Consider the following 71,194-nt stretch of genomic DNA (forward strand, 5'->3'; position numbering starts at 1 on the left):
GCAGGTAGAAGTGACCAGAAAACCCAGAAGGCTCCGAGTCACACTAGCCCAGTCCCTCCTCCCTAATACAGAAGGAGGAGCCATCAAGACGAAGCCCAGGAGCGTTACTCTAATAGAAGTCCCTCCACATGGAAACATGAGTAGAGAACAAGTGTTCCCCTAACACCATCCACCTGGCTGCATTAGTCACAAGCCTTGAATCTGTTCACCTTGTTCCATTCCATAGCCACCATTCAGTAGGCCAGGACATGATTATTTCTCACCTGGATCCTCACAAGCCCCCTTATCCACCTTTGCCCTCTCCAATCTGTTCTCCACTCTGCTGGCCCCAACTCCTCCTTACATTTTTTTTTAAAACCATTCCTTATTGCTCTTTGTAAAAACTAAAATCCATGATGTGAGTCCAATGTTCTGCTGGTCTGGCCCATGCCTACCTCTCCAGTCTCGGGGGGCATGACTCGCCCCCTTGCAGTAGAAGCTCCAACCACCCTGCTTCCTTTAACTTCTGGGAGGAGATAAGTTTCATTCTGCCTCAGAATCCTTGCCCATGCTGTTCCCTCTACATAGAATACCCTTCGTTCCTCCCTTCCCCCTTCCTTTCCCTTCCTCTGGCTAGCTCTTGCTCATCCTTTACATCTTAACTCAAATGTCACCTTTCCATGGAAGCATCCCAGACCAGAGCAGGTCCCCTACTAACATATTCAAGGTTTTGGTGAGCTTTCCCTTCCTAGCATTTATCCCAGTCGGTAATAAGATATTGTATGATTCTTTGATTAATGCCTGTGTCCTGCACTATAAGCTCCACGAAGACAGGGTTGTCCTATTCCTCAGCACCCAGCACGGTCATTGGCACATATAGTTACCTGGTAAACATCACTGATTGGCTGGATGAGGGAGAAGAGTGATTGGAGAAAAAGGTACGATCCTAGCAGATGGTTTTGGAGATCAGATGCCCTTCCTCTGGGACAGTGGGGCAGACCAAGGAGACATGGGATAGGGTGTTTGTGCATGAGTGTTTGGGCAGGCGGACAAGGGTTGATCTGGAATGAGAGGCCAGAAGCTAGCAGCTCCAATAGTTGAGTGTGGAAAACATGACAATAGCATCATAATGAATAAATAGGGTAGAGCGAAGGAGATGATTCCTGGTAGGACCCTTCTCAGATGGGATGCACATGGGATTCTGAAACTTCACTAGAAGAATAGGAAATGCAATTATTGGCACCAGCCACAGCAAAAATCACCAACGTTTCTTTGGGTGTAGAGTCTTTCCGGCTGCTCCGTCTACAGGTGAGTAGAGAATTTGTCATTTTGTGGGGTGCACAGCATCTAAATCCCCTCTTTGGTTTTGGGGAATCCCCATAGGATGAGTCTTTATGGGAGGCAGCCAGATTTGTTTCTACCTGTTTTCCAAGTCTGGCTCTCTAGCCTTGCTGGTGAGTCTCAATGCTTCCCACTATCCTTAAATAAATTCCCTCTCAGCTTAAGTCAGCTGGGATTGGTTTCTGTTGTTTTCAGCCAAGAACCATAACTGGTATAGCCTGGGGCCAGCAGGGCAATAACATCTAGCCTCTCCATGAAACCATGCATGCAGATGCCAAGCATGCAGACACTCCAGCAGTGGGCGGGCTGGAAGTGAGAGGCTCCTCAGGAACAGGGAGGGAAGGTGGCCATTTTGGGCCAGACAGAGCCCTTGGATGGAATCAGAATTCCCGTAAATCTGTGGGTAAAGGCCACATCACAGAACTCATCCTGTTGTTGGGATATGCCCATGGGGTAGGTCATCTAATACATCCCAGGCTGGTGGCCTGGGAAACACCTGATAGGTGCAGGTCCAGAGAACCCACAGCTGGCTCATGGCCTCATGGGAATGCAAAGTCCTGCCTCTCCTGGGCCTTCTCGTATTTGTTGTATTTTTCCTGAAGAGGCTGTACTCTGGTAATCTGTTCAAGATACTTTCCACTTCTAGGACACTGAGTCCACTATAAAGAATAAAACATGGAAGGAAATAAGCAGAGGGTCAAAGTGCACTTACCACACTTCCTGATGCCTCAAATAATAGGATGTCAGAGACCTCCTATAATACGGACCATCTAGTCTTGTGGTCTCAGACGTCACTGGGCCTCACAATCACCCAGGGAACTAGTTAACACTGTGGATTCCCACAGATTTCTCTATTCCTACAGCTAATACACTAGGTCTAGGGTAAACCCCCAAGATCTGGGTTTTGGACAAACTTTCCCAGGTGATCCTAATATGAATTGTTTGAGAATAGTGATTCCAGTCTTTCATCCCATCTTACAGGGGAAAAAACTGAGACTGAAAAAGAAAAACCCTCCTGACCAAGGCCCCCAGAGAGTCAGCTGTTGAGCCAGACCCCACACCCAGGCCTCCTGACTCCCACTCCCCTAGGCTGGTGGGGACTAGGACAGGGCATGGAAAGTGCCTATTTCCAAAGCCAGTTACAAGATTTTTGACCCCTAACAAGGCCCTCCCTTTTCTGACTGTAAGAAGTGCAGCTTGTCGTGGGCAAGTGCTGGAAATAAAGATCGATCTGCTCTAGTCTCTGCCAGAGAGGCTACGGTGGTCTTAGCCGAGTAGGAAGCCCCACAGGCAAACCCAGGAATTGCCACAGCAAGGCCGTCAGCCTGACACAGCAGCAGCCCAGGTTCTAGTTCTGGGTCTTCCAATGCTATGCGTGAGCTTAGGTAAGTCACTCCCCTCCTGAGTCTCTGTTTTGTCCAGTTCATGAAATGGGGATAAATGTGCTCTCTGCTGTCCACCCTGCCTGCCTCCCTGGCCTCTGGTGTGAATGCGCTTTGTAAGCTCCCATGTGCTGCCCAAGCAGGAGGGATTACAGACTCTGGAGATGTGACTAGAATCCTGATTTCCACTCAGGGTCCCTTGAGGACGTGCTGGGCTCATCTTAGAAACAGCAGAGGAAGCTAAGAAGCTGCCAGCAATGCTCAAGGGAAGATTCTCAGAGCCTTGTGGGCTGGCTGGCAAGGAGGTCCCTTCTGCTCACACAGCACTCCTGTGTCGGGGAACCTGCCATGGATGAGGACCCCTCTCACTGCCAGGTGCATGTGTGGGGGTGGGGATCACCAGATCAGGGTCTTCCTATCTCTGGTCTGGTTCTGCCGGAAACCTTGTCCATCGCTCAAAGTGTCCTGGCTCAGGAGCCCTAGGAAGTGTTCGGAGGACCCCGGGGGACCAAGAGAAGTCACACCCCACCCTTTCAGGCCACAGCCTGTTAGAGCAGGTTCAAGAGGGTGGATTCGCTCAGACCATATCTTTCCATCTTGCCGCATCACACTTCTCAGAGCCATTTCCCCAGCCGGCAGGAGTCCTGGCTCACCTGAAGTTATCAGAACGCCAGCATTCTGACACCATTCTGCTCAAAATTTGCTTTTTCACCTTGCTCAATCCCCTCCTCTTTGACCCTGTTTTCTCATCTGTAAAATGGGGGAACTAATTCCTGTCCCTCCCTCCGTTATAGGTTTGCTGTGTCAAATGAGAGCAGAGTGTGGGAAGGCTTCGTTGTCGTTACCTTGTAGGAAAAGACAGAGGCCTGGAAAGGGAGGGAGAGGAGGTGGGCACAGAAATGACCTGCAACTCCAGGAAGCAGGAGAGCTCTGCAGAAGGACTGAATTCCTGTCTCTCCTTGGGGCTACCCTGGGTCAGCAAGTCCTTTGTTGTATGATGCTCTTCATCCCCTCATTTTTCTCATCTCAATATTTATAGTGCATTTAACCAAATTATCACAATCATTACCTGATCCTCAAAGTGCGTCTTCACGTTAGTAATACTTTACATCCTAAGAAGCCCCATCTAGCAGCCCCAGGTCATGAAAACTGGCATAGCTGTGTCTGACGAGCCAGTCCAACTTAGTGCACAGACATGACCAGCCGTCCAGTTCACTTGGCATTTTTGTGCCTCATTCCCCAATAAGAAATTTCTATCGCATGACTATCAAGCACAAAGCATTCACTATCACATGCCAGACCCAGGGACCTCACAGTGATTAAGGCTAAGAGAAGTCTCCAGTCAGAAACCTAAGCAGACAATTCCTTGACGCAGGTATGAGGTCATCTAGGTCGGTGGTTTTCAAGCCCCCCACCCCTTTTTTTAAAGCAGAATACTTTCTTCACAAGATCTTAAAGCAAACCCCTCATCAGCTACTTCTGAAGAATCGCTGAGACTCGAGGAAGCACCACTGATTTATTGCGCAGCTGTGGAAAATGAAGTTCTCGGCACACAACAAACTAGTGGGGAAAACAAACCAACCTAAAAAACTGGTGCGGGAGTCGGGTTCTTGAGCTCACAATAGATAACGGGCTGGACCCAAAAATCAAAGGTACTAGCAAGGGTTTACTTAGTTTACAGATCAAGCTATGGGTAGATACAACACCGACAAACAGCAATTACGCTACCCTACCGGGACAGCGGGGAGGCCCTGCTTATATAGAGAAAGTTCCAGCTCAGGTTCCCATTTGGGTCCAATATACTAATGAGGGAAAGGGAGGGGGAAAAAATGCCTCATCCTGATTGGTTCGAAGAGCCGCGTCCTGATTGGTCGATATCGGAGGCAACTCTCACAGCTCATTGGTGTTTTTTGGAGCCGGGGTCCTCTGGTTTAAGTCTGGCTTGTATACGGGCCATATCCTGGCCGCATCCTGGTTCTGCTCTGTTAAGACTAGTGGTTTAAATGTTTAAAGATAACAGCCAAAGGCACCTGGGTGGCTCAGTTGACTAAGTGGCCAGCTCCACGCTGGGTATGGAGCCTACTTATTAAAAAAAAAAAAGATAACAGCCAACAGAAAGTGCCCTAGGTGCACAATGTTTTTCATTTGGGGCTTGGTCCCATGGCCCCTAACTGTCTCAAAACCACCTTCAGCTCAGGTCTCTAACCCGCAGCGCAGGTGTCTCTAGCTCAGTGTGGCATCAAAGAGAAACAGAAAGTTTCCTTCATCCCAAGGCCATTTACACAGCCTGAGGAAGGAGGCTCATAAAGGGGGTATGGCTTGTAAACGGAGGAGGGGATGTATTGACACAGCTATAATAAACAAATCTGGCTGGGAAGCGAGGGACTCACCATCTCCTCTGAAAACAAGAATGTTTGGCAGGACGTTTCTGAGGCCCTGAGCCCCTTGCTGAAATAAAGCAGAAGCAGGCCTGGCAAGAATGGACAACTGGAAATCCCTTCCAGCTGCCCTGGCTCAGCCTTCTCCATGGTTCCCTGGAGCACGGGCAGCCAGGCGTTGCCAGGGGCCAGCCTGAGACTGACCCACCTGCAGGAAGGCCCCTGGTGTCTCCTACCAACGGTCCACAGGGCACTTGCATGAGCCATGAGCCGGAGAGTGACTTTTTGGTGGGCCTTTGCGGTTGGCTTCCTGCCAAGGGGAGCTGACAGCCTGGGGGTGGGGAGTGAGCAGAGTCAGACGCGCAAATCACCCCACCGTGTTAATATGGCAAAGGGGCTTGAAGGGAGGTGCACTCCACACAGGGGAGGGAAGGGCCGACAAGGACTGAAGGCCAGGCTCACGGCTCTGTCGCTAAGAGGTTGGCGAGACTTGACCCAGGTCCCACCGTCATGAACCGAGCGGGGGCAGGGCGCGGCCTCCGATGTGTCTGACTCCCAGCGGCCCAGCTGCTCAGCCAGGAGCTGGGGAGGATCGCGACTGCGAAGCTTCAGGGGGGCACGCGTGGAGCCCGGCCGGGCGGCTGGCCCGCGGGCCGCACCGCCTTCGGCGCCCGGCGAGTCCCGAGTCCCGAGTGCCGGGAGTGGCGCTGAGGACGCGGCGGGGGAGCGGCGCCCCGGGTGGCAGGAATGCGCCCCGGGGCCGGCGCGACGCCGGGGAGGGGGCGGGGACAGCGGCGCCTGTCCGGGACGAGCGGCTGCCGAGAGTCTGTCCGAAGGACGTCGCTGCCTGCGTTCCGCCGCTCCCGGGAGGAGGTGCTGCGAGTAGTTTGAAGCGGAGTTGCTTTCTGCAAGGAGCCGAGGTCAAGCAAGAAGCCCGGGGCCCCCAGTTCTCACCCGGAAAATAGGCCATTTGGTGGGGGGCGGGGGGGTTCATCATCGTGCAGGCGGACGGACTCCCAGGCAAGTTCCGATCAAGCCCTTAGTCCCAGGCCGAGCAGGGATGGCAGGGCCCCACGTGCTCTGTTCAGGGCCTTCCAAACCCCAGAGACCCCCGTCACCAGAGACTCTCAGGATGTTCCAACTGGAGAGCCCTTAGAGAGTTTGGTGGCTTTCACACTGTTCTAGAGCGCAGGGGAGGCCAAGGGGTGAGAGTTTAGCCCCACCCCCATTCTACCCAAGACCCCCACTTTCTCCTTGACTGCATGAGATGTCATTTAAACCAGAGACTGTTACTGAGTTCCTCTTTCAAGTCGATTGTTCACATTTTCACTTTGTTGTGCTGACCTTGGGCAACTGGAAACCCTCTGTGTCCCAGGTTCTTCACCTGTAACATGAGAATAGTAATATGCCTCCTTCGTGGGGCTGTTATGTGGATTAAGTGAATTAATGCATATAAATGCACTTAGAACATGTTGTGCCTGAGTCACAGTAAAAAAAAAAAGTGGTAAGATTGTTTTTGTTATCGTTACTATTATTTTAAGATGAGGAGAGTGAGGCCCAGAGAGGAGAGGGGCTTGCCCAGGTGACAAAGGAACTTGGTAGTAGAGTGGGGGGTAGTATCAAGGTTTCCTGTCTAGATGAGTCCTTTATGTCTTAGGCATTTTGTGGTTGACGCTCCCTGGAAATATTAGCAGGTAAACAAAAGCCCACCTGGAAGAGACCATGCTGTATAAGGGGCCCTCTGGTACAACTTCCATGAACCTCAGGAAATGGAGCTGGGGGAGGGAGTTTGGAGAGAAAGAGAGAGAAGAGAGGAGGAAGGAGAGGGAAAGGAAGGTGGAGAGAGTACGAAGAGGTGGAGGAAGAGAGGTTGAGCCCTCTTAGCTCAGCTATTCAACAGGAGATGGTGTCTTCATCAGCTTGGGCTGTTATAACAAGATAGCACAGACTGGGTAGCTGATAAAAAACAGAAATGTAATTCTCATGGTTCTGGAGGCTGGAAGTCCAAGATCAAAGCACCAGCATAGTCCAAAAAAGGGCCCTCTTCCTGGTTCATAACTGGCACCTCTCACTACTGGGTCCTTCCATGCTGGAAGGGGGTTAGGGATCTCTCCAGAGCCTCTTTCATAAGGCATGAATCCCATTCCTGAGGCCTCCACTCTCATGACTTAAGCACCAAAGTTGGGCTGCCCAGGATCTCAGCATGATTTATGGTCAAGTTCAACACAGTCACAACTTTATGAATCTCTCTCTCAATCTAAGTTGAGCCACAGGCCCCAGTGGCCCAGATGAAGTCAGGGAGGCTGCCATCAGCTTGGCAGGGACCCTCATCATTGCCTGAGGAATAGTCAGTGCTTGCACCGAGCAGTTAAAGGGAGTCTGGTTCTGAATCCTGTCACTTTCTGACTGACTGGGCAAGGTATTTAAACCTAAGCTTCAGTTTAATCATCTATAAAATTGGGATTATAAATCTTGCCTCATAGTATCACTGGGAGGATCAAATGGGATAATGCATATAAAGTGCTTAACCCAGGGCCTGGCAGTTAGGAAGTGTTCAATAAGTGCTCATCACTATTACCAAATGTGGCTTCCTGCCCCCATGTGTCACAACAGCTTCCCTATCTTCTGTCCATCAAGGACCTACATTAGTTAAGATTTGGTTTGCCTGCAAAGAAATAATCCCAAAATAGTGGTAATGCAGAAAAGATAGAAGTTTATTTCTTCTCTCATAAAATCTAAATGGGTGGCTAAGGGAGGAAAGTGGTTCCCCAGTGTCTGGGATTGAGACACTATCTTGTAATACCACACATGGCCTTAACCTCATGATTCAAGATGGCAGCATCCAGGTTCCCACCAGACAGTCAAGTGAAGGGATAAAGGAGCCAGAGAGTGCCTATTAGTCAATCTCTTAAGGAAGGTTCCTGAAAGCTGTTGTACTATCATTGGCCAGAACATAGTCACATGACCACCTCTAACTGCAAAGGAAGCTGGGAAATGAAGTCTTTATTTTTTTAATTTAATTTTATTATGTTATGTTAGTCACCATACATTACATCATTAGCTTTTGATGTAGTGTTCCATGATTCATTGTTTGCGTATAACACGCAGTGCTCCATTCAGTACGTACCCTCTTTAATACTCATCACCAGGCTAACCCATGCCCCCACCCCCTCCCCTCTGAAACCCTCAGTTTGTTTCTCAGAGTCCATAGTCTCTCATGGTTCGTCTCCCCCTCCGATTTCCCTCCCTTCAGGAAATGAAGTCTTTATTATGGGCAGCCATGTGCCCAGCTAAACATTGATGGATATATTCCTATAGAAGGGGAGAATGGATATCAGAGACTTATCACAGTCTCTGCTCCAAGCCTCTCAGTTTGTCCAGGCCAGCTAGGCAGCTGGGAGCCAGGTTCCTAAGCACTAAAACGCAGGAATGGGAGCGTGCTGCTTTTCCTCAGCCACTCCCCGTGGCTCAGTCTGCCCCTGAGAACCTGGAACTGGAACTTAGCCCTCCTGCCATGGGTCAGAGAAAGTCCTGTCCTGTTTAATGACTTCCCACACCCTCCCTGGCCTCAACTGGAAAGGCAGGAAGGCTCCAGGAGAGGCAGCTGACTGCCCCCTCCTGGCTAAGGGGGGGACACTGAGCAAAGCAGAGGTTCTGAGGGGCAAAGTGGCATAGCAAGCAGGTGGGCCCGTCCCACGCGTCTCCCCTAGGTGTGAATGCCCAGCCAAGTGCCCTGCCTCCTGATCCTGCCAGAATCCTCTTCACACAACCTCTTTCAGGAAGCACCTGTAACCTGCCCTGTCAGAAGTCCCCTGTCCCTTTCCTGGGCTCCCACACATGGTTGAACACCCAGTGTAGCACGGGCTGTCCTGAGTGATGGTCAGCTTCCCTAGATTGGTGCACAGCCCACCTGCCCCCCAATAGCTGGGAGCACCTCCAGGCTAGGAATGAAATCTTACCACAGATCCCTTGCAGCCTGATTCTAGATAGCACTTAACCCTCAGAACTTGGATGCCGAGAAAGAAAAGACGGGAAGGAAGCCAGGCCTGGCTAAGGCGTAACTGAGAGGCAACAGGAAGAGCCCAAACCCAGGCAGTTGGGGGCAGGAGGAACTGCACCGTCCTCCTCCCCTAAACCGAAAGATTGGGATGATCCCCCCCGGGCAGTTGCAAGAGTTGGTGCTTCAGAAAATACCCCCTTCTCTGCCTGGGATGCACTTGTTGCCTGTACTTTCGGGCAGAAGCCCTTCTGGCCAATAATTCCTTAATCCACCTAGCATCCCCTTCAGGGATTTCTGGCAAGGAGGTGATTGATATAGGGCTGTTGAGTTTGTTCTGTGTTTAGCAATCAGAAGGGGGTATTGAGAGGAGGAAGTTTCCTCCTTTGCCCCAGGCCCCCGGAAGGAGCAGGGTGAGCAGGAAGGTGGGCTCTGGTCGCTGTGGTTCAGCCTTGAGTGTTTCCCGATTTCTGTCTCTGGCCCTGAAACACCCATGGACGAAGGCCTATGCATTTCTCAGAAAGGCCAAGGTGGGGTGGGTGGGGATGGGAGAAGGTTATTTAGGCCCCGGCTACGCTAACTGGCGTGCCTCCTGAGTCTCTCCCCCGGTGCCAGGCGCTGGGCTGCGGAGGTTCCACACTCACCCCATCCATGTAACAGCCCTGCAGGAGACCCACTATCACCCCATGTAAGACAGAAAGAGCCCGAAGCTGGGAGAGGCTAGATTACTTGACAACATTGTACAATTGGATGGTTGCAGAACAGGATTCAAAGTCAGGTCTGTCTGGCTCCAAAACTTGTGTTCTTTCTACCCAACCTTGCCCAGAATGAAATTTCCAACAAGGCCTTTTCTTTCCCATCCTCTGACTGTAGGGTCTCCGAGGTCCTCCCATCTCCAATGGGACACCACCAGCAGGCTCCCTTCCCCAGGGGTTGCCAGCTCCAGGACCGCCAGATTTGCTCCTTCTCTCTTTGCTTTCCCAAGAGCATCTCTCTAGTGTCCTATTGTATTTTGTTGTACACTTAGCTTCACAGAAGATAAACACTCAAGGCTGAAAACTCCAATTTGTCACATTCCTCCAGGTGGTGTCCCCTCTTCCATGTCTGTGCTCAGCCTGAGCATCTGATCCGGTTCGGTCTTCAGCCTCCAGATCATGTGCCCAGCCCTGTGTGTCCAAGCCCCCTGCCTGGCCATTCTCCAAGTGGTTCCAGCACTGTTGGCTTGGCTACCTTATGTTTTTGGCATTTGGACAAGGCCCAGCCATGCTTTTCCAGGGACATTCACTTTTATGTTTCCTTTGAGAAAGTTGGGGACTCCCCAAGTAGGGAAGGATCCCTGTCCTTTCATGCCCACCCCCCATCTGCTGTTGCCTGGGGCTCCAAAGTCGTGCAAGGAAGAAGCCAAATTAGGTTGTGTGTGGATTGAAAATGGCTATACTTTTATTCATTTCTGGTAGAATAAAGCATTTCAGTTCCTCCTCCAAATCATGGCACCTGTCACCCTGGGTTACAGTTTCAGGCTTCGTGGGCTAGCCTGGGAGCTCTGGGAGGGCAGTGGGCTGCCTGCCATTGGACACTGTGTGCCCAGTACAGGGCCTGGCACAAAGAAGAGGCTCAATTATTACAGGGGACACTGACCACGGGGCTGATCCTCTGAATATGGGAACACGAGGGGCATTTGGGTGATAACCAGCAATTGCTCCCCCATTCCCACCAAAGGCCCCTGGAATCACATCATGCCTTCCGCCAGTTCCTTCCAATGGAACCAGTCTGTCGATCCTGCCAGCAGCAGGGAAGTTTTCGCTGCCCTTCATTACATCACTAGTGTCCCGGGCGTGGCCTGCTGCTCTTCACCCTATTTCCTCGAAGGTGCCCGCAGAGCCTCACAGAGCACATGCGTTCTCATCCATCCAGCGCCACGCTCTTTCTTCGTTTCTCATGGCAAATTCCACGCCACTTGGTAGACCTTTGGTCAGATATGATGAACCAAAACCTCTGGCCAGAGCACAACAGAAGTCGGAGGGAGAGAGGCCCCAGCAGTGTAAACAACCCAATAATGGACCGGGAGGCTGGATGGCCCACAGAGAAGGGTGCCCAGAGCTGTCCGCCAAGCCCACTGCCATTGTCGGGGAGCAGAGTTGAGCCACACTGAGGCCCTGAGAACAACGAGCAGCTCCTCCGGAAACTGGGGTGGCTGCAGCGGACGCTGAGAGGGGCAGCCCACCCACTGCTATTTCCGAAGGAGCCTGGTGTGGTTACTCAGTGCGCTGGAATTAAGCTCATCTGTAACTTGATAAGTGGGAGCAGCCTCACATTTTACGGAGTAATTAAGTCTGAAAGAGCAGAACAAGGTGTTTCTGGGCCCCAAGATGCCCTGAGGTGGGTCCCCATTCACTCTCTCTCTCCTCTAACACATGTCCCTCGGTGCTGAGGCAGGACGGTCCTCACCACGGTCCCGGGAACGCCGCCTGGCCCTGCTGTCTCCAACCCTCAGGCCTTCCCCCCAGGGCCCAGGCCACTGGCCGAGCCCACAGACACAACAGCCACAGCTCCAGGGAGACGCAAGGCCCAGCCTCCCCTCCACGCTGCTCTCTGTAAAGCTGTGGGCTAGGAGAAAGTTGAGTTCAGCGCTCCCCTCATCACTCCCTCACAGGCCACATGGCCGGCCTCTGAGTGGGCTCCAGCCCAGCTCAGGGGCCCTGATGGGGAGACTGAGGCAGCCTAGGAGTAAAGGAAGGGGCCCCAAGGCTGGAAGCCAGGCTCTCCCACTTCCTGGCCCTGTGATCTTGGGCGAATCACTTCACCACCCCGAGGCTCAGTTTCTTTATCTGTAAAATGGCAGTAGTGGTCCCGCCTAACTCAAAGCTGTTTGTGAGGAGCAGATGAAAGACGAGTCATGAGTGCACTTAGTAGTGAGGGAGCCCATGTGTGAGAGTTGTCAGCATTTCCCCGAAGGTATTAAAACCTGTCTCCAAGTTCTTGCCGCTGGAGGGCACGCAGGTGGTCATTCAGCCTGGTGTGTGTCATTAAGAATGAAAGATGGGATAACCACAGCTGAAAGCCCCTGGGCAGACAGTGAGGAGTATGGAAACCTTGTCAAGTGAGGGACCTGGGCTCTTGCACCTGATCTGGCCATTTTCAAATACCTGATGTTCTGTGCAGTTCTGGGTCAGAGCCAAGTGCCAAAGGAGTTAGGTTCCAGGTGGTAGATTTCAGCTCAGTCTTTGGATCAATTCTCCCTAACCAAGGACATGCTGTCTCAGGAAGTAATGAGCTCCTTGTCGCTGGAGGGCTTCAAGGCTTGGCCAGCTCCCCGGAGGCTGGGAGTCAGGCTTGGTGGTGGTTGGATCCCCTTTCCCTCTCTGAGGTTCTGGGGGTCCTAGCAGCCTCTCCTGGTCTTAGTCCAAGCCCTGGTCACTGGTCCCTAGCCCCGCAAGGGCTCACCCAGTATGTCTGAAGGGCCACTCACAGACCAGCTGCCTTAGCGCACGCACATACCAGGAGGGCCTTATGATGCTCTGGGCTTGCCTGTTTGGTCTCCAGCAGAGCACCAGGCCCCACAGCTCTCCTTGTTCCACAGCCTTATCTGAGGACCCTCCAGCCTTGTGCTCCTATAGCCCTCAAGCACTTTGGGAGCAGTTAGACTCTGTCTCTGCCCAAGGTTGGGTCTCGGTGTTCCTAGAGCCTGCCCTCAGAAAGGCCCCTGATGGGGGGCAGTGTTGGCCCCGGGAAGGCACATTTCCTCCTGTTGGGACACGAACGGGCTCCCCCAGCACCCCCTCTCCCACAGGGGGCCGGGAGGGAGGGGATGGATGGCTCACTCTGTGCTTGTTACTGTGTATATGCTTACAGATTTTTCTCACTGTTACATAATTGAGGTATTTTTTCCCCTCCTTATTTTAGATCCTGGTGCCATCTGCCCTGCTTTTCATGCATCGCTAGCTCCGGGCTGGAGGTTAGAGCTGGCTTGGCCACCCAGTTCTATCCCTCCCTTGGCAAGAGACTTGGGGTAGTTGGTTTCCTTATGTGTAAAAGGAGATAGTAACCCTCCCCCCACCGCCTCCCTCCCAGGGCCGCTGCGGGACGCCGGGGAGAGGCAGCGAACTGGCTGTGTAAGGCAGCCAGCACCGCACAGATGTGCCTCTTGTCATCTGGCAGGCTGAGCCTGGTGCCACCCAAGCGGAGGGAGCCTCTGCCTGCTCATGTCTGCACCTGCAGCAGATGAGCTGCGCAGAGCTTTGCAGAGCCAGGCCCTGTGTGAGATACAGGAAGCGAAGAGGCCTCACAAGTGGGGAGTCTGGCAGACCCCCTGCCACGGGTAGCCGACACACGGCCCCAGGAGCCTGGGGCAGGCAGGGCCAGGCTGGCCTCGCACCTGCTCGCAAGCCTCTTGGCCCCAGGTGGCATGGTAAGCGCCCCCTGTCAGAAGCATCTTGCAGAGAGCTCTCACCCAGCCTCCAGCCACCAAGGACAGTACCCTAGAGATCATGCTCCAACCCAAGGTGGCAGCTGTGGATGCCATCTGTACCCCGCAGAACGGGAGCCCCCTCTCTCCCCTCACCCCCCCCATCCCCACCCCAAGAAGGGGCAGCTCTCTGCTGACAGGCAAGCAGGGAGGGTCTGGGTGCCAGGTTAGTTCCCCGGGCTGTTGGGGTGAGGTGATAGTGAACAGCACCGCTCAGACTTTTGTCACAGATCCACTGTGACACTGGGTGAGTCACTTTCCCTCTTTGGGTCTGAGTTATGTCATCTGTAAAATGGGAACAACCACCTCTGTTCTGCCTACTTCCACGTCCCTTGGAAGGATCAGAACTAGACCTGCACCCATGTAGGCTCTAGGCCACCAGAGTGAATTTGGTCATTTAATTAGCATCGAGATTATCTGGAAAGGAGGTGCTCTGGGCTTTGCAGTCACTGGGGTAAAAATAAAACTCAGGGCGGCCTGCGGGCCAGCCTAGCAGTCCTGTCCTACTCCCAGAGACCCCCGCAGAGGAAGATGTGGCTTGTCCAGTGCTGAGGAGCTTGCCCCCCCTTCCCTCTAGTTCCCGGATGTCCACACACACGTGTAACTCCAAGTGTTGCATCCGTCCCTCTCTCAAAAAATCGAGCATGGAAACAAAATCTCCCAAGCTGTGGAAACGCGACTCTGAAAGGTCAGCTCTGTGATTCAAAAGGATGTGGCTGTAATGTGAACACGATGGCCACATCGGGCTTCAGCCCTGCCGGCCCATCCCGTCGTCCCCACAGGCCCTCCTGGCCTCACCTTGCAGACAGGTGGCCGGGCAGGGCGCCCCTGATTGAAGACAGAGGGGACCAAAGCCCGTAAGGCAGGCTGAATTTCCTCCTTGTGAGGCCCCCTGTTCCTTGGCAAGGCCTGAGCCCGGAGGCCGGGCCTGGCTGCCCAGCTCTTCTTCTGCCTTCTCCGGGAGCCAGGCTCCACGTTTATGCCAGGCAGCTACTTGCAGAGCAGGGATGCTGTTTCTAAAGGGGTCTTGCTCTTTGTGCCCGGACTGGAAGGTGGGGATCAGGAACCCTCTGAGACCTCAGGCTTGGGTGGAAGCAACCGAGTCGGGAGCAGAGGCCGCTCGGGCCGCAGCAGAGGCAGAGCGCCCTCTAGCGACAGGCCTGCCCCTTCCCGGGACAGGCGGAAGTGCCAGTTTGGTTTGCGGGGCTGGCGCGCAGGGCCGCCTGCAGCCACCTGGGGGCGGGAGTGGTGCCTGGTTTGGGTCCAAACAGCCAGGCTCTGGACAATTGCAGGGAGAGCAGCATTCAAACCCAAACCCAAGAAGGGATAACACGACTCTACCTACCAGTGACCTGGCTTTTTAATTAAAAATAAGGCCACAGCAGGCAAGCAAGCATACAGTAAAGGCCCCCCTGACTGTGTGTGTGTGTGTGTGTGTGTGTGTGTACCACATGAGACAGGCAGGCAACCTGGACCTACCCCAGCTGCAGCCTGTGCCATGGCTCCTGCCAAGGACGCAGCATCAACATGGTCCCACCCCAGGCAAAACCAAGCAGACTCATACCAGAAGCAAATCGACCTCTTAGCCAACAAGCACCTCTACACAAGTCCTAAGAGAGGTTGCAGAAATCGCAAATGGATATTTCCAGAATGTCCCCACCCCTTGGTATTGCTGGCTCTGGGCCACACACACAGGCACCATGGACATGTGGAGGGGTGCACAGTGGGCACGCGGTGTGTCTGGCTCAGGTGAGGGTACAGAGCTCATCACAGGATCCTCAGATAACTGGATCCAGAGCAGCCCTGGGACACACACCGTGAAGCATTTCTACAGCGGTGGCAGAAACACATAACCTGGGCCACGTATCAACAACAAACGGTTACTCGTGTATCCTCTTTGGGTCACACGTTCTTCATGTACAAAAGAAAAAAAATATCTGTCCTTGTCACACATGAGGCTGGTTTAAGGATCAAATGAGATAAATTTTTGAACAGTTGTTTGGCTTTAAAACGTAAAGGATTCATACTGTATTTCATAATAAATCTGTGTTTAATATAAACGTGCCTTCCCAAACTCTTTATATGAAATCAACTTGAGAAAGATGGATGTACCATGTTTGCCCTGAGGTGTAGGGAGCCTGCCCACCACTCCGCACGCCGACCGAGAAGGCCCAAACCACTCGCCGTGCACACAAGTAGGGCTGGGCTATCCCCTCTGGTTAATGCTACAACTGGTGGTAGGTTCTCCTGGGACTGTGGGTAATGCACGAGGTGGTACTCGAGAGGCGACTACACAAGACCCTCCCTCCCTGCGCCCCTCTCTCTTCCCTCCCCCCGGGGCTCCCAACAGAGGCCAGTGGGAACGTCTTCAGTGTATGTAGATCCTGTCGGACACTGCTGCGGGCAAGTGGGTCATGACCTGCATTCGAAGCCACCAGTAGTAGTCCATGGGGTGGTAGCGAGTGTAGGGGCTGGCAGAGGTCAGAGCGTGGGTGACAGCACTGATGACAGGGGACGTGTCCGTGGAGCCACTGTTACAGTAGGTCTCCATCTTGGCGATCTTCTCGTCGAAGTACTTCCTGCCGTAGTCCTGGCGCACCACCTCAGGCAGCTCGTCCCACATCTTATTGGCGATGGCCTGGATGCGCTCAGGGCTGTAGAGGCTGGTGGCGGCGATGAAGTTGCCAGGTTCCACCACGCTGACCTTGACGCCCAGCGGGTGCATCTCGTAGCGCAGGCAGTCAGAGAAGGCCTCCACCCCGAACTTGGTGATGCAGTACGGGGAGCGGGCCGGGTTGGCCATGCGGCCCAGCATGCTGCTGATGTTGACAACGCGGCCTACAAAGGAAGACAGCAAACCCCTGCTCAGGAGGCACTGACTGGTCAGGCAGAGGGCCTGGGGCCTGGCAGGCTTCCAGAGGCCTGGCTGGAACCTGGCCTCCTGGCCCTGACACCTGTTTCGATGCCTGAACTACCCAGGGTCAGGGGGCCTTCTAATTCATAATCGAGGCCAGCTCAGGCCCACATGGCCAGATTTTCCCTGACTGTGCCAGGCAGGACAGGGGAAGAGAAATGAGCAGGCCTGCATACCAGGAGGGCACAGCATAATGGGCAAACTGCTAGGACCCACTAGGGCTCTAGCTGCCAGCCAGCCGAGCCAGGGTTCTGAACCTGATTTCAGGGCTAGAACATGTGGACAGTCTCAGGCACTGGAAGAGAGTGGTGACCTCAAGAGGCTTTCCACAGGCCCGGCTTCAGGTAGTGGGATGGAGGTGGAGCCCTTCCAAGTAAGCCCAAGCGGACCTGGGACCTGCTTGCCCTGGGAGCGCCCTCAGGAAGTGAAGGCACGGCCCCATCCTGGGCGCCACAGGGAGACACCTTTCAGAAACCTCTAAGTTGGAAGTCACTGAAGGGTTGGGGTTTTCTTCTAAAATCCTACAGCTGCTCTCTGGGTTCATTCTATCATTGCTGAAACTTTGGGATAGATCGTATGGATCATCTCCTTTTGCCATCATTGTTTGCTATCTAGGGAGAACATCTAAATCAGTGACTTCTTTGGCTACCTAACATGGTTTGAGAGTTTTGTCTGTTCTCTAAATTTCTAATCTTGATTATTATTATTTCTATATTTTACACTTTACCACAACTGTCTTATTTTTTAACTGTGGCATAGTAACCCATAGAATGGATATACCAAAACTGACTTAACCATGCCTCTCTCGATAGCTGATGTATATACACACAGCTCTGTGCACAGGGTGGTTATTTCTCTAGCTTAGGTCCCCAGAGTGGGATGACTGCTGTAATCTTTTAGCCTTTGAGGCGGCTGACCTCTCAGCTGCCCTCCTTTCTGAAAACCACCCATCCCTTTCCATCTGGCCGGCCAAGGCACTTCCACTTGCCACCATCCACAAGCCCTGCACAGCCCCCGAGAGTCCTGTGCTCAGCCTCACTGGGGTACGGAGGTTGGCTCTGCTGAGACCTCTGTCCATTCTAAGCAAAGATGAAAAGGTGGGACAGGAGGAAATCCCTTTCCAACTCACCTTTGGCCCTTCGGATGAGGGGGAGAAAGGATTTTGTCATCCTCACTGTGCCCCAAAGGTTCACTTCCGCCACTTCCTTGTAGGTCTCCATGCTGGTGAACTCTACTTCTCCGAAGGTTGAGATGCCCGCATTGTTAACGAGGCCCCACAGGCCTGGACAGGATGGGACAGAACCACGGTCACCACGCACGCTTGGCCTCAGACACCATCAGCCTGCAGCCCATGCCCCTCTTCGCTTTGTCCCTTTTCCCCAAAACTTGCTACTTCTTGTCCAAGGCTCTCAGGACACTTTCTAGAATCACCAAAAATAACAGGAGACAGAGAGGCCTACGGTGCTGGCTGTGACCCTCCCTTAAGTCTAAAACGTCCAATTACTATCTCACTTCTCCCTGCATGGACTCTCTGGGCCCACCATGACCCAGCCCTGCCAGGTGTCCGCAGCCCGGAGTCCCACCTCGGCTCACTCAGTTCCACTGGCTCCGTGCAGTCACCTCCCCTCACCCTGCACTGTGTATTCATTTCTGCCTCCGCACCTTCGCTTGCCTTTGACCTCTAGCCAGAAGCCAGGAGAACCTCAGGAGTCTTCCAGGCCAAGTCTTCTCTGGAGGACCAGGGAGGGGACCCAGTGTCCAAGGTCTCACAGCAGTTAGAGGCTCAGCTAAGACTTGACCTCAGGTCGAGCCCCAGTCCTGATCCATCCTGAGACCCTCCTGACCATGACTCCATTCTCGGATCTTCCCCTCTCTGAAGCATGCACTGTTTGCGGTTATCACTGGTGAGCCCCACAGCCCATGTGTATACACCTGGTCTCTGCAGGTCGAGAACACCCCTCAGCCTTGTGTGGTCCCAGGTGGGGTACAGAGTTGGAACAAGCGTACACTGAGTACACTTGGGTGGACTGTTTCCTGTAAGACCAGCTAGAGGACAGCTGGCTTCTGTAGACTCAGGGAACACTGGTGCTAGAAGGATCCTCGGAGCTCTCACGACTACTTTTACAGCCAGGGAAGTAGAGGCCCTGAGGAGGAGGATGGTTTCAGCATGCCCAGCAGGTCAGAGGCAGAGCTGAATGAGGGAAGGAGGCCCCGAGGAGGCCACCTTGCTTTGCAGGGCCTCTGAGTTCCATCTGTGGGGTGTGAGGACTGCATGGGCTGCAGCCTCAGGGCAGAGCTATCCTCCTGCCTGTGGGAACCCTGGCCCCGCTTCGCTTTCCAAGTTAATCATGGAAATGAGTTTGTGTAAATGACAGAGTAATTGGTCTCTAGCTGCTTTCCTTCCATGTTACCCAAATTAAAGCTTCAACTGACCTCTGGTGCCTTCTCCTTCAATTATGGAGAATTAAGGACATTTATTAGGGAAGGAAATTGCTGGTTAACAAAGTGCTCATGAAGCTCTCACTCTCACTCCCCACGGCGGCTGAGCTGAAGCCGCAGGCCCTCGGGTCTCACCAGTGACCTCGTGGTGACGTGGCCACCACAGCCCCCGCCCTGCAGACCTCCCCGGGGGTCTTCACTCCTCTCTTCTTCCCAGGAAGAGCAGGAGGCCTCCCACCACCTGCCAAGGCTGACACTTCACCCTCCACCTTCCAAACCATAAGCCATCACTCCCTGTTCCTTTTTTATGCAACTTCAACCCTTTTCTTACCCCTGGCTCCCTCCCTCCAACATTGTACACATTAGATGCTCAATAAATGTTTGTCAGATGAATGAATGTCTACAAATACCATGTCTCAAGATCCTAAAGAACCTCCTCTTTACCATGTTACATCCTCACACCACCGTCTGTTCTCCTTCCCTCCACCACCAGGCTTCTGAGAACACAAGCCACACCCTCCAGACCCCATTTCCCTGCCATTCTGGGTTCCAGCCCTGTTGCTGTCCCACAGTGTCTGGAGTGCGGCATCCTAAGGATGCCCCATCATCCCTCCCTCCCATCTTCACTCCTCCCCGGTATGAGCACTACTCATGGTTCTTGACACTCATTCCTTCTTTGGCATTAATGATATCCAAGCATCTCTTCCATCCCCCCCCACCACCCTTCTTCTGCCTGCCCCCTAAATACAGGCATCCGCCAATGTCCTATCCTAGACCACCTTCTCCCAAATTACACTCAATGCCTAGGCAGGCTCGTCTTCTTTATGTTCATGGAAATTTCCAGCTGCTTTGTGTTTGATTCACACGAGACCGTATCACACCTTCAAATACACAGTTGTGTTTTTTTTTCCAACTAAAAACTAATTACATCTGACACTGATATCCAAAAGAGTGTAACTGAACTTGACCTGTGAAAGCACACTGTTCCTGGATTATAGGCCTGCTGACTTGATAAGGAGTAATAGTTTGTGGACCTAGGAGCTCTCTGGAGTCCTCAGCCAACTTCCAAATAAACTCACAGTGAACATTCCTGCTGGTCTGAGGGACGGCTGTTTCCCTGCAACAGCCCCGGCGCATCCGGACGTCAAGGGTTCCCGTGTACCCCTCGGACTCATGGCTCTCTCCGACTGCAGTCTCCTCCTGACGGTCACTTTCACCTCAGTGCCCCAAGGTCGCCCTCCCACATACCAGCACGGTGCGTTCCAGCAGCCCCAGCCCACGCCTCACTTTCCTCTTCGCTAACAGACCCCTGGACACTCTCGCTTCTCCCCCATCTGATGAGAACTGTTAATACTACTGGTCAAGATCAAAAGGACAGTGGCCAGGCCCTGGGCTCAGCACTCTGCGTGCATTCATTCAGATGCTAAGTTGTCCCAGGTCTGGAGGACACAGCTGAGGCTCCAGGAGGTTAAGCACCTTGCTCAATGTCACTCAGCTAACAGGGGGACAGGATGGAATTTGGACCCAGGTCTGTGTGAAGACACAGCCATCGTGCTCGGCCCTGTGCTGTTGCTGGCTTCCTCTGCCGTGTCATAAAATCCGTATCTTCTTTCCTCTTGCCACCATATTAGGGTGGGTCCTTGTCATCTCCATCCTGTATCACTGGAGAACTTCTCCCAGGTCTCCCTGTCACAGCCTCTGTCCTCCACCTCCATCCTGGCCGGCCCCTCAGCCAGACTCTCCTCCTCTGTCGGTCACTTCCTGCTCCGACAATTCCCTCCGCAGGGGTACGTGAGGCCTCCTTTGCCATGCTTCTTGTTCTGCCCTCTGGAAGCCTGACCAGCCGGCCACTCCTCTGCCTCGTGGCTTCTCCCGGCTCTGCTCAGCTCCCCATCCCTCAGCCTGAGGACAGCTTTTGCTGATATTCTGCCCATGTTCCTGCAGCGGTCAGATCTAGGTGTGAGCACCGGATGTGTGAGCAGGGCACTTTTCCCACTTCACAGATAGGCAAGCTGAGGCCCACACAGGGGAAGGTACAAGCCCAAGGTCACACTTCTAGTAAGAGGGTGAAGCCCACGGTAAGTGCAATCTTCTCACTCGCAGACTGAGGGTGTCCCAGATGTAAGGCAGGGTCTTCCTTCTCCATGGCACAATGTCCCCGGTGCTGTAACCGTTCTGAAGAGGTCCTGCCATGAAGCCACCGACTTACATCTGGCTGGTGTCCAACCACAAACTCCTCCTGCCAGGTCATACCTTCACTGGTGCTCAGCACACTCCCAGGCATACAGCAGGTACTCAATAAATATCTCCGGACTGGGAGGTTAAGTGGTGGTTTCAAGATCAGGCCTGCCGCTTGGCTCACTCAGCCTTTCGCTGGGGTGCGGGTAGGCAGTGTCCAGATGTCCATCCAGCCCCTCGGAGCTCTGCTGGCGAGTGCAGGGGCTGGTGGCGGATGGCTCACCTGCTCTAATCAGACAATCCCCTTCATCTCACCCCCCGAGGCTGGCTCCCCTGTTCCACGGAGCCAGGATGAAAGGCACCAAACTCGCCATCAAAACGCACACTCCACTTGTCTCCTGGAAGGATCCTGCCTGGGTAGAGTGAGCCAGAAGTGGCCACCCGCTTAGGGACCCCAAGCTGGTCGGAAAGCTCTAGAAGGGCGCCACCTGGAGTTCAAAGACAGCATTGCCAGAGAAGGGGAGAATGGCAGCCGCTCTATGGGGGGGAAAACGACAGCCCTTGGTGGGGCAGGGGTGCAGGCCACAGGGAAGAAAGAGAGGTGGAGGGGGAAGTGGGGAGAGAGAGACCTGGACAACCACATGTCTGACAGATTTCTCATCTTTTTCAGACCTAAAAAAAATCTTCAAATCTTTTTCCAGAAAATGCAGCATTGGGTAAATAAGGTCATGCTGTGGTTTATCAACCCTCGCTGGAATGTGTCATGTGGAAAAAGGCAGCAGGAAAAAGTTTATGCATCGGGGTGGGAGTAGGGTTTGAGCTCAGTCCCAGGGCAGGGGGGTGAGCGCCTCCCCCTTGTGGTTCCACTCAAGCGAACTGACCGGACCAATACAGGGAATGGGGGTGGTTCTGTCCTGGCGGCAGGGGACCGGGACCAGGGTCCTGAGCAGCCCCCAGCTCTGGTGCAGCCCCACTCTGTGCTTGGGTCTACAGCGGCGGTTTCCTTCCATGGGCATTTTAAATCACCACAGACCCTCAGGCTGCCACGAGGGGGCTTTATGGCACCGACTGCGGCTGTTTGCCTGCCTCCTGGTTGCTGAAGGCGGGCGGGAGGGCCGAGGCAGGCTGTACCTCCTGGGCTGGGAAGCACCCCATGGGACCCATCATGCCTTTCCGTAATGGGACGGGAGCCCTGGCCCTGCGAAACAGATGTCCAGTGAGTGAGGGAACTCACAGGCCTCTCCTCCGAGAGCAGAGCAACCTGGGAATGGCCGGCTTTGGAGGTGGGGGCGGCCCTGGGCTGACAAGGGGACGTCAGTGACAGGCTGGCAGCCCGAGCAACAGCTTCTCGGCACAGGAGCTCTGAGGCAGCCGCTGGGAGATGGCAGCCTCTCTGCCTGGCTCCTAAATGCTCAACAGAGCCCAGCACCGGCGCGGTGGTGCCCTCTCCTCCCCCCTCCCTACTAGTGCCTGAAGTCACCACTCAGGAGAGCTGCCCCGTCCATCTGTGGGGAGGAGAGAACCCTCTCTGCCTGGTCTGCCGGGAAGCTCAAAGGTAAACGTCTGAGAGGAAGCAAGTAGCCCAGAATGCACCATGGCTGTGTGCTCCCTGAATGGGGTCTCCTCCCCTCTGTTGAACAGAGCCCCTCCCACCAAGGTCCCTCCATGGGCTGAACTGGGAGAACACCCAAGTCCTTATGTTACCGGAACTTTCTGCAGCATGTGACCCTGTGGGCTACTGGCCCTCAAACTTTCTGTTCCTTCGGCTTCTGGGGGCACAGTACCCAACCTCTCTGCCAACTGCCTCTCCCCTTCTCCAGCCCCTGATTGCTCACGTTCCCAGGAGGCCCACCTTGCATCTTCCCCACTCTAGCCTCACCTCCAGCCCTGGACGTCTGGTCTCCACCGAGACATTCCCGCAGGGCATCCCATGGGCACTCCGCATCCCTCACCCTGCTCCTCCAGTAGGGGGGCACCATGTGTAAGGAGAGGCCTCATGCCCCTCCCTCATCCCCCGCATGCATGCATCACCAAGTCCAGCCAGCCGTGTCTTCCCGGATCTGATCTCTCCTCATCCCCAACACCTGCTGCCCTTGTTCAGGGGTACTCCTGCACTCATGCTCTCCCTCTAAATCCACCTTCCACACTGCTGCCCCAGTCCCCAGACTGACAGGTCATTCCCCTTGGGAAATCTACCATGGCTCCTGGTGCCCTCAGGAGAGCGGCCATGGACCCCAGGCTCTGCCTGACCTCCCTCCTCAACCCCTCAACCCCCACCACCTCCACCAGAGTTGACCACGGACTTGTCCCCCAGCATACCCTGTGTGCTTCCCACCATTGTTCCTTCTCTCCCCCACTCCTGGAATGGCCTTCCTGCACCCTGCCATGATCTGCTCTCACTAACGGGCTCCCCACCCCACCCAGGGCTGGGCTGTGTCCCTCTGTCGTGTGCTGCTTCCTGAGGGGGGTGTGGAGATCATCTGGGTTAGCCCCCCAGTGAACCGTGAGGTCTCTGGGAACAAGGACTGTGTCTTGGCCATCTCCGTGTCCCCAACACTTGGCCCGGAGTGGGCATTCGATGAGCATTGTCTGAACTGACCTGCGCCCGTGCTCATCTATTCACCACCCCTAGAGATTTTGAAAGCACCTCTGGCTTTATTTCACATTGCCTTATTGCATGCGTGTGTTTAATTTAACGCACTTCCTCCCGCTGTGCAAGAAGAGCTTCAACAACAGGGAAAGCGGCCTTTTGACAGGATACCGGCAAATGGGGGATAGTGTTTAGGAAAGGTGCCCTCGGAATGGCTGGTGCACTAACCCTGCTGCCCCAACGGGCCCCCTACCTTTCTCAGGGTCCTCCAGGCTCGAGCGGACGGTCTCCACCACTTTCTCCACCTCCTCACTTTTGCAGACATTGAGCTGGACAGTTCTCAGTCGATCACTCTTCAAGCTGTCCAGCTCCTTGACTCCAGCGTCTCCTTTGTCCTGGGGAGGAGAGAGTTGCTGATCAACCACCTCCTTCCCACCCTGCCTCCAGTCGGAGGACCAGGGCCCAGGCCTTGCCAAAGCCTGGGGCTTACTAACAACTAACAACTGCAGGACGGGGTCTCTGGAGACCCACTGGGGCTGCTCAAGCGGCAGGTGGTTCTATTCGACCCCAGGACTGATGACAGGTCAAGCCAACCCAAGTGCCACACACACAATTCCCCAAGGCCTCATCGGCGGGAGGCTTTCTCTAAGCACAGGTTGCGAAGTCAGTACCTATCAGGGCTAGGCATGCAGGCGTCTGACACCGGGGGGGGGACGGGGGGGGGGGGGGGGACTTGGGAATGAAGCACGAGGCTTCCTCTCCCCCCCGCTAGCTGCCGTCCGTGTGGCTATGCGTGTAACCCAGGCTTGCCAGATGCTCAGATGTTTAAGCTAGTAATTAGGATTTCCCAATTTTTTAAGTGTTGGCAACTTACATTTAAAAAAGAAACGCGGTGTAGGCCAAAGCGCATCCACAGGCCACATGTGACTAGGGGGCTGCCAGTTTGTCACCTCTGGTCTAAGCCACGGGCCTGTCACCACCAAGGTGGTCAGAAGCCAGAGCAGGCTCTCATTCCAGTCCCGTCACTACCCAGGCTTTGTGCCCTCAGGTGCAACCCTTAACAGGTGCCCAGTTTTTCCAGCTTAGAAATAAGGACATCGCCACCTGTCCTGACCTGCTCAGGTTAATAGAACGACGGAGTCATCTTTATTAAAAACCTGTTAAACTATACAGTGCTATGTAAATCCAGGTATTATTAAACACGAGAAAGTGTCACTCACTCAGCAAGCATTTCTTGGGCCTCCATTATGTTCCAGCACTGTGCTAAGAACTTGGAGACACAAAAATAAATAACTCATCCCCTGTTCTCAAGGAGGCATGTTTTTGGGAAGGGGAAGGATGCATAAGTGAACAATATGGGCAGTATTTGAGGCATGAAAGCTTGCAGGAGGGGACACGGCCAGCGCAGGCCTTTCAGGAGCAGTGACAGCCAAGGTCATGGACCAGAGGGGCCCTGGGGATGGGACATTTCAGGCAGAGGTAAGGCCTCTGCAGGCAGAGCAGGGGCATAAGGAAGCGGTTGCACAGGAGGCTGGGGAGGTGGGCGGGGGTCTTCTCGGGACGCAGTGGTGAGCTGCTGGAGGGCGTGAATAAAAACGAGCAGCATTTACTGAGTGTTGACGGTGCTTCCCACTGTGCTAAGCACTTGACATGCATTTCTCATCAGTCTGCACACCGTGAGGCAGGTTCTATTACCGTATTTCATCCATTCTATGACCCATATCTTTTCCACCTTAGGGATGAGCTACAATGGATGTGAAAATCAAACGCCATCAGTTATAATGTAATTGGAAGTGACTTTCTCAGTGGTGCAGGAAACAGGAAGGCATCTAGCAGGAGGACGGCAGGGGCTGCCAGGGGCTGAAGTGAGAGGGAAATGCCTACTCTCAGCCAAGATACAGTGGTACTGAAGCTAACCTCCCCGGCAAGGCCAAGAGTAGGAAGCACAAGGATGTCCGCATATGTCCACAGTGAAAAGTTCTCTGCGAATTAGGCTGAACCTGGTTTAAGTGGTCTGAACCAGGAGGACCCCAGGATGAGACGTTTGCATCATGCCATGTCAGAGGGACATAAGAGAGAATGGTGATGGGACTCTGTCAAATGGGGCCCGAGGTGCTGGAGGTAATCACTCTGGAGAGAGACTTGGGGAGAACATGAGAGCGAGGGAGCACACTGGTCCCATGCCGCCCACAAAACAGAAGCAGGGCCAAGAAGTCAAATTCAGCCCAAGATGAGGAGTGACTTTCATCGTCCAGAGATGGTGAGACTGCCCGGGAAGAGTTCAGACGGTGAGGGTGGAGGTCGGGGCTGGGGCAGGGTGGGGGACGTGGTGTGGACAAAACCCAGGCATCAGACAGGAGGTCAGGCCGATCCCCAGCCCCCCAAGATCTCTTCCACTCCTAAACAGTCATCCTCTACAGGGAGCATCCGCAGTGGTCCTGAAGAGAAGCAACACGTGTGGCCCTCTGAGTCTCTGCCCCGCCTGACAGCAGGCCCGCCAGCTACGCCCGGGGTCGCCTCTGCACAGCCGCCAGGTGTGAGGCTCGCTTAGTCCAAGGCTTGGCTCTGAAATCCCTGGAGGGGCCAAGCTTCCCGGACAACAGGCAGGTGTTCTATCTACAGGCCTAGAGCTCCTGCTGCAGTTCCCCGAGAGGGTCCGCCAGCAAAGAACTCCCAGGGACGAAAGCTTCCAGTCCAGAGGAGGGAAGGGCTGGTGCCCACAGACACCAAGAAATCACGTTATCTTGTTTGAATGCAGTCTTCATGTCGTGCCCCTCAAGTGCCCCTCAGAGCAGAGCCCAGGTGGTCTGGCTCCCTGAGCGGGTGCTGATGCCTACTTCCAAGAGGACAGGCACCTGAGCATCCTGTCCTCTTCCTGGCCTTTGTGAACCCTGCCACCACCTTTCAGCAACTCTCGGACTCCACACCAGACCTCTCCTTGAGCCTCCAGCCAGCATGGAGCCCATGCCCCCGAAGTCCCCAGGGGAGGCTCTTCACCCAGCTCAGGGGGCCCACGTGAATTCAGTTTGGCAACGTGGCAGCTAAGAACCCTTCCTCAGAGGAAACCGGGGATTTGTCCCACGGCTCACAGCTTCAGGCTCAGCATTCAGGATCTCAGGAGAGAAACCCACCTCCTCCCTTCCCGACAGATCTCCCCAGGAGTCCTCATTACTCTGAGCAGCCTCCACATCCTGCTCCTGACGGCCACGTCAGCGGGGACAGAGACTGTCAGTTTGCCTTCAGCTGTTCAGAGAAAACCTTTCCTGACCACCCTCAGCCCAGGGGCTGCAGAACACAGCAGCTGGTCCCCTTCCAGATCCACCTGTCCTCAGTCCAAGGCCACACCGCCTCCCAGGCTCCAGGGTTTCTGTCCTCGTCTTCATCTGTCTTGCTGCTCGGGGACAAGCTTTCAGTCCTGCTGTGTTGGTGCCTATGGAACTGGTTTACTGATAAACCCACTTCTTTCCTTATCCCTTTACATTTCATCTGTGAGCTCTCTTTTCTACCCCTGGATGAAATTTTAGGCACTTCCTATAGTGTTTCCACACATTCTCAGATAATAGAGAGCCTCTTTGTTTGACTTAAAGAGTCCAGTTCAGTCTACTAATCAACTGACTCAAGCCCAGCCTGGTTTGAAAACCCAAGCCCTCCACCTTGTATGCAATTTAAAGCCTGCCCTGACCCAGACCTAGGGGAGTGTGGGAAGCCCATAGGACGCCAGATAGGGATGAAGACTGCCTTTCTCCCTATTTTCTAGCTCCTTCTCACCTGTTCCTTAATCTCTGACCCTTCCAGGGTTGGATCCAGGGGCTGGCAAATTAGGGGGTAACACTGTAGTCTTCTGAGGCTGGTCCTGTTGTCTGCTGTTGGTGACCTGGTATGGCAGGTGCATGAGAGCTGGCCCTCCCTTCTTGTGCTGCTTTCGTGGGTTCCGCAGAGATCCCTCCACTGGACACCTCCAGCTTAGCCTCTTCTCCCTCAGCCCAGGCTTCAGGGAGGCACCCCTCTGGCTGGGACCACATGGGTGTTCCTAGGAGTGTCACTGGATGGGCACCCTTACAATGAATCCAGGAGCTCTCCCCCTCGTCCACATCAGGTCCAGGCAAGAGTGTCTGGCCCGGGCAGAAGGACAGCCCTTTCCTGGTGCAGCTCTCTCTGTTCTGCTTCCAGATGAGCCACTCCAGCCCCATTCTTGGGCCTCTAGATATCTTTCAGTAAATATTAACACACCGTTCTGTGACCTCAGACTCCAGGGCATAAATGGTAAGCTCTCTAATAGTTGTTTTTTTTTTTTAAAGTTTTTTTTTTTAATTCCAATTAGTTAACATCCAGTGTTAACTAACTCAACCTTCTCCACCTCCATTTCTTACCACACTGAGGCAGGTGACAGACTGAACCTGGCAGCAAGGTTTTATAGACTCTCAGCCTGTCCTGCTAGATGGTCCGACACCTCAAGGCAGGATGAGGACACTCAGCATGTGAAATGGGAGCATCTCTCACACACACAAGAAACAGTGAAGAGGAATAAACCTGGGGTCTTGTAATAGTCACAGGATGAGCAGTGAGAGCAGCTAGCAAGGGAGGGGAAGAAAAACCAAGAGAGGGGTGTCCAAAAGTCACGAAACAAAGGGTAACATGCAAGAGTGGTTCGTTCGTTAAAGCTGTGATAGGTTCAGTATGATATGGTCTGAGAAGTGGCCAATCGATCTGGCAACATGGGGGCTGCTGACGTCCTCGATAAAAGCCATGTCAGAGGCACCCTGCGTCCCCCTGGTCCGGCCCTGCCTTCTTTTCCCAGCTGGTCTGCTCTTACTCCATGAGGGCTCTGGGCTTCAGCTTCCTCAGACTAAATATGCCATCACCACCCACCACAAGGAACTCCCATTTGTCCTTCCAGATGGCAATGAGATGCCACCTTGGCCTATCAAGCCTTCCCTTGCACCCAGAGAGAGGCAATCTGTCCCTTCTATGATGCAAGATCTGCCCCCCAACTCCATTCTCCCCCCTCCCTCCCTCACTGCAGCCACAGAGGCCTCCTGCTGTTCTCTGACACAAAGGCACACGCCCTGCTTGGGGCTCTGGCTTGGCTGACTCTTCTTACCCCTTCTATCTGCAAGACTTGCTCCCTAACCCCTTACCTCCTTCCAATGTCACTTTCTCGGTAAGGCCTTTCTTTCCTCTTTAAAACCCAACACCCCCTCTACCACATTCACCCTCCATCTCCTTTTCCTGCTTTATTTTTCTCCATAGCTTCAACAACCCATAGGAAAGCAATCTACTTATTTATCTATCTCCTTGTGTGTCTCCCCCCTCCCCCATGTAAGCTCCACAAGGGCAAGAACCTTTCATTGAATTAGTATATGCTGTATCTCCAAAGCAGAATGTTGTTGGCTCTTGTAGGTACTCAAGAGATATTTGTTGGATGAAAGAACAAATAAACAGAGGGGAGGGGCCCAAAGCCCAATCCATATGGGTTGAAAGGAAAATGGGAAGTAAATAGGTGAAACTATCTAGTACAAACAACCCTCTGGGGGTGCAGAGAAATGAGCTAGTAGTGCACACGGGATGGGAGGTTGTCAGCGTGTGTGTGTGTGTGTGTGTGTGTGTGCACGCGCACACACCAAAATGATCCAGCAGAGTGAGGAGTTAATGATGCAGGAGATTACAGACATCTGCTGGAGCCAAGCCCTTGCGCTGGCCCAACGCACTGAGACCTGAGGCACAAGAGGAGGGGTAAGTCTAAGCAAGACCAGTACATCTGGGGTACAATGTAGCCAGAATCCACCGCGCGGCTTAACATCTCAGAAGCAGGCTGGAAGACTTTATCTGAGGTCGTCAGTGGCTCTGCCTGCTTTCTGATTGGCATCAGTAACTCAAACCTCTAGTGACCTCTGCCTCCTCTAGCTTTGGACCAGCAAAGACGTCTACACATGACACCAAAACAGTCAGCAAGTAACACCGACAGACACAATCCGGCAGTCACCTGGTCTGGTATTTTAAAGAGAACACCAGCCACTAAGTCAGGATCGTGGCTGTGGGCGTGGGAGGACGTCAGAGCACCCAGTCCAACGCCCTTATTATAAGAAAGGGGCTCGGGGAGGGGAGGTGTCTGCCTAGTCCCTGGGCTAGTGGCCGATACGGGACTAGAATCCAAGGCCCTGACTCTCTCTCTCAAAGGCTCCTCCGCACAGCTCTGCACCACGGAGTCGGGACATAGTCCCTGCATCACTGGACAATCCAGCAGGATGGCACAGGCACTGGAAACATGGAGAAGGAACTTCAAAGGCACGAAATGTTCTGTGGCATCACAGCTCCTGCGAGGACTTGTTGAAGCAGGTCCACATTATGCAGAGAACGCAACTCCAAGCATGCCTCACCCATCACCCCCAAATCCGTTTTGGAACAAGTTTTTGCATGCATGTCAGAGGGAGTGGGCATTGGTATAGCTTTTGGGAGCAGCCGTTTGACAGACTTGAATAAAACCTAAAATCTGCACACCTTTCTAGCCAGTATTTTCAAATCTAGAAAATTTTCCTAAGAATTACTAATGAAAACCAGCAAAGATATGTGTAAGACTATTCACTGTGGCTTTGATTATATTAGCAAAAGTCATAAATAATGTACACACATACATTTTAGTTACTCTGGGGCAAGAGACTGCAGTAAAAAGACTTTACTTTTTTTACATCATCCACTTCTGTCTGATTTGAATCTATTATAAATATGTATTACTTTCATGATTCAAAAGAAGAAAAATTAAAAGGACAAATAAACCCTCTCTGATCTGAAAATATGTTCAAACCGTGGCAATGCAAATTATTATTTTTGTGTGTTCATATTATTGAAACTTTTACACTGAACAGGTATTATTTTTACAGATATTAAATCTAGTATAAAAACAATTCCTTCTCTGGATTCTTACTGCCTTCAAAATAAAGAAAAATATCTCATCTACAGAGCAGAGAGAGCAAATTGTCCTAAACGCCCATTCTTCCCTTCTTCTATAGCAGTAGAACCCCTGATTTTAAGCAGAGTACATAACGTCTCAGAATATGAACTATATTTCCCAGCTTCCCCAGGGAGGGAAATTTCTGAGTGATGCACTGTGGTGAGGTTGCACAACTCTCCAGACTGGAAGAACCATCCCCTATTCCTTTTGCAGCCTCATGTCCCAGTGCTTCCCCTCAAGACACCCTAAATTCCACTTGATGAATCACAAAGGATCCTCAGTCTCTACCTGGGACAGCATTATTCATTCTCCATGACCCAGAACGAATGTCAACTCTGTCACACCAGGATCAATCCCTTCCTTCTACGCACTCTCATTAAACACTCCACACAACTCTGAGAACCCTCTTCACTCTAACTCTTCCAGGTGGATCTGTGCATGACTGTCCTTCACCACTGGACAGTGAGCTCCCTAGATGCAGGGACCAGGTAATATTCTTCTACAGTACCTATCAAAGTGGCAGGCACATCATAAGCATTTGGCAAATGAATGAGTGAATGAATGAATGAACAAAGCTATGAAGAACAAGTGAGACTGAAGTGAAGAGAAAAGGTATGGACTGTGTTAAGCAACAGATGAACCAGCTGTTTGGAAAGCAATTAAAAAACAACTACAAATGCTGGCCCAAGTCCAGGGTAGTCCTGGGATTAAATACTCAGCTTGAAGTAGGATTCTGGGAAGATGGCGGAATAGGAAGCAGCAGGAATCACTTTCCCCACCTAGACAAGTGCACTATTTTGGAACTCTGGAGTCTGTTGAAGAGACGAAAGGCATCCAAATTGGAAAGGAAGAAGGAAAATTATGTTTTCAGATGATAGGATCTTATATGTAGAAAACCCAAAAGATTCCCCCAAGAACTTATTGGAACTAATAAATGAATTCAGCAAAGTAGCAGGATATCAAGTCAACACACAAAAATCAGTTGCATTTTTGTACACAAACAATGCACAACCTGAAAAGGAAATTACAAAATTACAAAAATAATTCTATTTTATTCCATCAAAAAGAATAAAATACTTAGGAATCAACTTAACCAAGGAAGTAAAAGATTTGTACAATGAAACTATGAAACATTTCTGAAAGAAATTAAAGAAGGCAGAAATAAATGGAAACACATCCCACATTCATGGATCAGAAGACTTAATATTGTTAAAACGTAGATACGACTGAAAGCAATCTACAGATTGAATCCCATACCTGTCAAAATCTTAATGATGTTTTCTGCAGAAAAACATATCCTAAAATTCATAGGAAATCTCAAGAGACCCCAAAGAGCCAAAACAATCTTGAAAAAGAAGAACAAATCTGGATGATATAGATTTACTGATTTAAAACTTTCCACAAAGCTACACTAATCAAAATCATCTAGTACTGGCATAAAGACAGACACATGGAACAATGGAATAGAAGAGCGAGCCCAGAAATAAACCTTCACATATATGGTCAAATGATTTTTGACAAGAGTGCCAAGACTATTCAATGGGGAAGAAAGGACAGTATTTTCAACAAATGGTGCTGGGAAAACTGGGTGTCCACATGCAAAAGAAAAAAGTTGGACCCTTACCTAATACCATAGACAAAAATTAATTCCAAATGGATCAAGGGCCTAAGTGTAGGACCCCCAAAAGTAAAATGCTTAGAAGAAAACAGGACAAAAGCGTCACAACTTTGCATTTGGCCATGATTTCTTGGATATGACATCAAAGACACAGGGAACAAAAGAAAAAATTGGCAAATTGGACCTTATAAAAATTTTAAAATTTGGTGCATCAAGAGACACTACCCATTGAATAAAAAAGCAACCTGTAGAATGGGAGAAGATATCTGCAAATCTTATATTTGATAAGGAATTAATACCCAGAATATATAAGCCCTAAAATTCAGCAACAACAATAACAACAAACAATCCAGTTTAAAACTGGGCAAAGAACTTGAATAGACATTTCTCCAAAGAAGATATATGAATGGCCAATAAGCACATGAAAAGATGTTCAATATCACTAATCATTAGGGAAATGCAAATCAAAACTACAATGAGATACTACCTGACAGCATTAAGATGGCCACTGTTAAAAAAAAAAAGTATTGGTGAGGATGTGGAAAAATTGGAACCCTTGTGCACTGTTGGTGAGAATGTAAAATGGTGCAGCCACTGTGGAAAACACTATGGCAGTTCCTCAATTAAAAACAGAATTATCATGTGATCTAGCAATTCTACTTCTGAGTATATACCGAGAAGAATTGAAAGCAGGGTCTCAAAAAGATATTGGTACACCCATGTTCGTAGCATCCTTATTCACAATAGCTAAAACCTGGAAGCAACCCAAGTGTCCAACGACAGATGAATGGATAAGCAAAATGTGATATATACATGTAATGGAATATTATTCAGCCTTAAAAAGGAAACATTCTGTAATATGCTACAATAGGGACAAACTTTGAGGACATTATGCCAAGTGAAATAAGCCAGTCACAAAAAGACAAATACTATAAAATTCTACTTACATGAGGTACTTAGAATAGACAAATTCATAAAGACAGAAATTGTAATGGTGGTTGCCACTGGGTGGACAGAGGGGAAAATGCACAGTTATTGGGTATAGAGTTTCAGTTTTACAAGATGAAAAGTGTTATGGGGATGGATGGGAGTAATGGTTGTATAACAGTGTGAATGTTACACTTAAAAATGGTTAAGGTGGTAGGGGTGCCTGGGTGGCTCAGGTGGTTAAGCGTCTGACTCTTGATTTTGGCTCAGGTCATGATCTCGGGGTCATGAGATCGAGCCTGCCATCGGGCTTGCACTGAGTGTAGAGCTTTCTCAAGATTCTCTCTCTCTCCCTCTGTCCCTCCCCACCCCACACTCCCTCTCCCTCTCTCTTAAAAAAAGAAAATGGTTAAGGTAAATTTTATGTTATGTGTATTTTACTACAATTTTTAAAACTCTACAAAACAGAAACTATGTGTAAAGGACAATGGTGACAAAGATGATCCATCTCTTACCTTCATCAAGCAGCCGGCAAACACAAGGAAGCCTTTTGAATGCAGATGCTTGGCCAAGGAGAACCCAAATCCCGAGTCACAGCCTGTGACCAGGACGGCTTTGCTGCCAACCTGTTTTAGAAGGTCAGACCCCACATTAGGAACCCAGGATCCTAAGAGCATGGTGAGCAAGCCTCCTCTGGGCAGTAACAATTAGTGTTTCCTGAGGGGGCCAGTCCTGGCCCTCCCCACCTGCCTCTAGCTATTAGAGAAGCACCATAGTAGAGTGGAAAGTGCTTGAGACTCAGAATCAGGAGACGAGGTTCTAACCCAAATTCTGCCACCTAATGACAATGTTACCTGGGGAAGTCACTTCTCCCTTCTGGACCTCAGGTTCCTCATCTACAACCCTCATCATCACGACACCCATCATCAAGGTATTTATCATTTCTTACCATATGCAAGGCACTGTGCACACATTTTTCTTATTTAATACCCACAGTAACTCCACACAGTTAAGTATGATCATTACGCCACATTACAAGTGAGGAAACAGATATTTCCGAAATGCCCAAGGTAGTCAGTCCGTGGTAGAGCTGGAACTGAAACCAGGACTGAGAGAACCCAGAGTCTAAACTCTTAACCCCCAACTTCATCTGATGGTGGAAGTGGGGCGGTTGAGAGAGTGAGAAAGTGGCTCTGAGCATCCCAGAGGCACTAAAGTCCCGCTCTGAGGGTGGCCCAGGGCTGGGGGCCCCTAGGGAAGGGCTGTGACCACCGTAGCTGGGCTGCCACTCACCGGCTTCACCTGATCGGAATAAGCACGACGGCTGATAGGGACCAAAGAGGCGGAGTAAAACATCAGCATGCGCCTGCAGGAGAAAAGGAAGCCGTGAGCAAATGCTGTGCTCCTGCCTGGACCTCGTTCCTGGGGCAAACAACTCAGAGGACCCTCAGGCACCAGTGTGCCCCCCCACTGCTCCCCACCCCAAGTCCCTGAGGACAATCTGCTGGTACTGCTGAGGAAGACAGCCTCTTTCCTCCAGGCTTGCTTAGCTGGGACAAAGTCAGCTCGCAGGTGCAGTGGCCATTTTTGCCTCTGTGTAGGAATCGCCCTCCGGGGATACAACTTTGTTAACAAAGCCTTCTGCAAATTCAATGCCTTCACCCTGAGGTTTTATGCTGCTTCCTGATACTTTTTTTCTTTCCTTTTTTTAAAAGATTTTATTTATTTATTTATTTGAGAGAGAGAGAGAGAAAAAAAGCATGAATAGGGGGAGGGGCAGACGGAGAGGGAGAAGCAGACTCCCCACTGACCAGGGAGCCCAATGCGGAGCTCGATCCCAGGACCCTGGGATCATGACCTGAGCTGAAGGCAGACGCTTAACCCACTGAGCCACCCAGGCACCCCCTGATAGTTTTTTTTCAATTAAACTTTTATTTTGAAATAATTATGGATTCAAATGCAGTTAAGAAATAACACAGAGATGTCCTGTAACCTTTTACCCAATTTCCCCCAATGGTAATACTTTGCAAAACTATAGCACCATATCACAACCAGGATATTGACACAGATGCAGTGAAAATACAGAACATTTCCATCACCACAAGGATCCCTCATGTTACCCTTTCATAGCCACACCCACTTCTGTCCCACCCCACAACCTCTTTAACCACTAATCTGCTCTCCATCTCTATAATTTTGTCCTTTCAAGAATGTTATATAAATGGAGTCACACAGTATATAACCTTGCAGGATTGCTTTTTTCACTCAACATAATTCTCTGGAGATTCAACCAGATTGTTGCACGTATCGGTAATTTGTTCTTTTTTTAATTGCTAAATTATATTCCACGGCACAGATATACCACAGTTTGTTTAACCATTCAACTATTTTTGTTTGCTTGTTTTTGTTTTTAAGTAGGCTCCACGCCCAATGTGGGGCTCGAACTCAACCCTGAGCTCAAGAGTCACGTGCTCTCCTGGCTAACCCCGTCAGGCACCCCTAACCATTCAACTAGTCAAGGGCATCTGTGCTGTTTCCTGTTTGGGGTTATTACAAATACAGCTGCTATCAACATTCCTGTGAAAGTTTTTGTACACATCTGTTCTCTTGAGTAAGCGCCCAGGGGAGCAATTGCTGGGTCATACGGTAGATGCATATTTAGTTTTTAAGAAACTGTCAAACTGCTTTCCAGAGTGGCTGTAGCATTCAACACTCCCAGCAGCAATGGATGAGTGATCCACTCTCTCCATATCCTCACCAGCATTTGGTGATGTCACATTTTTTTAATTTTAGCCATTCTGATTATGGTGGTTTCAAAGTATATTTCTCAAATGGCTAACGATGTTGAACATCTTTGCATGTGCTTATCTGCCATCTGTATATCCTCTTTGGTAAAATGTCTCTTCGTGTCTTTTGTCCATATTCTTCTTTAAAAAAAATTTTTTTTTTATCTTCAAGTAATCTCCACACCCAGTCTGGGGCTCGATCTTAAAAACCTGAGATCAAGAGTCACAGGCTGTCCTGTCTGAGCCCACCAGGTGCCCCTCTTTTGTCCATATCCTAATTGTATTGTTTGTTCTTTCACTATTGAGTTCTGAGAGTTCTTTACAGGCTTTAGATGCTAGTCCTCTGTTACATATGCAGGATGCAACTGTTTTCTCCTATTCTACAAGTTGTCTTTTCTTCCTCTTCACAAGGTCTTTTGCAGAGGGTAATTGTTTCATTTGGATGAAGTCTGATTTATCAATGTTTCCTTTTATGGGTCACGCTTTTGGTGTCAAGTTTTAGAACTCTTTGCCTATCTCAGAACCCGAAGATTTTCTCTTGTTTTTTTTTCCTAAAAATTTGATAGTTTTATGTTTCACATTTTAAGTCCACAATCTATTTTGAGTTTGGCATACAATGTGAGACTTAGGTCAAAGTTTATTTATTTGCTTATGAATGTCCAATTGCTCCAGGACCTTTTTTTTTTTTGGAAATGTTCTCTTTTCTGCCTTGAATTGCTTTTGCACCTTTGTCAAACATCAGTCGGGCATATATGTGTGGGTCTATTTCTGGATTCTCTCTTATGTTTCATTGAGCTATGTGCTCCCATCTTATTTTTCTTTTTCAAAATTGTTTTTGCTATCCTATCTTCCTTGCCTATTCATATAAATTTTAGAACAATCTTGTCCTTATCTACAAAAATCTGACTGTGATTTTGATAGAAATTGTGCTAAACTCCTATATCAATTTGGAGGAAACTGACATTTTTACTTTTTCGAGTTCTTCAATCCCCCCTGAACTTAGTATGGGTCTCCATTTATTTAGATCATTGATTTTCTTTCATCAGTACTGTATAGTTTTCTGCATACAAATTCTGTACATTTTTTTTTTAAGATTTTACCTACTTATTTGACAGAGAGAGACACAGTGAGAGAGGGAACACAAGTGGGGGAGAGGGAGAAGCAGGCTTCCTGCTGAGCAGGGAGCCCGATGAGGGACTCCATCCCAGGACTCTGGGATCATGACCTGAGCCAAAGGCAGACGCTTAACGACTGAGCCACCCAGGCGCCCCAAATCCTGTACATGTTTATTGTATTTATACCTCTGGTATCTCATTTTTTGAGCATTTTAAATGGTATTGTTTTAAATTTTGATATCCTCAAGTTCATTGCTAGAATATAAAAATACACTGATTTTTGGGTGTTATCTCGATTCCTGGAGAAACCTATTTTTTCATGGTTTCTATTTTTATGTATTGCTGAATTTTATTTGCTAAAATTTTAAGAATTTTTGCATTTATATTCATGAGGAATATTGGTGTAAGGTTCTCTTTTTTTTGTACAGTCTTTGTCTGGCTTGGGAATCAGGGTAATAGTACCTTCATAAACTAAACTGGGAAGTGTTAGTGCCGGGTAGGGATGGGAGTTCCGGCCTTTACTAGGTCTCCACTCCTATTCCCTGGCTGCGAGGGGTTGGAGTGCCTCACTACTGCTCCCCACGTGCATGGGAGCGTGTGGTCTCATTACTGCTGAGAGGCTGGTCAAGTCCTGACTCTCCCAGACTCCCACCCGAGCAGGCAGGGTGTCTGATTACTGCTGGGTGAGAACAAAAGCTTTCTCGGGCACTACCTCTGCTGGAGGGACTGGGGTACCCCCTACAGCCTGGTGATCATGGAAGTCGAGGCTCAGCACCGGCTTTTGCAGGTGCAGGTAGGGGTGGGGCCACAGTTTTTCCTGTGGTGTTTGGCTGGAGTACGGCAATTACTGTCCCAAGTTTTCTGTCTTGCTAGGCTGGCCTTTGGGCTAGAGAGAGCAGGCTTCTGCTGGGGCTTTTTGTCCTGAGCTCACTGGCATTGCTGGGTTGCTAGCCTCTTCAGCTCCAGGTGTGGGAGAGATGAAGGGCAAAGTAAACCTCAAGAGCTCATCACTGTGTTGTTTCTTGGACCCTGAGGTCCCTAGCTGATCCATCTTCTCTCCATCTTCTAGAGTCTTGTTATGCTTGTTTTATATAACCTGGGGGTTTTAGTTGTATCCGATGGGAGGAATAGAGAAAAGTACATCTACTCCATCTTTCCAGAAGGAGAAGTACTGTGAGGTTTTTTTAAATCTTTTTTTTTTTAATTTTATTTATTTATTTGAGAGGAGAGAGAGAGGGAGCAAAAGGGGGTAGGGGCAGAGGCTGAGGGAGAAGCAGACCCCCAGCTGAGCAGGGAGCCCAACATGGGGCTCGATCCCAAGACCTGAGATCATGACCTGAGCCGAAGGCAGGCGCTTAACCGCCTGAGCCACCCAGGTGCTCCAAAGTACTGTTAATTTTCAAATAAATATTAAACCACAAACAATAAATGGAGGTGGTAGGGGCACCTGAGCAGCTGGTAACAGGGGAGAGGAGGTAGGAGATAAACTTGTTAACCGTGTACTATTTTGTACCATTTGAATTTTGTACTATGTGAATATATTACCTATTCAAAACATAAAGTTTTTAAAATATTCATAAAAATGTGTTATCCAGGGGCACCTGGGTGGCTCAGTCGGCCACATTTGAGATGCCACCCCATGCTGGCCCAGCATTAATTCTGGCTTCTTTTCCATCTTACCAGTCTGTGTCTCGTCCATCATGAATCGGCAACAATAACCAGTAACCCAGCTTTCTGCGGCAAGGAGTCATGATTAAGTAATTTGACAAGCTGACTATAACAAGATGGGGTCTAGGAGGGACAAATGTCATTGACACAGTGCAGCCTGGGAGAAATATGGTCTCACATGGCAGCATATGCGAAAACAACGTAGTCTGGTCAACCATGAATCACAAGTGATGGGACTGCCAACAGAATCTATGTGAGCCAGGGCTGGAAGGGATAAAGGAGCCTTCTCCACTCTGCCCAGATCAGGCTATCCTGGAGTATTACACGTCATGCCCAGGCAGGCGGAGCTGAGCACTGGCCTTCAGCCAGCTGGTATGTGCATCCAGGATCCAGGAGGTGGGGAATGCATCAGTAAGTCACCTCTCCTAGGGCAGGGCCAGGGCCTTCTACCAAAGCCAGAAACTCAAAATCCAAGGGCTGTGCAGAGCCAGCAAGCAGGGTAGCTTGTCAGGTCAGAGTCCTTCAGGAGAGCCAGGCTCCATTCCCCCTTCCATGGGATGTGGCCTCTGTGGGAAGGGCCATTTCTTACTCTTTTTCTATGATGTCCTCTACTAGTTGAAGCCCGTTTCCAACCAAGCTTCTGTAGCCCATGGAAATGCTTTTAAGCAAATGGTCCTAAAAGCCTAAATGCATGCTCTCCTAGACAGGCTTATTTATTAGCATCGAAAATGACCATCGATTTTCTAGCTGCTGAGACTTTGCATTTAACCTGACCCTTAATTTCACTCCTCTCAAATATAAAAGAACGGAAAGTGTATTATTTTTTCTTCACTCTGGCTGCAAAAGAAGAAAATGAGGTAACAGAGCACTCTGAATCCCCTTGAAAAAAGCAATTCCAGAAGTTCTCAAAGAAGAGCTCTTGTTTAATTTGTACTTAATGCTTTAATTTGTACTTAATCACGCAAACCATTCAGGAAAGCCTCGGGACATTTTAATTAACTGGTTTCATGTCTAAGATTTAGAAAGAGCAGTTATCCAGGTGAGCAAAGGATTGAGACACATCAACATTCTATGCCTCCTGGGGCGCCTGGGTGGCTCAGTCGGTTAAGCATCTACCTTTGGCTCAGGTCATGATCCCGGAGTCCTGGGATTGAGCCCCTTGTTGTTGGGCTCTCGGCTCAGCGGGGAGCCTGCTTCTCCCTCTCCCTCTGCCTGCCGCTCCCCCTGCTTGTTCTCTCTCTCTCTCTCTGTCAAATAAATAAAATTTTAAAACAAAGCAAAACATTCTATGCCTCCTGATGCAATGTTCCAAGAGGGGCATCACCTCGCTTAGGGGGGATCCTTCCAAACATACACATCTGAATGTACACACAACGAAACACCACACAAACCCAAACTGACAGGCATTCTTCCAAAGTGTCAAGGTTATGAACAACCAAGACTGGAGAACCGTCCCCAGTAGGACGAGACTGAGGAGACATGACAACTAAATGCACTTGTGGGAGCCTGGTTTGTACGTGGGACCTGGAAAAGGTCCATTAGTAGGCCATTTGGTGAAATCTGAATCAGGTCTGTAGATTAATTCACCATATTACCACAGCAGTCATTTCCTGGGTTTGATGATTATGCTACAGTTTGTAAGATGTTAACATGCAGGGAAGTGAGGTGAAGGAGAGACAGGAACTCTCTGTACTATTTTTGCAACTTTCACATAAGGGTAGTTATTTCAAAATAAAAAGTTGAAAAACACAAAGCAGGGATGAAAGATCTTCTTCTGCGCCCTGTGAAGGTCTTTTCTTTTGAGGACACCTTTGAGTTTCCTCTGCTGGTGGACAGCAGGTACTGACAGACATCTCTGAGAGTCAGGCCTTCTCACCTCCTGCAGCATCCATGTGTGAGGAGCTCTGTTTTGCCCACAAAGTGTGACCCTCGAGGGCACCTCCACCCTTTTGTTTCTTTTCTTTTCTTTTTTTTTTTTTTTTTAATGTGTGTGTTTGACCAGCTGCCTCCCTTCCATCCCTCATTGTATAATTCTGCCCCAGGAATGCAAAAACATTGGTCTAGTAAGATTTTTCTTTTTAAATCTGGCCGGAGCCTCACTAAGGTACATTAATCTTTAACTGTTTATACATTTTTCTGCTTAGAATATATGCCCTGTGCTTTCATTTCATATGGGGATTCAAGTTTTGCTTCCATATTGATGATGACTTAGGAGCCATATTTTCTTTCTGGGATTTCCTTTTTCTTTTTTAATTTCATTTAATTTTATTATGTTATGTTACTCACCATACAATACATCATTAGTTTTTGATGTAGTGATCCACGATTCATTGTTTTTGTATAACACCCAGTGCTCCATGCAGTACGTGCCCTCCTTAATACCCATCACTGGGCTAACCCATCGCTCCCCTCTCAAACCCTCAGTTTGTTTCTCAGAGTCCATAGTCTCTCATGGTTCGTCTCCCCCTCCGATTCCCCCCCCTTCCTTTTTCCCTTCCTTCTCCTAATGTCCTCCATGCTATTGCTTATGTTCCACAAATAAGTGAAACCATATGATAATTGACTTTCTCTGCTTATTTCACTTAGCATAATCTCCTCCAGTCCCATCCATGTTGATGTAAAAGTTGGGTATTCATCCTTTCTGATGGCTGAATAATATTCCACTGCATATATGGACCACATCTTCTTTATCCATTCATCTGTTGGAGGGCATCGAGACGCTTTCCACAGTTTGGCTATTGCAGACATTGCTGCTATGAACATTGGGGTGCATATGGCCCTTCTTTTCACTACATCTGTGTCTTTGGGGTAAATACCCAAGACTGCAATTGCTGGGTCATAGGGTAAATCTATTTTTAATTTTTTGAGAAACCTCCACACTGTTTCCCAAAGTGGCTGTACCAACTTGCATTCCCACCAATAGTGTAAGAGGGTTCCCCTTTCTCCACAACCTCTCCAACATTCGTTGTTTCTTGCCTTGTCAATTTTTGCCATTCTAACTGGTGTAAGGTGGTATCTCAATGTGGTTTTGATTTGAATTTCCCTGATGGCTAATGATGATGAACATTTTTTCATGTGTCTGTTAGCCATTTTTATGTCTTCTTTTGAGAAGTGTCTGTTCATGTCTTCTGCCCATTTTTTGACTTGATTATTTGTTTTTTGGTTGTTGAGTTTAAGAAGTTCTTTATAGATCTTGGAAATCAGCGCTTTGTCTGTACTGTCATTTGCAAATATCTTCTCCCATTCTGTGGGTTGCCTCTTTGTTTTGTTGACTGTTTCCTTTGCTGTGCAGAAGCTTTTTATCTTGATGAAGTCCCAAAAGTTCATTTTTGCTTTTGTTTCACTAGCCTTTGGAGATGTATCTTGAAAGAAGTTGCTGTGGCTGATGTCGAAGAGGTTACTGCTTATGTTCTCCTCTAAGATTTTGATGGATTCCTGTCTCACATTGAGGTCTTTCATCCATTTTGAGTTTATCTTTGTGTATGGTGTTAAAGAATGGTTGAGTTTCATTCTTCTGTATATAGCTGTCCAATTTTCCCAGCACCATTTATTGAAGAGACTATTTTTATTCCATTCCATCTTTTTTCCTGCTTTGTTGAAGATTATTTGACCATAGAGTTGAGGGTCCATATCTGGGCTCTCTATTCTGTTGCACTGGTCTATATGTCTGTTTTTGTGCCAGTACCATGCTGTCTTGGTGATCACTGCTTTGTAATATAGCTTGAAATCAGGCAACATGATGCCCCCAGCTTTGTTTTTCTTTTTCAACATTTCCTTGGCAATTCGGGGTCTTTTCTGATTCCATACAAATTTTAGGATTGTTTGTTCCAGCACTTTGAAAAATGTCATTGGAACTTTGATTGGGGTGGCGTTGAAGGTATAGATTGCTCTGGGTAGCATAGACATTTTAACAATGTTTATTCTTCCGATCCATGAGCATGGAATGTTTTTCCATCTTTTTGTGTCTTCTTCAATTTCTTTCATGAGTGTTATGTAGTTCCTAGAGTATAGATCCTTTACCTCTTTGGTTAGGTTTATTCCAAGGTATCTTGTGGTTTTTGGTGCTATTGTAAATGGAATCATTTCTCTAATTTTTCTACAGTTGCATTGTTAGTATATAAGAAAGCAACTGATTTCTGTGCATTGATTTTGTATCCTGCCACATTACTGAATTGCTGTATGAGTTCTAGTAATTTGGGGGTGGAGTCTTTTGGATTTTCCACATAAAGTATCATGTCATCTGCGAAGAGAGAGAGTTTGACTTCTTCTTTGCCAATTTGAATACCTTTTATTTCTTTTTGTTGTCTGATTGCTATTGCCAGGACTTCTAGTACTATGTTGAACAATAGTGGCAAGAGTGGGCATCCTTGATGTGTTCCTGATCTTAAGAGAAAGGCTCTCATCTTTTCCCCATTGAGGATGATATTCACTGTGGGTTTTTCATAGATGGATTTTATAAACTTGAGGAATGTTCCCTCTATCCCTATTCTCTGAAGAGTTTTAATTAGGAAAGGATGCTATATTTTGTCAAATGCTTTTTCTGCATCAACCGAGAGGACCATATGGTTCTTCTCTCTCCTCTTATTAATGTGTTCTATCTCACTGATTGATTTGCAAATGTTGAACCACCCCTGCATCCCGGGGATAAATCCCACTTGGTTGTGGTGGATGATCCTTTTGATGTATTGTTGGATCCTATTAGCTAGGATTTTGTTGAGAATTTTGGAATCCATATTCATCAGGGATATTGGTCTGAAATTCTCCTTTTTGATGGGGTCTTTGCCTGGTTTGGAGATTAAGGTAATGCTGGCCTCATAGAATGAGTCTGGAAGCTTTCCTTCTCTTTCTATATTTTGAAACAGCTTCAGGAGAATAGATATTATTCTTCTTTGAATGTTTGGTAGAATTCCCCAGGGAATCCATCAGGCCCTGGACTCTTTGTTTTTTGGGAGGTTTTTGATCACTGCTTCAATCTCGTTACTGATTATTGGCTTATTCAGGTTGTCAATTTCTTCCTGTTTCAGTCTTGGCAGTTTACAGGTTTCCAGGAAGGCATCCATTCTTCCAGGTTGCTTAATTTATCAGCATATAGTTGTTGATAATAATTTCTAATAATTGTTTCTATTTCCTTGGTGTTAGTGGTGATCTCTCCCCTTTCATTCATAATTTTATTAATTTGGGTCCTTTCTCTTTTCTTTTGGATAAGTCTGGCCAGTGGTTATCAATCTTATTAATTCTTTCAAAGAACCAGCTTCTAGTTTCGTTGATCTGATCTACTGTGTTTCTGGTTTCTAATTCATTGATCTCTGCTCTAATCTTAATTATTTCTCTTCTAATGCATGGCTTGGGCATCATTTTGTTGCTTTTTCTCTAGTTCTTTAAGGTTTAAAGTTAGTTGGTGAATTTGGGATTTTTCTATTTTTTGAGTAAGGCTTGGATGGCTATGTATTACCCCCTTAGGACCGCCTTTGCAGTATCCCATAGGTTTTGGACCGATGTGTTTTCATTCTCATTGGTTTCCATGAATTGTTTAATTTCTACTTTGATTTCTTGGTTGACCCAAACATTATTGAGCAGAGTAGTCTTTAGCTTCCAAGTGTTTGAATTTCTCCCAAACTTTCTGTTGTGATTGAGGTCCAGTTTTAAAGCATTATGGTCTGAGAATATGCAGGGAATAATCTCAATCTTTTGGTATCAGTTGAGACCTGATTTGTGACCTACTATGTGGTCAGTTCTGGAGAAAATTCCGTGTGCACTCGAGAAGAATGAGTATTCTGTTGTTTTAGGGTGGAATGTTCTGTATATATCTATGAGGTCCATCTGGTCCAGTGTGTCATTCAAAGCTCTTGTTTCTTTGTTGATTTTCTGCTTAGATGATCTGTCTATTGCTGAGAGTGGAGTATTGAGGTCTCCTACAATTAATGTATTGTTATCAATATGACTCTTTATTTTGGTTAACAGTTGGCTTATGTAGATGGCTGCTCCCATGTTGGGGGCATAGATATTTACAATTGTTAGATCTTGTTGGATAAACCCTTTAAGAATGATATAGTGTCCTTCTGTGTCTCTCACTACAGTCTTTAGCTTAAAATCTAATTTGTCTGATATAAGAATTGCTACCCCAGCTTTCTTTTGAGGTCTGTTGGCATGGGAAGATGGATCTCCATCCCTTCACTTTCAGTCTGGATGTATCTTTAGGTTCAAAATGAGTGTCTTGTAGACAGCATATGGATGGGTCCTATCTTTTTATCCAATCTGCAACCCTGTGCCGTTTTATGGGAGCATTTAGGCCATTCACGTGGAGAGTGATTATTGAAAGATATGAATTTATTGTCATCATGTTGCCTGTGAAGACCTTGTTTCTATAGATTGTCTGTAAATTTCTGTTGTATATCATTCTTGGGGTCTTTCTCCTTTTATAGAACCCCCGTTAATATTTCTTGCAAGGCCGGCTTAGTGGTCACATATTCTTTCAGTTTCTGCCGGTCTTGGAAGCTCTGCATCTCTCCATCCATTCTAAATGACAGCCTTGCCGGATAAAGTATTCTTGGCCGCATGTTCTTCTCGTTTAGTACCCTGAATATGTCTTGCCAGCCCTTTCTGGCTTGCCAGGTCTCTGTGGATAGGTCTGACGTTATTCTGATGTTCCTCTCTCTATATGTAAGGAATCTCTTCCCCCTAACTGCCCTTAAGATGGTTTCCTTGGTTCTAAGATTTGCAAGTTTTACTGTTACATGCCGGGGCATTGGCCTGTTTTCCTTGATCTTGGGAGGGGTCCTCTCTGCCTCTAGGACAGGAATGTTTGTTTCATTCCCCAGATTAGGGAAGTTCTCAGCTATGATTTGCTCAAATATATCTTCTAGTCCTCTTTCTCTCTCCACCCCCTCAGGGATCCCAATAATTCTGACTTTGGAACGTTTCATGGTGTCACTTATTTCTCTGATTCTATTTTCATGGATTTTGATTTGTTTTTCCTGGCCTTCTCTTTTTCCTTCTTTTCTATCAATTGGTCTTCTAGATCACTAATTCATTCTTCTGCCTCGCTTACCCTAGCTGTTAGATTATCTAGATTAGATTGGATCTCATTGATAGCATTTTTAAGTTCTGCCAGTTCAGCTTTCATTTCTGCCCTTAGAGACTCTATGTTGCCATTAATCGATTTCTCCATTCTAGCTATTGTCTTCACAACTGCTACCCTGAATTCCATTTCCGACATCTTGATTATATCTGTATCCATTTGTAAATCTGTGGCAGAAGTCACAGTCTCTAAGTCTTTCCTATTTTGGGGGTTCCTCGTCCTAGACATTCTGTTGAGGGATGGTTGAGGGAATGTACAGAGTCCAAATTATTGACCACAACCCAAGCAAGATGCACCTGTTTTATAGGGACCTTAGGGTTGTTGGCCTCTTGTTCTCCCAGCCTGTCTTCTGGGGCAGGGGCCTGCCACACTGTTACTCAGGCAACCCTGTTTGGGCAGAGTTGCCCTGCCCCCTGTGGTGGGGGATGGGCTCAGTGAAAACAGGATTTTGGGGGCTTTTGTTCTCTGGCAGCTTTTCCTGGCGGCTTTCCATGTCTCTTCCGAGAGTTAGAGCAGAAGAGATCACTTCCAACCATCTGCCTGAGAGCGGAGAGATCGCAGTCTGTTCTTCAGTGAGCTCTCCAGGCCACACTATCTCTGTTTCTGTCTGTGCTGCTATAAACTGCAGGATTCTGGGTTGTGTGCCCCTCAGCAGCGCTCCCAGTCCTCACCTCCAGGTCGGGGCACGTCTCTGCCCTTTGTGCTTCTAAAACCACCAGCCGCCCCCAGTTTGCACGTGCGGCCCAGCCGCTCTGGGTTTCAGTCCAGGGGGGCTGCCCTAAAGTCCTTTCCCCGCCACTACCAGTCTGTGAGTCTGTGCCCTGTCCCCAGGGGGGAGGCTATCACTCACCGGCGGTGTAGGATCACCACAGCTCCCTCCCCTTGCCGTTTATCTTCCCATATGTGCCTGCAGAATCAGAGCTCCCCACTTCGTACCTCGAAACCAACCACCTGCAATATTCTGTTTGTAGAGATCCAGATCCATCTTCTTACATCTCAGGCTGATTTTGTGGGTGTTCCGAGTGTTCTGGTAGATATCCAGCTCAATTCTGGGGACTGGTTGGAATAGGGTCCTGTACTCCTCCGCCATCTTTTCCTCCTCCCACCCTTTCATTTCTTACCTTGTTCCATTTTCTCTATCGTAGCAACTCAGGGTTCTCCCTGGGAGCTGTGACAGGGGTCTGAAGAGGCGGGCGGTCAGCATGGCGGCCACAAGAGGTAGAATGGTGGGCCTCCTCCTGGTGGGTTCTGAAACACAAAATGCACCCTCAGTGTTGCCTTGTTGCCTCCATGGGTGTACCCTTCAGGGGCTGAGGCAGGAGTGGCCATTTTCGCTCCAGGTTGTAAGAGTCCAACTGGGCTCTGTCTGTCTGGCCCAGGTCTGGTCACGGTACCAGGCAGGGTCTTCCTACACCTCCCTTATCAAGCTGCAGCCTCATCTGATGGAAAGAGTTGGGAGCTGTGTTCTAGTTCTGGCTGTGCCACCAACTCCTTGGGCAACCGTGGGCGTGCTGTCACCCATCTGTAACATGAGAAGGTGGGACCAGACTGGTGATCCTACAACCAAGTGAAGTAGCAACCACAGGGGGCAGTTGGGGACGCATCCCCTCAGGGATTCCAACTCATGGGGCTCCATTCTCTTGTCTGTGTTCCCCATAACCAGCAGATCATCAATCTGTGGTGACCCAGGGCATCAACCTGCATGCTGTTTGGCCACATGCCTCCAAGGCAGCTCTTCCAACCCATGGCAAATCACTGGGCTCAACCTTCCACCTCTCTCCCCCACCCCACCACACACAGGGTCTGGCTCAGAGGCTCAACTCATCAGTAGCTCTGGTGCATGGAGACTGGAGCTAGAAAGTGAGACACATGTTCATCAGCCTAAATTAAAACACATATAAACACACACACAGAGTCTCTCCCACTCCCCACTCCCCTCTTTTGAAGTCAAATCAATCTTATTGCAACAAGGCCATGTACCACGTGGTGTCACCTTAAGGCTACTCAGCACCAGGACTAGTTGTGCATGATTGACTGTTGATTGCTGTGTGCATTAGTTTTGGCCCAGGGGCAGGAAGGGGAGGCTAGGAGGGAGCTGAGCAAGGCAACCACAGCCTGACAAACTGTTGCTCTTTTCCTGGTGAACCATCCTAGCCTCTCGTTTGCACACCTGCCTGTGCTTTGTTATACCATTGTTATCAGGAATGAGGTTGTGCCTGGGAGGCAGCTCCTTCCTGCCCTTGTGCTGCCACCCAAACCTAACTGATGACCAGCCACCCGGGGCCACTAGGTCTGGAATCAATTCATTATCTAGCCAACCACTGCATGGTTCACTGTGGGCGGCAAGTGGAGGTATTTAATCTGTTTAATCCTCAAGAAAGGAAAACAAATAGGGATCCCTTGGCTTGTGTGATCTTTCCCTGACTACGCAGCAGTCTCTTGCTTCCACTCCTGTCCCTACTCACCACACTATTCCCAGCACTGTAGCCAGAAAGATCTTTATAATATCAGTCAAGTGGGGCACCTGGGTGGCTCAGTCTGTTAAATGTCAGCTCAGGTCATAATCTCAGGGTCCTGGAATTGAGCCTCGCATTGGGCTCCCTGCTCAGTGGGGAGTCTGCTTGTCCCTCCCCCTGCTCATGCTCTCTCTCTAATAAATAAAATCTTTAAAAAAAAAACACCAGTCAAGTTATGTGACTCCTTTGCCTAAAAGCCTCCTCTCCATGCCTGTTGGGTGTGGGCCTCTGCCTCCCTTCCCAACCTTGTCTGGTACCACCCTCCCCTCTGCTCACTGCTCTATGGCCACATTAACCTTCTAAAAGCTTCTCGTGTGTGTGCCAAGCTCTTTCCTGCCTCTGTGCCCCCACCCCCCAGCCTTTGCTCTTCCCTCACTCTAGGTGGCTGAGTCCTTCTGACTCTTTGGACTTCAAGGGGGCTGTCCAGATCCCCCATGCAACACACAGAGGTTGCTCTCTGTAAGATCACTCTTCAATCCAAAACCACGGTGTTTCTTTACTTTATCCTCCCCTTTTGGATCACAAGCTCAGTGGGGCCAGGAGCCTTGTCCGTCTTGTTCACCACTGAATCCCTCATACCTAGAAGAAGCCTGACACAAAGGAGGCGTTCAGTGAGTCTCTGCGAGTGGGGATGAGCTGCGTGTAGAAAGTCAGCCTGCGGCCAACACTGAAGTTGCCATAGCAAGCCCTTGGCAGGCAACAGCAGAATGGAGCCACACTGGCCCTTCAGAGAAAGCACAAGCCCACGTGGCTCAGAGTCTTCATGGGGGGTGCCCACCCGCCCCCAGCCCCCAACCTAGCCGCTGAGCTGGCGGAACACACGCCTCTCTGCCTCTCCTGTCGGGACTAGAGTCTGAGGTCACTGCCGCTGGCCGACTCCTAATCCAGTAGTCTATAATTAAAGCCCTTCCTCCCTTCTGCTCAGTGTCTGTGCCAGAGACCACGTCAATGTTATCTCCACACAGAGGGCTGCTTTCAATTTTATTTACCCTCAAGTCAGCAATATCGGAAAGTGCTGGAGTAAAAATAGCTTAAAGTACATGAAAGCTCGGCCCTTTGAACAACTCACTATTTGTGATGTCATCTCTTACACACAGAATGGGAGGATTTTAGATCTCTTCTTCCTTTTTAAGTTTCTAAAACATGTTGCTTTTTCCACTGCAAACACAGTGCTATGGGCCGTGGGATTCCCATGCAGTCTTCGGGGACGTTTGCCATCTTAGAAGGCAGCTATGCTCACCACCACACGCCCAGCGCCGCACTGTTTGCCATCTTAATGCCTAGTGCTGGGCTTTCTTCTCTGTAAATATGAAGTTCTCAAACTTGAAAAGCCCTCACTTGCCTTTTGGTTTGGAAACAGAGATGGCTGTGAGAGGTGGACGCTGCAAGAAGGCGGAGCATCTCTGGGGGGGGCAGCGGGAGGGGGACAGTCTCCTGGGCCTTGAACTCAGTCAGCTGCCCCAGGGTAACTTGGCACAGAGGACTTGACTTCCAGGGACCAAATCTGTAAGATACTATCACGAAATCAAGATGCTCACATGCCAATCTGGAATCTGGGAGGAACTTTTCTTTTCCTCTCTTTTCTTTTCTTTTTAAAGATTTTTTTTTTTTTTTGAGAGAGAGAGAGAGAGAGCACAAGCAGGGGGAGCAGCAGAGGGAGAGGGAGAAGCAGGCTTCCCACTGAGCAGAGAGCCAGACACGGGGCTCGATCCCAGGACCCCAGGATCATGACCTGAGCTGAAGGCAGACGCTTAACTGACTGAGCCACCAGGTGCCCCAAGGGAGAAACTTTTCTAACATTAAGAACACCTGGGCCTATTCTCGAGGACACCCCTTTCCATTTTCAATGTGTCACCCACGCATAACCTGTGGAATGTACCTTCTTTCCAAAAAAACATTGTGTGCATCCTCGCCCCAGTGTTGGGCTCCCTTGTGGCATGCTGACAGGACTATCTCGCAGAGGATGTAGCTGGTTGCATTCCTGTGGGTTAGGATCAGGGTCTCTCTTGCAAGGGACAGACATTCCCCATACTGAAATCCTTGGAAAAAGCAAGGCCACCAGCAGGCAACAGGAACACAGGAGGCAGGCCTTAGGCAGGAAAGAGAAAGTATGTGTTTCTAGCCACGAAGTCTGGATGAGCCTGGGCACTCCCACGTGGGAAAGGAAGGCCCTATCCGACTGAGGGCAGCATGGGTTTAGGCAGGAAATGTTCCTGTGTAGGGACCCCACACTGAGGAGCTTGAGATCAGTGAGCTTCTGTGTGAGATTCGAAGTTCTGAGAATTGGCAGCCTGCCTCCAATGTGTTCTACCTGGCTGCTTCTGTTTGGCCAGCCTAGTGTTTTAAAAGGCAATGTAGGGGCGCCTGGGTGGCTCAGTTGGTAAAGCGACTGCCTTCGGCTCAGGTCATGATCCTGGAGTCCTGGAATCGAGTCCCGCATCGGGCTCCCTGCTCAGCAGGGAGTCTGCTTCTCCCTCTGACCCTCCCCACTCTCATGCTCTATCTCATTCTCTCTCTCAAATAAATAAATAAAATCTTAAAAAAATAAAACAAAACAAAACAAAAAACCAAGAGAGATAGGGGATCTCTCCTGAAAAGGAGTAGGGACTGTGATTACATTCTAGCTGAGGAACTGATATTAGTGATGGGGTGAGTGAATTGGAGGGTTAACAATAAGCAATATATCTAGAGCCCTCTGATATCATTTTTGTCTAAGCCGTTTTCACTTCTTGCCTGGATTATTGCAATTGCCACCCAACTTGGCTCCCTGCTTCTACCCTTGTCCCCCTTCAGACACTGCTCAACACGGGCTTGCATGATCCTGTGAAATATAACTCAGATCATCTCACTCCTGCACCAAACTCTTGCTTGCAGTAAAAGCCAAAATCACTACAGATTGCCCCCAAGACCCTCCACGATCTGGGTCCTCATCCCTCCCCCCCCTTCACTGCACCTTGGTTACAATAGCCTTCTTGCTATACTTAGAACATGACAAGTAAGCACCTGCTTTGGAAACTTTACTTTTCCCTCTACTTGGAACATTCTTCCCCCTCACTATCCACAGGGCTCCTTCTCTCACTTCAGTCTTTTACTCAAATGTTTCCTCACTAAGACTTTCCCTGGCTACCCCATCAATCCCACCCCCACCCTGGCATTTTCTACTCCCCCTTCCCTGCTTCCATTTTCCCCCCTCCTTGACTTACTACATTATATCATTATACATATTGTACTTATTTCTCTTATTTGTTATCTTTCAGTCCCATTAGAATATAAACTCTGAGAGCAGGGGGTTTTGTCTGCTTTGGTCACTGTCATACCCCCAATACCTAACAGTGCCTTCTACCCAGTAGGCACATAATATGTGAGTTACTTAAGGGGGTTTTCAGCAGAGGAATACTATGATCAGACTTTTTATTTATTGATTTATTTTTAAAGAGTTAATTTATTTGAAAGAGAGAGAGCATGAGAGGGGGGAGCATCAGAGGGAGAAGCGGACTCCCTGCTGAGCAGGTAGCCCGATACAGGACTCGATCCCGGGACTCCAGGATCATGACCTGAGCCAAAGGCAGTGGCTTAACCAACTGAGCCACCCAGGCACCCCGATCAGACTTACATTTAATACAATAAGTCTCACTGGCTTAAGGATAAACTGAGGATGAACAAAAGCAGAAGCAGGGAGACCATTTATATGCTGGGGCAGTAACCCAGGGAAACAATTTATAGCCATAAAGTGCACAACTCCAGTGAAATGTGAAAAGGTACTCTCCGGAGATATACAGAAGGGCTGCCAGACCTGGTGGAAACTATGAAGGTAACTAGAAGTGGTCAGAGTCTGGCTACCTTTTGAAGGTAGAGCCCCATATGATTTAACTGACAAATTTAATGGAGAATGTGCAAGAACGAAAAATCAAAGATACTTCCAAGATTTGTGGTGCAGATGTAAAAAATAATAATAATAATATCAGCACAACTGACAAATTAAAGAGCCATTCTACTCATAAGTGCTTACCACATTTCAAATCGGGGTATACAAGCCGGGCCTCACTTGGCCCCTCCAAATCACTATACTTTTCTCATCTACTCATTACCACTTGCTACCCCATCGCTCAACGAGCCCTGTACTCTCCAATTTCCATGTCTTGCTCATCCCATCCCACATGTGACTTGTTCATATGACCAAGTCCTGATTCAAAGAACACTCCTCCAAGATGCCTTTCCTGATGCCCCAACTTTAAAAAAAAATCTCTCGCCGACACTTCCATTCCATCCCTTCCTCTGTGCCTCTGTAACAGCACTTAGAACAGCACTTACCTAAGCAAGCAATACTAGATAGAGGTAGCATTCACAGCCCCTATCCACCAATTCCCACCTGGTCTGTGCGCTCCGCACAGATAGGATCCACATGTTATATCACTGACTTCCGCCTCCTCCAAAATATGTACACTGGTGTCCGACAGGAAACAGACACTATATGCATGTGTATGGAGAGAGTATGAAAGCTACACCAATTCCAAAGGTCAGCTTCCACGCTGGCCAGGGGTGCATATAAACCCGTGCACGGCCGGGCTCCAAAGCTCTGGTAGAAATTAGGACAAATGCTGCGTCCTGAAGGATCCCGGCGGCAGGAGGCCTGCGGGCAGCCCTCCGCAATGAAACACGTGCCTCTGCATACTACCCCCAAACAGGGCTAGCCCATGACGCCGCATCAGCTGACTCGAGGCCGATTTTGGCCGACTGGCTGGAAAAAAAACCCGCAGGGTTCAAGGACGCGAGCAGAGCTCAAGGACGCGAGCAGCGCCAAACCCTCCCCAAAGCGGCTGCGGGCGGACAGCCAAGAAGACACCTTCTCTCGCACGCTCAGGGACTCGAGCGGAACGGCGGCGGCCGGAGAGGCGCTCGCGCCACCTCGCTCCACACCTCGCGGAAGGCCGCGCAGCCAATGGCAGGGCCGCAGTTCCTTCCCGCCGGCGGGAGGCGGGAGCCAAGGGGCTCGGCTCGAGCCGCGCTCCCATTGGCTGGGACGGAACCGCCCAGACAAAGCCGCGCCGCGCCGGCGGCTCGGCGTGCCCGGGCGTAACACCGCCTCAGCATCCCCACGGTGCCCCCGCGGCGCCTCCACCGTGCTCCCCTCCCCCACCCCCCACCTCCCGTCCCCGTCCGGCTGCCTGTCCGGTCCTCCGGCAGCCGCAAGCTCAGCTCGTGCTCCAGGCGGCCGAACCGGCAGCCTAACCACTGTCTACCATCCTGCCCAGGGCGCCGCGGGAGGGGAGGAGCATTCCCCAAGTCCTGAGAACAGGGCTTCGTGAAGGACGCGATGTGGGGCAGGAGGAGGGAGATGCGGTGAAGGGGTGGGTCGAGCCTGGGGCTGGAACGACCGGCTTCGGTACTGGTTCGGCTTCCGACTATGAAATGACCTTGCGCCGCTTCCTTCCCTACTGGGGGGCCGGGGTGGTCTTTTGTAAAATGCGCAGGCAGGGAAGGATAAGTGCCGAGGGTTTCCCCTGGGCGCCTCGGGGCTGCGTGTTCAACCTGGGCCTCCTCCTGCTGAGCACATTATGCCTAATAAACGCCAGGCGGGCTCCCAGAGCGCGGACAGAAGGCCCAGGAAGGCGGTGGGTGAGGGCCACCCGGGACTGACACAGATCTGGACAGGATCCGTCCATCTTCCCACCCTTACCCCGACCGCAGCTGCAGGGCCAGACCTATAGGAATCTGCGCCCCATCCGTATCCTGGAGACTCGGCCAAGGGGTCGCGCAAGGCCAAACCAAACCGAGCAGGGGGCGTCGGCGCATCCCTCCTGAGCTGCCGAGATGCGGACCCCTCCTCTTACCCCAAACCAAATGGGTGGAGGGGCTCCGGCTGCGGAGGGCCCAGCGGGCGCGTTCCCCTGAGACCGACGCTTCGCCGATACCCGCGCTCCTGGCTTGGACGACCGAGGGGGGGCGCTGCAGCCGTTTCCTTCTCGAAGCCCCTCTACACGCTCCCACTAGGGCGGCTTCCTCCTTCGGCTACCGGATGCGGCCGAGCCTAGATAAGGTGGGTGCACGCTGTCTGGCGGCGCGGGGCGGGGCGGGGCGGGGCGGGGCGGACCGCGGGTGTCCCAGGGGCGGGGAGTGCTCCTGCGCTTTCTCCTTCCTCCTCCCGCGTCTCTCCTGGCCCTCGTCCCGCAGAGGGTACCCCCAATCTAGCTCCCAGCCCGAGATTAACCCCTTGCCGGGCGCTGATCTCCACCGCCAGGCGCGTTCTGGAGAGGCTGGGGCTCTCGGGCTGGAAGGAGCAGGTGCCGCACCAGGCACTGAGGGAACCTGGTGAGGAATGAGGCTCCTTCCAGCTTCTGTGCATGTTTGCTGACGTTAGAACTCATCGGAGTTGGTTGAGTGGTTTTTATATTTGTCTTTAGATCGGATGGAATGCATTTAAAGAATTACTCCTATGAATCTTTAAAAGTAATTTAAGAATGGCACAGCTCCCAGAGTTTCAACAATAGAACGTCAGGGGCCAATTGGCCTAAGATCAGGATGACCAAGCCAACTTTCTGCGATGAAAAACCGCCTGAGCAGAGAAGGAAACTATCCACAAATTAGTGACAGGAGCTATGTTTCCGTCAAATTACAGAAGCGCTGATTGGAAAGGGGCTATGCAGATGAAAACGGGAGGGAATGCTTGCCTGGTAGGGCTTTAAAAGAAACTTGTCAGCTCCGTTCCACGAGCTTCTTGAGAGTTACTGTTTCTTCTTTATCCCCAGCTCCTGACACATAGAGTCTTGAAGAATGGGAGGATCAAAAGGCAGGATGCACTTGATTCTCCGTACCCATTTTACAAACTCAAGCCCCGTACTTTCTTCGGTGTTGTGTTTCAGAATACTCACTCTGTACGCCATGCCACAGCCATAACATAAATCGTTACATTGGTTTGCTGGTTACACTTTGAGGGTTATGCATTGCTAGAAAAGCATTTAATTAAAGGAAGAATTCCTGTTTCCACCTAGCAAAACCAGAGGTCCTGACTTTGGACTGAGAATTAAATGGAAATGTAGTTCTATTTATGGAAGGCAGGGAAAGGACATTGCACCTGAAGTTATATCAGACTGCACCTGTGGCTGGCCTCACAGCTTCCCAGCCCATCTTTTTATTCCAGCTTTGCTGTGGCAAACGACTGCATACAGGTGTTACGTGAGAGCACCTTGCCTTGGCTGCACCTGTTGTCTTCTTGCCTCTGGTCTTCACTGTCACAGCAGCCAGGGACCCCTGCCGGGAAATCCCTGCCCCGTCTGACACATGCACATACCTGCAAATGCAAAAGAACTAACGCTTCTTGGGACAAGCTTTGAGCTGGTGGAGAAATACTCCCCTCTTCCATTCTTCCGGTGGGCAGGTCTGAGGAGCATTCTGTGTAACTAAGAGGATAGAGCCCCGGTTGCCCATGGTGATGCCCAACTTTATCAGTTCAGTACTGCACCCTTGGCTTGCTTTTCTCTGTTCTTCCTTGCCTGCCTGATCTTCCCACCCCTCCACTCCTGTTCCTTGGGATTTGTTCCCAAAATAAACTACCTGTACCGAAATTCTTGCTCAGTGTTTTTCCCGGGAACCCGGACTAAGCCAATCATTAAACCAAAAGAGGCATCTCTGTCCACCTTTCAGGGTCATTCTCAGCAGACCTTGCCCAAGTCTGCTAACAAGGAATCAATTTGTTCAGCCTGAGCTTTTGCTCCTTTTATCTCCCAGTTGCCCTGCCCTCCAGGGCATCACCAGTAAGCTCTCAGAGACAGGCAGGATGCATGGCGGACTCCCAAGAGATAGGGCCAGCTGAAGGCCTGGGTCTAAATGAGTCTGACAAAGTCATTCTCAGAACCCCTTAAATCTCTCCCCTGTTTCCGAGGTCCTGGCTGCTGACTTTGAAACTAGAGAAACTCTCAGCTCTGGGGTTGAACATGGAAGTGGAGCTGATGTGGGACCCAGTTCACTCCCACTACAGCGTGTGCCAAGATTCTGTCTCCTTTCTGCCCTCCTCTTCCCCTCACCCCCTTGTAACAGCTGTTCCTCCACCCAGATACAAGGTCTCAGGCCAGGATGTGTGGCACATAGCACGTTTCATCTCATTTCAACACCAACGGTGCTGTTGCAAATTACGCAGCTAGTCTGGGAGGGAAGCGGCCCTTCGCCTCTGCCTTCAAGGAGGGAAATGAGACCTGTACATAAATTAATGAATCATTAGAAGTCCTATAAGTCTTCTAAAAGAGGGACATGTATGTGTAGTGGGAGTTCCTGGGCTTTGTAGAAGAGCTGGCATCCTGAAAGGAGCCCCCTGAAGAGATCCCACTGCCCCGAGAGCCACAGTGGTGGCTCCCGTCCATATCACTTCCTAACTGCCTCCTGGCTCACACGCTTCCTGAATCCCAGTCAAGCTAATCATTCCCTCATCTTCCGAGGCCCCAGCCCTCCCCCTCTAGACCTGGCCCTGTCCCACCTCTGAATGCCCTTGGTCTTCTCTGCCCTCAGTGTTAAGTGTTGAATGTCAGTTGGCACAGGTTAAATCCTGCCCTTGGCCAGCCACCTCGAAGCCCTCTGGGAACCCACATGTGCAGCCCTCTGTGCCGAGCGTTGCTGGGAAAGAGAGAAGAATAACACCATTTACTATTCCAAACCCTACAGGGCTTCTGTTTGTTTTGATACAATTGAATTTTCTTTAAAAAAAAAAAAAAAATGGGAGTGGGGGGCTAAATATCATGCCCTTAATTCTGCAGAATTTGGAAGTATCAAGCAGCTTTTTTCTATAATTTACAGTGAAATGAAGAAAAAGCCCAATGGATTATTCTAAAAGCAGTGGTGCTCAGAATCTAATGCGCTGAAAAGAGCCCTTGATCCTGACGTTACTATAATACTGAATTCTGCTCATGACTGAGAAATGGAGGCCCAGCCTTTTCCCTGCAGTGAATGAGCAAGTAAGACAAGAGCTTGGACCTTTCTGGAAAAAGAGGGGCAGTATCAGGCACCCGCATCCTCACCCCCCTTCTGTCTCTTGACTCTGATGTATTTAACTAAAATTTTGGGTTTTTTTTTTTAACCACAGTTTGGTATGGGGAGTAGTTTTGAAATTTTTTTTCTTTTTAAGTGGGCTCTGTGCCCAACATGGGGCCTGAACTCAGGACCCTGAGATCAAGAGTCACATGCTCTACCAAGTGAGCTAGGCAGGTGCCCCAGTAGTTTGGAAATTTAAGCAAAGTTTCTTTGAGGTAATTGGGATCTTTGAGGAGGGAAAGTATGAGAAGGTAAAAAACAGTGCCTCTGCCCATTCACCCCAAGCTAGAGCAACCCATAAGTCTCCTTCCTTCCTTCTTTCAGTTTACATCTGAGCCTTATTATATATCACAGGCATTGTGCTTTGTTCTCAGAATGTAGTGAGAACCAAATGCTGGGTCCCTCTCTTCAACAGCACAACTTAGCAGTTAATTGCTATGTACCAGACACTATGCCAAGAGCTTTGTGTGCATTATGTCACTTAATCTCTGTAACAATCTTAAAGGTGACCTAAGATCATCCCCATTTTGCATTTAAGGAAGCTGAGGCCTAGAGAGGTCAGATAACTGCCCACAGCAACACAACTAGCAAGTGACAGAGACAGATGCCACGTGAGTCCGTCCTATTCCAAAGACTTTATCTTTCTTTTCTTAGAGAGAGAGTATGTGCACAAGCCGGGGGCAGGGGGGCAGGATAGGGAGAGAGAGAATCTCAAGCTGACTCCATGCTTTGCGCAGAGCCTGACGTGGGGCTCAATCTCACGACCCTGAGATCATGACCTGAGCCGAAATCAAGTTGAACACTCAATGGACTGAGCCACCCAGGCGCCCTCCAAAGACTTTCTTTAAGCCTACCACCAATTGTCCTAAGGTTCTTGCTTAAAAAAAGAATGAAAATTCCAGTTTATAAGGGTATTTGGAATAGAGAATTTTTTATAACCTGTTGGGCATTGTTTCTGTGGATGATCTAACAGAAGCTCAAATGCCTTATTATATGGAAATTTCTTTCAACAAATACAATACAGATGCCAAGATCTGATGCCCTCAACTAGGAAAAGTAATTATAGGTTCTAATTGACCATATAAACTTTGAAAGAGAAAAATATGGGACAAGATTCTCAACCCTTAAATCTGATTTAATTTTCTGACCTTCAAATTCTGTTTTTTCAAAGAATATTTGTTACAGTAAACTCTTAAAAATCAGGATACCAAACCATATGCTTATTTTTATTCATAGCTTTTCAATTTTTTTTCAAATGAATTTTTTTTTTTTTTAATATTTTCTGCTTCTTGCTACCAAGGACAGAGCCTACTATTTCAAAAGGGAAATCAAATTGCCAGGCTGCTGCCTCTCTATTTTCCCAAGGCATATCTGGTCCTCCCCAACTCTCTCCCCCCAACCAGACTCTTCCCAAGACTTGAAGGTTTTCCTTCTGTTGATATTTCTCACATTCAGTGTTCACTCACCTTAGCTGGCGGTGGGGTAACAATGCCCCCTCAGTGCTATCAGCAGGCAGGGTGCTCTCCAGGTGAGTTACAAAGCAGATACACCTGGAGTCCTCTTCATGCTCAGTTAATAGTGTATAATACACACCCCTGGAAATCTCTTCCAAAATGTATGTGTATTATTTCAATGCTTGCCTCTAGCAGGGAAGGGAAATTCTCACACTCATTTCATAAAACGAACTAATGATAAAATACAATATTTAGAGTTCTGGATGTTTGTGTGTTTGTCACTGAATAGGCAAAGTTCAGCTTTGTAAATGTTTGTTTTAAGCTTAAAATGTCTGTAAGTTTGGCCCTCTGACAAGCAGAGGGTCAAGAGTAAATGCCACTGATTAGGGATAATTAAGAAAAAATTATGCCAAAGGGCAGCTCCAACCGACTTCATCTTAAGCTCCCCCTACCAGGTATATGTAGACATAAATGAACATAGGAAATGGCCTGAACAGAAGGAAATATCCAGAGAATGCCCTGAGCATGACCCAGAATCAGGACCTGAGAAGGATTTCAAGATGGCCAAGTAGCTTTAGACAGAGTCAGTTGTGAGAAGGTGGGGCCAAAACATACCCCTTGAACATCACGATGGAGGTAAGGAAGAGTATGTCTGGAGTATAGGAGATCCCTTAAGGGTGTCTCTTAGTATTACCATGCCCTGTCATTAAAGTCGGTGGAAAATTACAACAATCAAATTCAGGCAAGATTACTAATGACCTTGATCCTCCATGAATGATGGTTCGGGGCATCCTACCAGGTAAAGAAACACATCAGCCAAGGACAAAGGGAATATGGAATGGGCAGTAGGAAAAGGTAATTATAAATATCAGCTACAACCACATTCCCAGTTACAGAAAACAAGGACTGTAATTGTCATGAGGATTTCTTCCTTATTTTGTGCTCTGTGTGTGTGTTTAATATCTTTGTTTTCTTTCCTCTCTTATCCCCTTATGTAACATAAGATGTTCTGACTTTATATCATAGTATTGTTAACTTTACAGCATAGTATTTCAGTTATGGGATATCAAGGAGAAGAATAAACATCACCCAAGGACTTTGCATCCTCTTCTAGGGAAAGGGTTAGTGCATTTTCAATTATATACAAGATAGTCATATCAAGTTAGGTGGAATTATTACCTTATTATTGTCTTTATTTGGAGAGTAAGTGTGGTTTAAGGAGATATGTATGGATGCCAAGTTGACATGGAATGGCTGTTGATGTTGAATCTTGTATGTCAACTTGGCTAGTCCACAGTGCCCATGTATTTGGTCAAACATTATTCTGAATGTTTTTGTGAATATGTTGTTAGGTGAAATTAATATTTAAATCAGTGGACTTTGAGTAAAGCAGATTATCCTTCATAGCATGGATGGCCTCATCCAACCAAATGAAGGCCTTAATAGGAAGACTGACCTCTTCAGGAGAGGGAATTCTGCTGGCAGGCCACCTTTAGACTCTTCTCTGGAGCTCTTCCCTGGGTCTCTACCCTGCTGGCCTATGCTGATGATTTTGAACTTGCTAAGCCTCTACAATCATGTGAGCCAATTCCTTAAAATCTTTCTCTCTTTCCCTCTCTCTCCCCCAAACCCTTGCTCTTCCCACCCCTCTCTTCATTTATATACATCCTGTTGATTCTGTTCCTCAGCAGAACCCTAACCTTAATACACCCACTCAGAGTGGTCTGCTTCCCTAATTGGACCCTGAGACAACATTGAAACAGATCCCTCTACTCTGGAATCGGTCCCTCTTTCTGTCTGGGAGGCCAGGACCCCAAAGGCGCAGGGAGGGCCGTTACTGCAAAGGCAGAACTGGCAGTGTGCAGGGAAGTGAGATGTGTGCTGGCATTCAGGTCACAGGTCAGAGGCAGGAGGGTTGCTCTTCAGGCCAAGCTAGGCTGTGGCAAGCCTTGCTTTTCACCCTCTCCTTCTGCCCAGGTCCCTGCTGTCACTGCCCTGCAGGGGCTCACAGCCCAAGGAGAGGGACTGTGGCACTCCACGGCAGCTTGGGCTCGATGATGTAACAGGCAAACCCATGGGCTCCAGGAGGATGGAAGAGGGAGCTGCTCCTTCAGACTGGGGCCAAGCAGCAGGCCTCACAGAGGAGGTGACTGCCTTGGACTGCAGATTCAAAGATCGATAGAATATTTTTCCTCCAAATTTTTATCTTGAAAAAGTTTAAACTTACAGAAAAGATGAAGAGTATAATGAACACCCATACAGCCATAATCTAAAGTCCCAATTGTTAACAGTTGGTCATGTTTGCCTTCCCTAAACACACATACATACACTTACACTTAGACACTTTGCTGAGTCATTTGAAAGTATGTTGCAGATAGACATTACGACACACCACTCCCAGATATTTCAGAATCTATTTCAAAGGAACAAGGCAATAAGGCAATTCTCCTATACAACCATGATACTATATTGTCACATTCAAGAATTTAACACTGATAACAGTAGTAGGATCCAGTTCATCTATACTCAAATTTTTTCAGTTGTCCCAATAATGTCCTTTTGTAGTTTTGTAGTTTTTTTTTCCCTCGGTCAAGATTCCAACTGAGGATGATGACTTATGTTTACTTATCATGTCTCTTTAGTTTCTCTTAATCTGGAACAGTCCCCTGCCTTTTCTTTTTGTGGACAGGGTCTTTCATGATATTGACAGTTTGATGAATCCAGACTAGTTGTGGGCCAAACCAGTGGCCAGACTGGAAGGAAGAGCTTATAGAAATGAAGAGAGTCTAAAGAGATGAGGCTGAGGAGTGGCTGGGCTCAGGTGGGGTTGGGGTGGGGAGCTGGGGAGTTTGAATTCCATGGTGTTTGCAGTGTCCCCTTGACTCCTGGCAGATTCAGTGGGTGATAACAGGTGTGTTCTTAAGGTTATACAACCACCAGCAACCTGTCCTTTTTTAGGATATCCTGGCCAGCTGGGGTATCTCTGGGTTATTCTAGCACAATGTTTCCTCATAGTGGAAAACTACTTCGGCAGACCAAGAGTTTCTGGAACCTCTCCTTACTTCTTCATCCCTCCCATTTCACCAGGTTCTGCAGGGGGCCTCCAGTGCAACTGCCCAGTATTCTCGTTCCTCTCTCCCATCACTGGCTCGGGTATGGGGAGGCAGAGGATGGAAACACAAGTTGGCATCCTAGTGGGTCAATGAGAGTGGAGTCAAAGAGAGCATGGGACATGAGGAGAAGCACAAAGGGCAACGGGGTAAGCTGGAAGCAAAAGACCACCAGACTGAGCAGCCCAGTCTTCCAGTCCCAAGCGAGCTGGAAGCAAAGGCAGAACTGGCAGTGTGCAGGGAAGTGAGATGTTTGCTGGCATTCAGGGCACAGCAGGTCATCCTTAGAGGTGTTTCCTCAAATGGCTGCTCATTTTCTTGCATGATGTGAGGCTGCGGCAGCCACAAGAGAGAAGGATGAGAGCCATGCTTGCAGGGAGAGTGTTCTGATAAGTAGAAGCTGGTTCAAGGGATGGGTCCCACTCACGCACACAGTAGTAATAGAACTTCACCCATGGTTGAAGGACTTGCAGCAGGAAGTCAGAGGCCTAGTGTCATGTCCCTAAGGAGTGCCAGAGAGACACACTACACCCAGACACTCAATGGCAAGGCTGGAAAGCAAGAAAAGGAAATGAAGTATAAATAAAAGGAGTCAAAACTGCTCTTACTGCAGGCCCTATAATTACTAATCCAGACTATTCAGGATAGTTAACATCATAGCTATTACAATAATCATGGAGTTTGGGGACACCTGGGTGGCTCAGTCAGTTGGGCGTCTGCCTTTGGCTCAGGTCATGATCCCGGAGTCCTGGGATCGAGTCCTGCCTTGGGCTCCTTGCTCAGCAGGGAGCCTGCTTCTCCCTCTCCCTGCTGCTCCCCCTGCTTGTGCTCTTGCTCTCTCTCTGACAAACAAATAAATAAAATCCTAAAAAAAAAAAAAAAAGAATAGGGGCGCCTGGGTGGCTCAGTCGTTAAGTGTCTGCCTTCAGCTCAGGTCATGGTCTCAGGGTCCTGGGATCGAGCCCCGCATCGGGCTCCCTGCTCAGTGGGAAGCCTGCTTCTCCCTCTCCTACTCCCCCTGCTTATGTTCCCCCTCTCGCTGTGTCTCTCTGTCAAATAAATAAATAAAATCTAAAAAAAAGAGAGAATATACTGCTTCTTTTATGCCTTAATAAATTTTTTATTTTGAATAATTTTAGATGTACAGAAAAATTCCCATATACTCTTCACCTGATTTCCCCTAATGTGAACATTTTATATAAACATAATATATTTGTCAAAACTGAGAAACTAATATTGACACATCACTATTAACTGAACTCCAGGCTTTATTTGGATTTCACTAGTTTTTTTCACTAATGTCCTTTTTCCATCCTGGGATCTAATCTAAAATACCACATCACATTTAGATGTCATGTCTCCTACTTTCTTTTAATTTATAATAGCTTCTCAGTCTTGCTTTGATTTTTCAGGACCTTGATAGTTTGAAAGAGTGCGTCAGGTATTCTGTCGACTACTTCTCAATTGTTTGATGTTTTTCTCATGGTGACCAGGATTTGGTCTTGGGGGGAGAATACCACAGAGTTGAAGTGCGTTCCTCATCATATCATATCGAGGATATATATTATCAACATAACTTAACACAGATGTCATTAACCTTGACACTTGGCTAAGGAAATGTCTGCCAGATTCCTACCCAGTAAAGTTCCTATTTTTCCATTTCCATATTCATTCTTTGGAGATAAGTCACTAAGTCTAGCTCATGCTCAAGGGGAGGAAATGAAGCTCCTAATCCTGGTGAATTAATTTTAAATTAAGAAGATGTCTGAGAGCAGTGGTGCTGCCCTATGCACTTTTTAAAATTGCCCAATATTCATTGATTTATTCTATAAATATTTATTGAGCCCCTACTATGTAGAATGCTAGCCCCTGATGTAGACACTGGATACAGCAAATTCCTACCCTTATGGAACATACATTCTAGACTAATACTGATGTACAGTAGGTTAAAAAACAAACAACAGATGAAAGCCTCCAGGATCCAAGGAACTAAGATATGGAACCAAAAGTGGAGGTGGGGCATGGGCAAGGCACAGTCCCCAAAGGAGGAAGGGGAAGTAGGAGAAAGGGAGAGAGAGAAGCAACCCTAGAGATGTGGCCAATGCACACGGCGGCGCACTGCAGTATATGGGGATGCCTATCATATGCTGGAACAGGCAAGCTGGACTTAGTTGAAGGGGCTAAGCCAATTGGAAGGAATACGAGGGGATATTATAAGCAGTTCTGGACACATAAAAGGCACTCTATAGATATTTATTAAATAAATAAATGAAGGAATAACAACATTAAGTAGGCACATTCACCCTTGCTTGCTTCAGCATTAAAACCTCCAGTAAGACTTTCCGAGGTAATCAAAGGGAGAACCCCAACACTCTGGAGTGCAGCTGCTGCCCACAGCCCCGGCTCCTGCCTCCAGGGTTGCCTTCGTAGGTATGCCCAAGGCTACTCCCCTTTCCCTTTCCACCCAGGCAGGAGTACAGACTTTTCCCCTAATTCCACTGGGGGCCAAGAGGGCAGAGCTGTCCTGAAACCGGTTCCAGTATTTACACAGTCTTAGCCAGAGGCAGAGAACAAAGTGAAAGGAACTTCTCCCATGAGATATCAGGCAACCCGACTCCTGTGATAGCAACGGAGCCACCCAGGAGCCCTGTGATAGCAGTGTGGGACAGCCACCCACATCTGTGTCCATATTTACTTCATCTTCTGAGTTCTCTCTAGTGTTTGTTTCCTAAGGTTTGATGGAACAAAACACAAGCGTTTGGCTTTTATTTACCACTTCACCTTTGTCCTGAGGGGAGAGTGCCAAAGGGAAGTCCTGAAAAATGGCGGTGCCCACTCCTGCTCCGGTTTTCCCTGTTCTTAAAGTGCTCTGAGAGACAGGATTTTTAAGAGCAGCCTGCGTCAAAGTGACAAAGCTAGAGAGAACTCGTTTTCTAGAGTCTAATTATAAATTAGCAGTTCAGCGTTCTGAATACTCCTCAAGAATCAAAAAACCAGCATCCAGTTTCTGCCACTATCTTGCCTTGTGACCTTAAAACCTCTCTTCCCTGGGAACAAGACAAGGATGTTCACCTCACCACTTTTATTCAACAGAGTACTGGAAGTCCTAGCCACAGCAATCAGATAAGAAAAAGGAATAAAAGGCATTCAAATTGGGAAGAAGGAAGTAAAACTTTCACTGCGTACAGATGATATGATGCTATATACAGAAAATCCTAAAGACTCCACACACACACACACACACACACACACACACACTACTAGAACTGATAAATGAATTCAGTAAGGTTGTGAGATACAAAATCAATGTACAGAAATCCATTGCATTTCTATACACTAATAAGGAAGCAACAGAAAGAAATTAATAAAGTGATCCCATTTACAATTACACCAAAAATAATAAAATACCTAGGAATAACTTAACCAAGGAGGCAAAAGACCAGTACTCTGAAAACTATAAAACACTGATTAAAGAAATCGAAGACAACACAAACCAATGGAAAGATACTCCAAGCTCATGGATTGGAAGAACAAATACTGTTAAAATGTCCATACTACCCAAAGCAATCTACAGATTTAATGCAATCCCTAGCAAAATATCAACAGCATTTTTCACAGAACTAGAACAAATAATCCTAGAATTTGTATGGAACCACAAAAGACCCCAAACAGACAAAGCAATCTTGAAAAAAAACAAAAACGAAACTAGAAGTATAACAATTCCAGGTTTTAAGTTATATTACAAAGCTGTAGTAATCAAAACAGTATGGTACAGGAAAAAAAAAAATAGACACATAGATCAATGGAACAGGAGAGAAAGCCCAGATACAAACCCACAATTATATGGTTAATTGATCTTTGACAAAAGAGGCAAGAATATGCAGTAGGAAAAAGACGGTCTCTTCAACAAATGGTGTTAGGAAAACTGGACAGCTACATGCAAAGGAATGAAACTGGACCACTTTCTTACACGACACATATCATATACCATACACAAAAAGAAACTCAAAATGGATTAAAGGGGCGCCTGGGTGGCTCAGTCAGTTAAGGTTCCGACTCTTGATTTCGGCTCAGGTCATGATCTCAGGGTCTTGAGATGGAGGCCCGTGCTCGGCTCCATGCTTAGCATGGAGTCTGCTTATTCCTCTGGCTCTGCTCCTCCCCCTGCTCGCACTCTCCTTCTTTCCCTCTTTTTCTCTCTTTCTCAAATAAATAAATAAAATCTTTTTTTAAAATGGATTAAAGACCTAAATGTGAGACCTAAAACCATAAAAATCCTAGAAGAGAGCATAGGCAGTAATTTCTCTGATATCGGCTGTAGCAACATTTTTTCTAGATATGTCTCCTGAGGCAAAGTAAATAAAAGCAAAAATAAACTATTAGGACTACAACAACCTAAAAATCTTCTGCACAGCAAAGGAAACAATAAAAAAAACCAAAAACTAAAAGGCAACCTACAGAATGGGAGAAGATATTTGCAAATGACATATCCAATAAAGAGTTAGTATCCAAAATACATAAAGAACGGATATGAATCAACACCCAAAAACCAAATAATCCAATTAATAAATGTGCAGAAGACATGAACAGACATTTCTCCAAAGAAGACATCCAGATGGCCAACAGACACATGAAAAGATGCTCATCATCACTCATCATCAGGGAGATGCAAATCAAAACCACAGTGAGATACTACCTCACACCTGTCAGAATGGCTAAAAACAAAAAGTCAAGAAACAACAAAGTGTTGGTGAGGATGTGGAGAAAAACGAACCCTTGTGCACCATTGGTGGGAACGCAAACTGGTGCAGCCACTCTGGAAAAGTTTGGAGTTTCCTCAAAAGGTTAAAAGTAGAATTACCCTACTATCCAGTAATTGTATCATTGGGTATTTACCCCCCCACACACACACAAAAACACTAATTCAGAGAGCTATGTGCACCTCTATGTTTATTGCAGCATTATTTACAATAGCCAAATTATGGAAGCAGCCCAAGTGTTCATCAGTAGATGAATGGATAAAGAAGATGTGGTGTATATATATATATATATGTATATATATATGAATGAAATATTCTCAGCCATAAAAACAATGAAATCTTGCCATTTGCAATGAGATGGATGGACTTAGAGGGTATAATGCTAAGTAAAATAAGTCAGAGAAAGACAAATACCATATGATTTCACTCATATGTGGAATTTAAGAAACAAAACAAATGAACAAAGGAAAGAAAGAGAGAGAGAGAAAATAAGAAACAGACTCTTTACAGAGAACGAACTGATGGTTACCAGAGGGGAGGTGGGTGGGGGATGGGTAAAACAGGTGATAGGGGTTAAAGAGTACACTTATCATGATGAGCACTGAGTAATGTATAGAATTGTTGAATCACTATATTGTACACCTGAAACTAATATAACACTGTATGTTAACTATACTGGAATTAAAATTTAAAACTTAAAAAAAAAACTTGCCTGGGGCACCTGGGTGGCTCAGTTGGTTAAGCTCCTGCCTTCAGCTCACGTCATGATCCCACGGGCAGCCTGCTCAACAGGGAGTCTGCTTCTCCCTCTCCCTCTGATCCTCCCCCCTGCGTGTGTGCTATGTCTCTCTCTCTCTCAAACGAACAACAACAAAAACCCCAAAAAAACTCTCCTGTCTGAACATCCATCTCTGTGTACGTAGAATGACAAGGCAGGCTTGGGTAATACTGAGGATTGCTTAGAGTCCTGATGTTCCATTATTTTTATCCAGTATGATGCCCTCCTGACTCCTCCATGAACTTCACTGCCTTTGTGATCCAAGGCATACAAGCAGGAGACATGGTGGAGAGCCAGAAAAGAGCCCAGCACCCCTCACCAACATAGATACCAGCACTTGTGAGAAACTGCAATGAACCAAACTGGCTAGAGGCGGAGCTCTCCATTTAGTTGAGAAAGAATTAGGCTGTATGTTGAGTTAATGGTCTAATTAAATATTATCATTCAGCAGTGTATCACTGACCGTGTTAGGTAAATAATACTCTTTCAAATATCAATAGCCTTTGCCAGTGATGAGTGACTCACATGTGTACAATCATAATTGCCTTGCTTCTCATCTAGGAGAAATTAATCTGAGTGTGACAACATACTTTAGGCCAGAAACACTCAGAAATTCAATCTAATGGGCTTAAATTAATTAAAATAAGGCTTTGGAAGATGCCTCTCAAATCTAGGGCTGAAGAAATTTGTTCACAACCACAAAGTTGTAGAGATTTATTTCCTTAATAAAACAACCATATAAAAAAATGCATCATTTTGCTCCCAAATGCTCAGTGGCATTTAAATCAGTAGTAACACCTCAATCCTTAGAGGGTGTTTAGAAACTTGCTTTCCTGACTACTGCTCCATCTCTCAAGTCCTTTGGATACTCCCAGCTGGACACAAGTCTTTGAGATCCAGGCCAAATGATAGCCCTGGAAAGGCAGTGACCCTGTCAAAGATCAAAGTCAGCTGATAACAGGTCCTTGGCGGCAGGCACAACTGGCAGGAGATTTAGGCCTTAGGAGCTCCGTCTGCAAGATGCACCTGTGCTTCCTGCCACCACCAAGCCTCCTGGCCCCTGAACCACACAGCTTGTACCACTTACTGCTGAGCCTTGAGAACTCCTGCATGTTCGTGGCATTTGTCCAGAATCATGAATCTTGACCATCTCCAAGTCTACTCTGACCTGTCCTGGACTTCCCTGCTGTGTCTTATTTCCCTGGCTTTGGACTAATCTTACCTACCCTTTAAATCCAATGCTGACCCTCTATCTCTTATCTTTGCTTCCATTCTACCTCCATTCTTTTTAGGTGTTCAGTGGCCCCCTAGGGCTAGAAAGTGTCCTAGAGCATTACTGGGAACAGGGTTTCTTATCATGGAAGAAGTCTCTGAAGCAGAAGGACTTCAAGCATACTGCTCAGAAGCGAATCATCCTTCCACAGGGAGGTGCCTTAGAAATGATAGAGCAGAAATGGGCCCTCATCCCTGTTCCTGCTTCTGGTCATCTGCCCCATACAGGACATCCATATTTTATTGGCCCCGCACTTCCAGACCAAACACCAGCATAGGAGGGTTGTCAGCGTGTCATAGGCTTTGGGCCCTTGGTGAACACAGAGCCACCTGTCTTTTCCATTCCTTCTATCTCTCTCCTCCTCCCAGGGCCCTGCTGCCTTTCTTTTGGAGTCTAGAAATACAAATTATCTTATTCCACTCCTTCACTGCAAAAGTAGAAGTTCCTCCAGTCAACAAAAATTTATTGAGCACTTACTATTTGCTTATACCTAGACAAGATACCAAAATCCCTGCTCTTGTGGAGCTAAAATCTAGTGAGGGACAGAGAAAATAAGATAAATATTAGTATTGCCAATGGTGATAAGTGCTTCAAATATACATAAAGTAGGAAAAGAAGATAGGAAGTTGCCAGAAATAAAGGGATGGTGGTACAATTTAAAATTGTTTTATGCTGGGGATGCCTGGGTGGGCTCAATTGGTTAAGCGTCTGACTTCAGCTCAGGTCATGGTTTCAGGGTCCTGGGATTGAGCCCCCTCTGGCTCCCCACTCTGTGGGGATTCTGCTTGTCCCTCTGCCTCTCTCTCTGCTCATGCTCTCTCAAATAAATATATAAAATAAAATAAATAGAATAGTTTTATGCTAAAAGTGATATTTTGTGAAGAGTTTTTATTTTTTAAGCAAGGTCTGGACCCAAGGTGGGGCTTGAACTCACAACCCCAAGATCAAGAGTCGCATGTTCTACTGACTGAGACAGTCAGGCACCTCTGAAGGTGATATTTTAACAAAGACTTGAAGGAGGTGGAGTGTGCACCATGCAGGTATCTGGAGAACAGGAGCAGATCTAAGATTTGTGGGACCTGATCTTTAAACCATTTGGAGACCCTCTTTAAGAAAAAGAATATAAAATTATCAATATAAAATTAGATGTAAGAACTTAGAAAGGCCCATGTAAATGAAGGGTCTGAAGCTTATGCTCCATTAGCACAGTAATAACTCTGCCTTGCTCGGGGACCAGCATCCACGCACCCACCCGGAATGGCAGATGCGAAAGGAAGCATGAGCATGCGCAGTGAGTTAGGCATGCACAAAGAGGCCCTGGTAGCTGGAGCAGAGCCAATGAGAGAAGAGCAGTGTGGTCTGAGGGAGCTGGGTCCAGATTCCCGGGATCTGGGCTTTACTGGTTGGGATGGGACCCACTGGAGGGTTTTGAGGAGTAACATGATGGACTTCGATTCTGAAACAATTTCTCTGAGTGCTATTTTGAGAATAGGCAATATTTTGAAGTAGGTCAAAGATGGAGGCAGAGATCAATTAGGAGCCAGTTAGAATAATTTAGGAGAGAGATTCTGGTGGCTCAGACTGGCTACCTCTAGTAGCAGAGGTGTGAGAAGTGGCTGATCCTGAACATGCTTTGAAGATAAAGTCCCCAGGATTTGCTACCAGATCAGATGGAAGGGTGAGAGAGAGAGAGAGATTGTCATGTAGCTCCATTAACCGAGACCAGGGGTGGGGGGAGGTGTTTTGAGAGCAGATTTTAAGTGGAAGGTTAGAGTTCGATTTTGAACATGTTAATTTTGAGATGCTTACACACCCAGAGGGAGAGATGGAATCTGCAATCCAGTCTGGAAGAGATCTGGGCTGGACCTAATAACTTCTAGAACCTGGATTAGACATGAAGGGAGGTGATACGTAGAGAAAAGAAGTGGCCCTAGATTTGAACCCTGAGGCCCCCTGCAACTTAAGAGTCAGGGAGGGAAGGGGGAACTGGCAAATGAGACAGAGAAGGAACAGGCAGGAGGCAGGAGAAGAGCCCAGAAAGAGCGATCCCCTGGAAGCCAGGTGAACAAAGTATGTCAAAGAGGTTGAAGTGACCAAACACTTCAAAGGCCGCTGATAGGTCAAACCTGAGGACTGAGAACTGATCACTGATTTTAACATCCCGTGGAACTCACTGGTGATCTCGGCAAGAGCAGGAGGCATAGAGCCATATGGATCCGGAGCTCAGCAGAGTGAAAACCAAACCACCGTGAAGCCTTCAGCCTGGTGTGTCTGGCTGGCTGTCTTCAGCCATGGTCAGCAGCTCACCTGGTCTGGCCCCCGGGACCTTCCTCCTTCACCCAGCACTTGTGGGCTGTTCTTGCCTCCACGTTCTTTCCAACCCTGGACCAACACTTCACCTACTGGAAGCGCTGGGATTCTGGAATCCCCTGTGTGGGAAAAGGAGACAGACAAAACAAGAGAGATAAAGAGAGAAAAAGA

General features: G+C 48.5%; 1 protein-coding gene across 5 annotated transcripts; it reads right to left on the reverse strand.

Moving 5' to 3' along the window:
* Positions 1-14,984: 14,984 nt before the first annotated feature.
* On the reverse strand, positions 14,985-59,732 carry BDH1 (3-hydroxybutyrate dehydrogenase 1). 5 transcript variants are annotated; one of them, XM_032406864.1, is made up of 7 exons: positions 58,805-59,732; positions 46,926-47,052; positions 34,451-34,523; positions 33,673-33,783; positions 23,917-24,058; positions 17,586-17,738; positions 14,985-16,380 (listed from the first exon to the last, which is right to left on the reverse strand). In XM_032406864.1, exons 2-7 carry the CDS (start codon positions 47,006-47,008, stop codon positions 15,911-15,913), a joined length of 1,032 nt encoding a protein of 343 aa, XP_032262755.1. In that variant the 5' UTR covers positions 47,009-47,052; positions 58,805-59,732; the 3' UTR covers positions 14,985-15,910. The 5 variants fall into 5 exon arrangements, with proteins under 5 accessions (XP_032262755.1, XP_032262750.1, XP_032262752.1 ...); XM_032406859.1 differs by lacking the exon at positions 58,805-59,732 and adding an exon at positions 54,152-54,368; XM_032406861.1 differs by lacking the exon at positions 58,805-59,732 and adding an exon at positions 54,233-54,347.
* Between the last annotated feature and the right edge of the window lie 11,462 nt (positions 59,733-71,194).

This window comes from Phoca vitulina, unplaced genomic scaffold, assembly GCF_004348235.1.
Source record: "Phoca vitulina isolate PV1807 unplaced genomic scaffold, GSC_HSeal_1.0 scaffold8, whole genome shotgun sequence".
In the NCBI taxonomy this organism is placed as follows: domain Eukaryota; kingdom Metazoa; phylum Chordata; class Mammalia; order Carnivora; family Phocidae; genus Phoca; species Phoca vitulina.

Bases quoted from the DNA above. Each gene is read 5' to 3' on its own strand.
- BDH1 (XM_032406864.1), bottom strand. From the start codon at position 47,008: ATGCTGACCGCCCGCCTCTTCAGACCCCTGTCACAGCTCCCAGGGAGA. The intron at 34,524-46,925 runs GTAAGAAATGAA...TTTCTCCTGCAG, and splicing joins GATAGAGAAAATGGAACAAG to GCGCATGCTGATGTTTTACT. The intron at 16,381-17,585 runs GTGAGTTGGAAA...CTTCCTTTGTAG, and splicing joins CCTCATCCGAAGGGCCAAAG to GCCGCGTTGTCAACATCAGC.